This window comes from Mobula birostris, chromosome 25 (genome assembly GCF_030028105.1).
Source record: "Mobula birostris isolate sMobBir1 chromosome 25, sMobBir1.hap1, whole genome shotgun sequence".
NCBI classification, from domain to species: domain Eukaryota; kingdom Metazoa; phylum Chordata; class Chondrichthyes; order Myliobatiformes; family Myliobatidae; genus Mobula; species Mobula birostris.
The window spans coordinates 46937331-47001348 of NC_092394.1; the positions used below are offsets into that span (position 1 = coordinate 46937331).

The 64018-nt window shown below is 43.6% G+C and overlaps 1 protein-coding gene across 1 annotated transcript; it reads left to right on the forward strand.

Moving 5' to 3' along the window:
- Positions 1-24366: 24366 nt before the first annotated feature.
- Positions 24367-35106, forward strand: LOC140187902 (cytochrome P450 2J3-like; the record flags this gene model as incomplete). Its single annotated transcript, XM_072243739.1, is given in 7 exon segments — positions 24367-24526; positions 25214-25374; positions 30108-30281; positions 31025-31166; positions 31563-31750; positions 34371-34515; positions 34925-35106. Coding segments are annotated over 7 exon segments (1152 nt in total), but the record flags the coding sequence as incomplete, so codon positions are not given.
- Between the last annotated feature and the right edge of the window lie 28912 nt (positions 35107-64018).

Genomic DNA, 64018 nt, shown 5'->3' on the forward strand with positions numbered 1-64018 from the left:
ATAATCAATTTGAGAAAAAGAACGATGAACATGTGAAAAAAAGGAGAATTCCTTATCATTTGGATGTAGAAATCTCCAAATTTCTGAAATCCCAGAATCCAACATAAAAGAGTTAATAATAGCAGCCGACTTATTCGGTAAAGCCGGACTAGCTATGGATCTGTCCAACATGGGATTCAAACATAAATTAAAGTCACCGCCCATTATCAACATATACTCGTTTAAGTTAGGAAAGGAAGTAAGGAAGTGAATAATTGTTTAAAAAATTCAGGATAATCCACATTCGGAGCGTAAACATTAACCATAGTGACCTTTTTATTAAAAAGTACCCCAGTAATTAATAGAAATCTGCCATTAGGATCTGAAATAATGTCTTGATGAATAAATGTAATTGAAGGATCAATAAAAATTGAAATGCCTTTAATTTTGGCTTGAGCATTTGAGTGGTATTGTTGTTCTTTCCAAAATTAAAGAGGCGTTGATTGTCCTCTTTCCTTACATGAGTCTCTTGTGCAAAAATAATATGAGCATTCAGTCTTTGGAACACTTTGAAAACCTTTTTCCGTTTTATTGGATGGTTTAAACCATTTGTATTGCAAGAGACAAAATTAATAGTATAATCATTTCCAAACTTGTTTTATCTCTACTGTTGTTGGAGGGGAATGGAGATGTTGACATCTTCTTTTCCATTTTTAAGTTGTTAGTCTTGCCCAAGTCTTTTAGTTTAGTTGATTAATTTTGTTTTTCTTTGGGGATGGGGTTTTTTTTTGTTTTGTTTTTTTTTTTCATTTTGTTTTTTTTTTCTTTTTCATGTTTTTTTCCCAGTTTTTTTTTGCTTTGTATTATCCGTGGTTAGTTCTACATATTTGGGAGTTTTGTTAATTTCCACTACTTGGTTTTGCAATTACTTTTTTTAAGTGTAACAATATATCTCCTACTATTTGTATTTTTGCTATGTTTTGTTTCTGTATTTTGAAATTAATTAAAAGATTGAAAAAGAAAGAATAGTATGAGCCATAATTGAGAATTAACCCTTTGGTGAGTAAGGTGTTAACCATAATGTGAGCTCATGAAATCGGAAGAGGAATACATGATTAGAGGGGAACCGGAAATCTCGACACTGCGGACCTCTTTGTAGTTCTGAATCAGCCCAATAGAAAAAATTAGAAAAGAACTATCCCCTCCCCCAACCCCAAGAACCCCCAACTAAGCCAAAGAAGGCTGAAGAAAGCTCTAACTAAAACTAATTCTAACCCCATTTCTGCAGGTGGCAACTCCAAAAATATATGTTAAATAGGTGACCTCCCAGAGACTAATATATGTAAAAAATAACCAGTATAATAATTAGTCTACATAGTAAAAATTACTAAAATATATGAAATAAAAAAAACTTAGTCAATATGTATAATTAGTTATAGACGAGTGAATAAAAAAATCACTTCCAAAAGGAAAAACAACAGGAATTCTGCAGATGCTGGAAATTCAAGCAACACACATCAAAGTTGCTGGTGAACGCAGCAGGCCAGGCAGCATCTCTAGGAAGAGGTGAAGTCGACGTTTCAGGCCGAGACCCTTCGTCAGGACTAACTGAAGGAAGAGGGTCTTCAGTTAGTCCTGACAAAGGGTCTCGGCCTGAAACGTCGACTTCACCTCTTCCTAGAGATGCTGCCTGTCCTGCTGCGTTCACCAGCAACTTGGATGTGTGTTGTTTCCAAAAGGAAAAAAAGGATTATGGGAAGAAGCATAAGAACATGGCGTCCCGAAAAAAAACAAAGGAGGTTATACAAAAAGAAAGACAAGTCGCCATTTTAATTATGCAAAAACCAAAAATAGGAAACATATAACTAAAAATGATCGTCGGATCAGATCATTAATGATAACGAAAAAGGAAAAGTTAAAACAAAAGGTTAACTAAAGGAAAATGATGTTATTCACAGGAGATAAGTATTCTATATAAGTTATAGAATAACAACTATAGTAATAAACAAAGAACAAAAATCTTGGACTTATAAAAAACCTTCATCGCACGGTAGTAAAAGGATTATTTTTAAAAAAAAACACCAGAAAGGGAAAAAAAATTGGTGCTGGAAGCACCCGACACAGATTAAGAGAGGGTGTCTGTATCAGATGGGAAGTTATCATCCAAAAAGCTCCGAGCGGCAGTTGTAGAGTGGAAGACACGACGATTTCCATCGGGAAGAGAGATTCTGAGTCGTGCAGGATGCAACAGTGCCGGTTTGAGATTTTTTTGATAGCATTCCGACATTAGAGGTTTAAAAGTCAGTCGTTCCTTCATCACTTCAGGACTGTAATCTTGAACTATCCTGAAGGAATGCTGGCGATACTTGATCATCCCTTGTCGACGAGCAGGCTGGAGAAGTTGTTCTTTAACATTGACATAATGGAAACGAAGAATAACTGGTCTGGGTTTGGAAACAGCCGCTGCCGACTTTATCTACGGTATACGATGGGCGCGGTCGAGTAATGGAGGATCGTTGGGAGAAACTGAACCGCACGAATCCTTTAAAAGTTGAGCAAAGAATATTGCAGGGTCTCCAACCTCAACATCCTCGGGTAAGCCAATGAAACGTAAGTTTTGTCTTCTCGATCGATTCTCAAGATCAATAACTTTGGATTTAAGTTGTTGGAGTTGTTTAGTAGTCGAAGCAAGATTCTTCTCTAAGATCTCAACTTTTGTGTCCGTCTTCTGAGATTTAGTATCCAGTTCAGAAATTTTTGCATCGTGTTTTTGAACATCAGAATCCAGGGATTTCAAAGAGTCCGTGATTGATTTTAAATCTTCATTGAGGCTTTGACGATGTTGTTCAAATTGAGCAGTTAAACTTTCAGATAGTTTTATCCGATGCTGCTCAAACATTTCCTCCAAACACTTCATCATAACTTTGTAAGTTAATTCCGTTTGTTTGGAATCGCCTTTCTTCTTTCCTCCGTTCCCATCAGCGTCTTTCCCATCTTTAGTTCTAGATCTCGTACTTATTTCTCTAAGCTCAAGAGTTACAGTTGACAAAAGGAAATCAATTAATCAGTAAATCAAGAAGATAAAGTAAATCTTCTGGTGTACTTAAAGTTGATTAGATCAAGGAGATCATAGGTTAAAAAAAGGATAACGGGAATGGAGTGAAGCCAAAGAGACGACCTCACTCCATGCGCGCTCCCTGCAGCATCCGGACAGCATCTATCTCACTGTTGTGTGTCTATTGAATCGGCCTCCCATAAAATCAGATGATTTCTTCAGAATGCTCTCCATGGTACATCTATACAAGTTTTTGAGATTACTTGTCATGCTAAATCGCTTCAAATTCCTAATGAAGTATAGCCACTGTCTTGCCTTCTTTATAACTGCATTAATATGTTGGGACTAGGTTAGATCCTCAGAGATCTTGACACCTTGGAACTTGAAACTGCTCACTCTCTCCGCTTCTGATCCCTCTATGAGGATTGGTATGTTTTCCTTTCCTGAAGTCCACATTCAGCTCTTTCTATGCCTAGCCACACTGGCATGGGTATATACAGACTAGAGCAGTGGGCTAAGCACACACCCCTGAGGTGCACCAGTGTTGATTGTCAGCGAAGAGATGTTATTACCAATCCGCACAGAATGTGGTCTTCCGGTTAGGAAGTCGAGGATGGATTTGCAGAGGGAGGTTCAACCCTGACCTCAGCTGCTGTCTGGCGTCCCTGTAACCACATGGTTTCCATCCCCTCCCGGGTCCTCTGGTTTCCTTCCACACTCCAAAGACACAGGAGTTGATTGGTCAGTTTGCCAGTGAACATCTTTAATTGTCTCACTTTATTTGGCCCCAGTGTATAGGTAAGTGGTAAATTGGAGGGACTTGACAACTTCTCTTTCTTTTGTCCCCCGTACCTTGTGTAACTCCGGGCCAGCTCTGTTTGTTGGAATTCCGGATTAAGAAACCAGGGGAAGAAGGAGGGGCAAATTGAAAACCCCTGCACATTATAAAGAATGACAAAAATGTGATGAAGGGGAGCTGGGATGAAGCAGGGCCAGATTCTAAACTCCACGCTCTCCAGTCTTCCACTGGCCACGGACTTCCTATCAGCCAAGCCGACAACCTCCGTCAATGAGCCCACGTCCTTGGATCGCTTCCTATCTTTTGCACTGGCTCCAAGACATCATCCTGAACCTAACCCCACCCCCACCCCCAACCTGCCAGGGCGCGTGCTGAAACACACACACACACACAAGATTGTCAGTAAGTGGTAAGTTTTCGACACGCCAACCTCTACTGAACAGCTTCAGTGCCTCACCTAGCAAGCAGTCTGCAGCAATCCAAGAGCTGGTTCCTGTAATATTTGCCTGTATGGCCAACGTTACCCATATCTTCTACATGAATAAAAAGTTCACAACGCGCATTGACCATGTTCACAAAGATCCCAGAATCAGAATCAGATTGGGTTTATTATCATTCACATTCGTCATGAAATTTATTGTTTTTCAGCAGCAGAACAACACGATACATACAGTAGAAATTATTCTATATTCCATAAATAAATTAATAGACAGTGCAAGTGAAGAATAGTGAGATAATGTTTGTGAGTTTATTGACTGTACAGAGATCTGATGGAGGAGGGGCATAAGCTGTTCCTAAACTTTTGAGTGTGAGTTTTCAGACTCCTGAACCTCCTCTCTGTTGGTGGGAATGAGAAGATAAGGGTCCTTAATGATGGGTGTCACCTTCCTGATGCACCTCTTTCCAGCGTTGTGCAAATGATCTTATGCACTAGTAACCAATTGGTCCCTGCTGTTGCTATGTTTATGTGTTCTAAAGGTTACCATTGGGGTGATGATTACCAGGATTATTTTAGTGTTTTAATACAAAGGGGCAGAAGTTTAAGGTAAGGGGGGAAGTTCAAAGGAGATGTGCAGGAAATGTTTTTTACACTGAGTGGCAGCAGTTTAGAATGCACCTCCCAGATTAACGCACCTACCAAACCTGTGGGTTGCAGACACATCCCATTAACTCTATACCACGGTCAGCCATTTACACATCCCCGTGACTCCAGACCACCGTCATCCATGTATGCATTCCCATGAATCAGACCACGGTCAGCCATTTACACATCCCCGTGATCCAGATCATGAACTCGGAAGAAACCTAGTGAAGCAATGATTGATCTCACACGTGCTGCAGTACCGACTGTGTACAACATTGTGTCAAGACACCAACTAAATGCAAACAAGAAGAACCGTGCCTCCCGTTACACCTGGATGTCCTATCAAGAACATTGAGTTCTCCAATTTTAGATAAAATACTTTCTCCTCTGCCCCCTTTTCTCTCTCAAACTGATCTTCACAGTTCCTCCTACAACCACTTGACCAATACATCTGACCTTTGTTAGCAATTTTAACTTCACCTGTCCCGTCCACTCCATCTGCCCATCGTCCACAGAGAATCCTCCCACTAGGTCCCCACCCTCCTCCCGCTGTTTCCATCTGTCCAACTCCCTTACTCGGTTTGACATTTCACGTTTTCGTCTTCTATCCGGTTCCACACCTGCCAGTTCCACCTATCCGCTCCTGTTACTGTTTCTGCTCTTTCCACCTCCATCTGCCAATCACCCCTCCTCACCTGGATACACCAATCGCTTGCTAGCTCCCCGCACTCCTTTATATATCTCCCTCTTCACCCGAAGAGAATGTCCATTCCCGTCCAGAAATGCTGTCTGACCTGTTGACTTCCTGGTGATTTTCCTCCTGATCCAGAATCCGGCAATTGCAGTCTCTGGTCTCTGGGACACACTCCTTACATAAAGCGTCAGTGTGGAGCGGCAGTGTAGACATCTCCAACACCTCCAATTCGCCTTCTTCTCATGCTCTGCGCGCAGTTTGTTTACTGCTCGTTTGCTCTGGAGAACAAGAACATCTTGGCTTTCCCGCAGCTCCTGCTCAATCTCTTCGACAGGTTCAAGGTGCTGGCCGTGTTCTGCACTGTCTTTTGTCTGGTCTTTGACTTCTTGAAGAGGTGAAAGCCGTGTGGGAACTACCCTCCCGGGCCCCGGGTGTTCCCTTTCGTCGGGAACATCCTGCAAGTGGATCTGAGCAATCCTCACCTGTCATTCGCAAAGGTAAAGATCGAGAGAGAATGAGATTTTGTTAAGATCGTGGCTCCCAGACCCCAGGACACCATTAACCCTTGCCGTTTCTTGTCTGCCTTTGAATGGCCACCACTCCCATACTTCTATCCTGTTAATTGTATCTCCTTTACACCCGTTCAATTTTACCTTCCAGTTTTCCTTTGCTCCGTATTTTCCTTCATATACATGTTTTAGTTCGCCATTTCTTCCTCTGGGCTGGGATGGAATGTTTCAAAGGTTCATTTATTATTAAAGTATTCAACTTGAAATTCTTGTCCTCCGGGTAGCCATGAAACCAAGAAGGAAAAGAAAAGCAGCACGATCATCAAGCCCCACCCACACCCCAATCCCTCCTCCGGCACAAAAAAGGAACAAGATGGAACAGGTACATCGACCAACGGCAGGTAAAGTGCAGCTCAGAAATTGATGAAAGCCAGAAGCATCCATTTTTTTCAGCTGCTCGGATCAACCAGTTTCCCGTAGCGGGGGACGGAGACTTCAAAGACAGGGTCTATCGTTTCTGAGGAGTGAGGGGAAGGTGTGGTCGGATTTGGAATGTCTAATTAGTCCCCGTCCCACAGGGAAGAGTGAGAGTTCTGAGTTAGGATGCGCCCTTTCCCCTCTGGCGAATGTGAAAAAATGCCCGTGTCCAAAGTCCCAGTTATGCTCGGCTCCGCCTGTTCTCTGGGGTAACACCCACCCCTAAAGGGGAGGAGGAGTATGAGACCTGGGCGGGGAAGACCTCTCAGTTGTCAGATGAGTGGCAGTGCTCCGATGACGTAATGCGACGGCGATTGGTTGAAAGTTTGAGTGGGCGGGCTGTCGTGAAGTTTCAGTACCCCATAGCTGAAGCAGTTGATTATATGGGGGCATTGGAAAAGGCATTTGGCACTACAGTACAGGGCGTCCAGGACCTGATTGCTTGGGGTCTCCGACTGTTTCGGAAGACGTGACCGCTCCCTCTTTTGTCGAACTTGATCAGAGAGGTACGAGAGGACCTCTCTGACGCGGGAGGCCTCCGTCAGCAGGGTACAGTCCTCGACTCCTCGGTAGTGGTCTCCTGCGGAGAAGTGACCACGGATAGCCTGCCCTGGGGAGTGGTAGAGGAGGTTGTGGCCGAGTTGGGAACTGAGATGTCCCGGTTGTTATCCCCGGGTGTGACCCCCTCCCCGCCCCATATGATGGAGCTGATAGCGGGGCGGATCCTCTGAGGGGACGAGCAATGCGGAGGGCTGCTGGCAGCCGGTGTCACTCGAGAAAGAGAGCGAGTCCCCGGGCACCTGAGCAGAGAGAATCGTTGGGAAAGTTTAGTGGAAACCCAATGAGGGAACGACCAGGTGTCTCTGGGGGAGCCCGTTCCCAGCCATACACCAAGGAACCTGAAAGGTGTGCGGCAATTTAAATGTGTGCGTGTGTGTTTTTGTAATAGGCACAATATGAATATTTACAATGAAAGTCACATAATTGTGTTGCTATTTATTAATTGAAGGGTATAGTGCATTACAATATATATGAAGAAAATCTTTCAGGTTTTATAAACTTTACCTCATCTATCTTTTTTACAAATCCATTGTTTATAAACATTGACCAGATTCATTTGGCATCAAGATGAAAGATACGTCTTCATCTTCGTTAGATCATCAGAATGGTCCACCTCTAGTCTGTTTCCGGATTTATATTTGAATTTGTAAGACTGAGTCGAAGTTCGCAGTCAGTACTAGAAACTGGCCGGCGGTTTATTCACAAAGAGCTTCCGACGTCTATTGTTTATTGTTAGTTTGTCAGCGTTGCAGGATACAATATGAATACGTCCTACAATGTTTCAAAGGAAAGTCTATGGTATGTTTATTTATTTAGAAAATCCAAATACTGTAATATGCATTAACACACAATTGATTACAGTCCTGAAGACGGGGTTCGGCCCGAAACGCCAGTGCTTATTCATTTCCATTGATGCTGCCTGACCTGCTGAGGAAAAGGAGCCGGGGGGAAGCCCAGAGGTTGGGCAAGGGGTATAGGCAGAGGGACAGTGGGAGAAAAAAAGAGTGAGAGAAAGACTGTGTGTATATAAATAAATAAAGGATGGGGTACGAAGGGGAGGTGGGGCATTAACAGCAGTTAGAGAAGTCAATATTCATGCCATCAGGTTGGAGGCTACCCAGACGGAATATAAGATGTTGTTCCTCCAACCTGAGTGTGGCTTCATCTTTACAGTAGAGGAGGCCGTGGATAGACATGTCAGAATGGGAATGGGATGTGGAATTAAAATGTGTGGCCAGTGGAAGTTCCTGCTTTCTCTGGCGGACAGAGTGTAGGTGTTCAGCAAAACAATCTCCCAGTCCGCGTCGGGTTTCGCTAATATAAAGAAGGCCACATCGGGAGCACCGGACGTGGTATATCACCCCAGTCGACTCACAGGTGAAGTGTCACCTCACCTGGAAGGACTGTCTGGGGCCCTGAATGGTGGTAAGGGATATAGAATGCCACCTCGGGAGCACCGGATGCATATAGAAGGCCACATCGGGATCAAATTACTGTTGTTCAGTTCCATGGTGCGCAACCCTAGTTAACCAGGTTGGTCTTTTGTTACGTACTTCATGGATATCTTGGACTGTCTTATGAGGATGATGTAATAGTCTTGCGGAGGTCACATGATGTAATTTTTCTGCCAGTGAGGTCACACGATGACCTGTTCTCAACAAGTATATAAAAGAGACTCCTGATGTGACGCAGTTAGGTTTTTTCAGTTTAGTTTTTTGTTAGATACTCCATTTTGCTGCGTATTCAGCTTATGACACAGTTTTGTTTCAAAGTGGAGTTCTCCTTTCTATTGGAAGTAGTATTAGAGAGTGAAGAACTTACCAAAGTGCAGGAATTCGCCGAGCCGAGTAAAGCTGATATCATTTGGTGGTTTTGGAGAGGATCGAACTTTATTGAATCTTCGTTCAAGAAAAAGTGACCTGCAACTGAGATAACTCCTGCCAAGAGAGAAAGGAAGTTTGTGCAGGGTTTGCTCGCCAGGAAAAAGGTCAGTTCCTTTAAACTGTTTTACTTCCGTCATTGTGAATCCTGCGGACAAGGCAGGTTCCGGCTGGGATCAGCGAGAACATGACGTCTTCGAGGAATTCTTTATTTCAGGAAAGTCTCTCCTAATTGACTACATAAATCTCTCGGAATTTCGAATTTACTATTCTAAGAACTGTGATCGAATTTACCACTTTAAGAACTGTTTTTGCATTTACACTTTTAAGCACTGTTCCAGAGTTGCCGTATAGCAGTTAACTTTGGGTTAAGTTCATTGTTTAAATACATTTCGCTATTTTGAGCAAAGTTTAATAAATGTTTGTTTGTATAAAACCTGACTCAATTCTATATTCATTGTTGCCAGTCACGTGACATAATCTGGGGGCTCGTCCGGGATTTGTTCCGATTTTAAGCTTAAGTGCTTGTTTATTTATCAACCTGATTTGGAAAAGGGAAATACCGAATTCTTTCGTTTGATTGGTATGTGGGTGGTATTTGGCAGCAATGAATATTGACGACTTTATGGATTCGCCTGACCTGGAAGAATTGGCAAAGGCGAAAAAAACTTGTATTGAATTTTGAGGAGGTGTCAGAAACTTTTTTACCTTCATTATTTGATTAGGATTTTGGTCGTAAGCCTGACCATGAAGATTTGTCTTCATCTCAGAAGGAGATGATAGCAGAGCACAGTAGAGATCCTGAGATAGTCAAATTAATTAATCTCCCTCTCCCCCTCCCACTTTCAAATCTCTTACCAACTCTTCCTTCAGTTAGTCCTGTCGAAGGGTCTCGGCCTGAAACGTCGACTGTACCTCTTCCTAGAGATGCTGCCTCGCCTGCTGTGTTCACCAGCAACGTTGATGGGTGTTGCTTGAATTTCCAGCATCTGCAGAATTCCTTTTGTTTGTCTCTTTACAAACAGCTTTTTAGTGAAAATATTGCTATATTACCATTATCCTAATTAGTAATGCTTCCTTTTATAATGCTCACATTGCAACAGTATTTGTGTATTTATTTTTGATTTTTCTTCGGGATCTACTGGGAAAGTCTCAAAGATCGATGGGTTGGTGACCCCTAGCATACAGTAAATATTAGCAGGAGGCTGAGTACATAGCCTTGTGGGCCACCGGTGGTCAGAATGATTGTAGAGGACAGCTTGTCCCCTATTTTTACAGCCTGGGTCCTGTTTGTGAGGAAGTTGAAGATCCAGCTGCAGATCTCAGTGCTAAGGCCCAGGTTCCAGAGCTTAGGAATCAGTTTATTTGGAATGATGGTAATAAGGCAGAGATGTAGTCAATGAAAAGGACCCTTACGTATGCGTCTTTATTCTCCAGGTGTTCTAAGGAGGAATATAAGGCCAAAGAGATGGCATCTGCCGTTGACCTATTGCTCCAGTAGATGAATTGCAAAGCGTCGAGGTTGACTGGTAGGCTGTGGTTGATGTGTGCCATAACCAATCTCTCGAAGCACTTCATAGCAATTGATGTCAGAGCCACAGGTCAATAGTCATTCAGGCATGCCACCTTGCTCTTCTTCGGCACTGGGATTATCGTTGCCTTCTTAAAACACGAGGGGAGCTTAGACTGAAGCAAGGAGCAGCTGAAGATGTCAGCAAACACTCCAGCTAGCTCGCTTGCACAGGCCCAGAGAACCCGTCCTAGGACACAATCTGGGCCCATCGCCTTCCTTGGATTTATCTTCAAAGAGGCCCTTCTAACGTCCTCCTTGGTGACGATGAATCTCGATGCCACTAGGTCCGGTTCATCCGGAGGGAGCGGGACCTTCTTCTTCTGTTTGAATCTTGCGTAGAATATGTTAAGTTCGTCAGGAAGCGAAGCGCCACGTTATTGATATTCCCAGCCTTTTCTTTGTGCCCAGTGATCTCATTTAGACCCTGCCATAGTCTACTGGCATCCCTCTGGTTAGCCTGGGCTTCCAACTTGGCTCGATATTGCCTCTTGGCGCTCTTAATAGCTTTCCAGAGATCACGCCTGGATTCTGTGTAGCGACTGGTATCCCTGGACCTAAAAGCCGCAGCTCTAGCCTTTAAAAGTTATGATACCTAAGCCAGACAATAGTATTCGGTATTGTACAGATTACGGGAGGGTGAATGCTGTGACAATAACAGATGCATATCCAATCCCTAGGGTAGATGATTGTGTGGATAAACTTGGACAAGCAAAGTTCCTTACAAAGATTGATTTGTTAAAAGGTTATTGGTGTGTTCCAATGACAGATAGAGGTAGAGAGATTTCTGCATTTATAACCCCATCCGGGTTATATGAATATAATGTTCTTCCATTTGGGATGAAGATTGCACCAGGTACTTTCCAGCGGATGATTAATAGTGTGATTTGTGGGTTAAAAGATACAGATGCCTATATTGATGATTTAGTTACAGGAAATAATATTTGGAAAGCACATATTACTGCGGTGGAGAAACTATTTGAGAGACTTTCAAAAGCTAACTTAACTATTAACTTAGCTAAAAGTGAATTTGGTCCTGCCACAGTGACCTACCTTGGTTATGTTGTGGGTCAAGGAAAATTAGCTCCTTTTCAGGCAATTTTAGAAGTACCCACTCCAACTGGTAAGAAAACTCTCAGAAGATTCTGGGGTATGGTAGGGTATTACCAAAAATTTTGTAAGAATTTTGCGAACATTGCTCTTCCATTAACTAACCTCTTGAGGAAAAATGAAAAGTTTGTTTGGACACAGCCTTGTCAAGAGGTCTTTGATAAATTGGAAACTACAATATGTAGTCAACATGTGCTCAAATCCGCTGACTTTGAAAACCCATTTTCATTAACTGTAGATGCCAGTGATGAAGCTGCAGGAGCAGCATTACTTAATAGGGATAAGGGTGATGAAGTTAATCATCCGGTAGCTTACTTTTCTAAGGAATTTAATGCCCATCAAAGAAATTCTTCAACAATAGAAAAGGAATTATTATCTCTTGTTTTAGCTTTACAACCTTTTGAAGTGTATGTTGGTACTACTCAGAAATCATTCATAGTTTACAACGATCATAATCCATTAGTGTTTTTGAGTAAGATGAAAAACAAAAATAGAAGATTACTAAATTGAGGTTTAATGTTACAGGAGTATAATATTTTAATAACTCATTCAAGGTAAAGATAATGTGATCGCTGATTGTCTATCTAGATGTTAAATATAGAATGTAATTTTTTTTAATGGAGTTGTATTTTAACACTTGTAACACTCCTACTGTATATTAGTTTGCAAAATGCTGTATGATAATACTGTGTATGTTGTAATTTTTATACATTTGTATTTTTTTGGTAAATAGTTAATTTTGCTCCTAAAAGACCAAAATATTTCTTTTTGGAGGGTGGTGTTACATACTTCATGGATATCTTGTGACTGTCTTATGAGGATGAGGTAATGGTCTTGCGGAGGTCACATGATGTAATTTTCCCGGCAGTGAGGTCACAATGATGACCTGTTCTCAACAGGTAGATAAAAAAGACTCCTGATGTGACGCAGTTAGGTTTTTCTCAGTTCAGTTTTGTGTTAGATACTCCGCTTTGCTGTGTATTCGGCTTATGACGCAGTTTTGTTTCAAAGTGGAGTTTTACTTTCTATTGTAAGTAGTATTAGAGAGTGAAGACCTTACCAAAGTGCAGGAATTTGCCGAGCCGAGTAAAGCTGATATTGTTTGGCGGTTTTGGAGAGGATCAACCTTTATTGAATCTTCATTTGAAGAAAGAGTGACCTGCAACTGAGATAACTTCTGCCAAAAGAGAAAGGAAGTTCGTGCAGGGTTTGCTCGCCAGGAAACAGGTCAGTTCCTTCTAACAGTTTTATTTCCGTCGTTGTGAATCCTGCGGACAAGGCAGTTTCGGACTGGGATCAGCGGGAATGTGACGTCTTCGAGGAATTCTTTATTTCAGGGAAGTCTCTCCTAATTGACTATATAAATCTCTTGGACTTTCGAATTTACTATTCTAAGAACTGTTTGAATTTACCAATTTAAGAACTGTTTTCGCATTTACCCTTGTAAGAACTGTTCCAGAGTTGCCGTATAGCAGTTAACTTCTGGTTAAGTTAGTCATTTAAATATATTTCGCTGGTTTTAAGCAAGGTTTAATAAATGTTTGTTTGTTTTTATAAAACCTGACTCAATTCCACATTCATTGTTGCTGGTCATATGACACTTTAGATCCTACAGCATCACCCTCAACATGTGACATGACATGGGCGATCACGGCCTCCCATCTGTTTTTTTAATCTGAGAAGTTCTAATAAGCTCTTCAAAACTTTTGCCTGTCCATCCCTTGATGTGACTCATGAATGTCATTGCTGTCAATTGCGACTTTTTCTTCCCTCAATGTTTTCTGTCACTTCAACACGTTCGAGGTTCCCTTTCCTCAGCACATGTCCCAGAAATTCTGTCTGCCATTTCCTGATTGACGACATCAGCTCTCTTCTTATTCCAGCTTTTTGCAACACTTCCTCATTTGTTACTCTGACCTTCCATGACATTTTCAACATTCTTCTCAAAAAACATATCTCTGCACCTTTGAGACTTCCTCATTTTGTTTTGATGTTGTCCAAAGCCTGCTTCCATATGTTCGTGTGGAATGAATGTAACACCACTACACTGGGTTTCATACCCATAGAAATGGTGTTATTCTTTAATATCCTGCTGAAACACTCGGAACATGCTTTTAGCAATCCCAATCCTCCTTCTAATTTCAACACCAGCCCTCCAGTCAGATGTTATTGTGCTCCCTGCATAATTGAATTTCTATGTTTGTTTAATTGTCTCATTGCCCTCTTTCAGTTTGCATTTCTGTATTTCTTTCTTCTTTGTGACAACCATACATAATAACATATGAACATAAGAAAGAGGAGCAGGAATAGGCCATCTGGCCTGTTGAAAGTGCTCCATCATTCAGTAAGATCATGGCTGATCTGGCCATGGACTCATCTCCACCTACCTGCCTTTTGCCCATAACCCTTAATTCCTCTTCTATGCAAATATCTGTCCAATCTTGCCTTAAATATAGTTACTGAGGTAGCCACCACTGCTTCATTGGACAGAGAATTCCACAGATTCACCACCCTCTGGGAAAAGCAATTCCTTCTCATCTGCGTCCTAAATCTACTCCCCTGAATCTTGAGGCTATATCCCCTAGTTCTCGTCTCACCTATCAGTGGAAACAACTTTCCTGCCTCTATTTTATCTATCCCTTTCATAATTTTATATGTTTCTGTAAGATCTCCTCTCATTCTTCAGAATTCCTGTGAGTACAGTCCCAGGCGATTCAATCTCTCATAGTCTAAACCCCTCATCTCTGGAATCAACCTGGTGAAACTCCTCCGCACCACCTCCAAAGCCAATATATCCTTCCTCAAATAAGGAGACCAGAACTACAAGCAGTATTCCAGGTGCAGCCAACTGGTTTCTCTGCTTCAGATAAGGAGTGGAGCAGTCCTTTTATGAAATCAACATTAAAACAATGCCTTAATACAGAACTATATCCATTGAAAATGAAGCAAGATTCTGGTTTGCATTTCTACATGCCCTTTGCATGTCTCCTACGTTTCTGGAACACCTTTACTTTCTTATAAGGTTAAAGTCCACTACTCCCTGCAGCTTCATTGTTCCAGCTTATTCAAATTGCTGTACCAGACCACAATGTAACCATTCAGAACACTTTCAACAGTTTATCTGTAGAAGTTTGTTAGAATGTTTGGTTGAGGGGTAGCCATGATCACACACAAGGGCCCCAGCTATGCCGAACTCTTCATTGGCTATGTAGAACAGTCCATGTTTGAAGCATTCCCCAACTCTTCCTCTGCTACATTGAAGACTGCATTGGTGCTGTTTCATGCACCTACGCTGAGCTGATCGATTTTATCAACTTCCACCCCCACCCTGAAATTCACTCGGTCCATCTCTGACACCTCCCACCCCTTTTTTGATCTCTCGGTCTCTATCAACTGTTACATACCTCATAGATACCTAGTGACTGTCTAATGGGCATGAGGTAATGGTCATGTGATGGTGGAGGTCACATGATGTAATTTTCCCGCCGATGTGAGGTCACGTGACGACATGTTCTCATCAGGTATATAAGGGATACCCCTGGTGTGACGCAGTTAGTTTTTCCAGTTGAGTTTTAAGTTTAGTTCGTTATTTAATTCATCAGATACTCTGTTATGCTGCGTATTCGTCTTATGATGCAGTTTCATTTTAAAGTGGAGTTCTACTTTCTATTCAGTAATATTGGAGAGTGACGAACTTACCAAAGTACAGGCATTTGCCGAGTCAAGTAAAGCTGATATCGTTCAGCGGTTTTGGAGAGGATCGACCTTTATTGAATGTTCGTTCAAGAAATAGTGACCTGCATTTTGAGATATCCTCTGCTAAAGCAGGAAGGATTGTGCAGTGTCTATACTACAGAGGAAAAGGTCAGTTCCTTTAAACCATTTTATTTCCATCGTCATGAATTCTGCGGACAAGGCAGGTTCCAGCTGGGATCAGCAGTAACGACATGTCTTCGAAGAAATCTTTACTTCAGGAAAGTCACTCCTAATTGACTGTATAAATCTCTTGGACTTTCGACTTTACCATTCTAAGAACTGTGTTTGAATTTACCACTTTAAGAACTGTTTTCACATTTACCCTTTTAAGAACTGTTCCAGAGTTGCCGTATAGCAGTTAACTTCCAGTTAAGTTCTACACATTTTGCTATTTTTGAGCAGAGTTTAATAAATGTTTGTTTGATTTATAAAACCTGACTCAATTATATATTTATTGTTGCTGGTCACGTGACACAACTGTCAACTAACATCTTCTACAAACCTGCTAATTCCCACAGTTCTCTCTACTCTATGTCTTCCCATACAATCTCCTGTAAAAGTGCTATTCCCTTCTCTCAGTTTCTTCACCTCAGCCACATCTATTCCCAGGGCCCAACTTTCCATTCCAAGACATCAGAAGTGTCCTCCTTCTTCAAAGAGCAGACTTAGCATTCCTCCACTATTGATGTTGCCCTTTACGTGCATCTCCTCCCTTTTGCATACACCCACACTCACCCCGTCCTGCCACAGCCTTAACAGTAATAGAGTTCCTCTTGTTCCCTACCTCCCACCCCATCATCCTCTGCATCCAACACATTATGCTTTGCAACTTCTGCCATCTTCAAAGGGATGAGACCACTTAACATAGCTTTACCTCCCCCTCCCCTTCCTGCAGAGATTGCTGTCTCCATGATTCCCTTCTCCATTCATCCCTCCCGACTAATCTTCGTCCTGAAATCTATCCCTGCAAATGACCTAAGTGCAACACTTGTCCGTACACCTCCTTCCTCACCTCCATTCAGGCCCCCAGACAGTGCTTCCAGGTGAGGAACACTTCACCTGAGAATCTGCTGGGGTTGCCTATTGTGTCCAGTTCTCCTGGTGCAGCCTCTTCTACATTGGTGAGACCTGTCGTAAATTGGGGAACTGCTTCGTCGAGCATCTCCACAATATCCGCTACAAGCGGGACATCCTGGGTGCCAACCATTTTAATTCTGATTCCCATTCCCATTCCAACGTGTCAATCCATGGCTTCATCTTGGTACAGGGTGGGGGAGCAACACCTACATTCCATTTGGGTGGCCTCTAACCTGTTGGCATGAAAATGGTTTTCTCCTTCACCATCACAACACCCATCTCCATTCCCAACTCTGACCCTTCACTTCCTCTCACCTGCCTAATACTTAACCCTGGGTACCGTCCTCCTTTCCTTTTTCCTATAATCTTTTCTCCTCTTCTATTAGATTCCTTCTTCTCCAGCCCTTGACCTTTCCCACCCTTTTGGCTTCATAGCTTCACCTATCACCTTCCAACTAGCCTCTTTCCCACCTCCCCCACCTTTTTATTCAGGCATCTTTTCCCTTCCTTCTCATTCCTGAAGAAGGGTCTTGGCCTGAAATGCCAACTATCTATTCATTTCCATAGATGCTGCCTGACCTGCTGAGTTCCTCCAGCATTTTGTGTGTGTTGTTTTGGATTTCCAGCATCCGCAGATTTGTGAATATATCCTGGTGTATGTATCTTAGCTGTCCAGATGTTCCAGGGTTGAGTGAAGAAACAATGAGATGGTATCTACTGTGTATTTGACATGCAGGCAGGCAAATTGGAGTGGATCCAAGTCACTTCTCAGTCAGGAATTGATATGTTTCATCGCCAACCTCTCAAAGCACTTCATCACAGTGGATATAAGTGCTACTGGACAATAATCATTGAGGCAGGTTACCACGTTCTTCTTAGGCACCAGTGTAGGTGAAGCTTGCTTGAAGCAGGTTGGTACCTCTGACTGCCAAAGCACGAGGTTAAAGATCTGAGTGAACACTCCAGCCAATTGATCAGCACAGGTCTTTAGTACTTGGCTAGTTACTCTGCCTGGGCCGGGTGCTTTTTGGCGGTTCATCCTCCTGAAGAATGCTCACACGTTGGCCTCAGAGACTGAAATCTTAGGATCATCGAAGGTTGTGGGAGTTTGTGATGGTTCCTTCATGTTTTAACAGTTAAAGTAAGCTTAGAAGACATTGAACTCATCTGGAAGTGAAGCCCCATTTTCACCTATGTCACTTGATTTTACTTTATAAGTGGTGAGAGCATTCAAGGCCTGCCACAACTGTGGAGCATCCTTTGCTGATTTAAGTTCAGTCCAGAATTGCCTCTAAGTGTGCCTGCAGAAAAAGAATCTCGGGGTTGGATGTGGTGACATGTATGCACTCTGATAACAAATTTTACTTTGAACTTTGAGATGGCTTTCCAGAGATCATACCTTGACCTCTTGTAACTTCCTTGGTCACCAGACTAAAATGCCTCTGATCTGACCCTCAGTGGATTGTGGTACTCATGGTTCATCCAAGCCTTGCGGTTGGGGAGGACTCTGAATAATTTTGTTGGGCAAACTCATCTACAACTGTTTTAATAATGTTCGTAACACCCACAGTGTGTTCGTTCAGATCCACAGATGAATTCTTGAACACAGCCCAGTCGACTGACTCAAAACAATCTGGTAGTTGCTCCTCTGCCTCGTGCAACCACCTCCTTGTTGCCCTAATTTCTAGAACTTTATTCTTTAGCTTCTGCCTGTATGCAGGTTGGAGAAGGACAGCCAAGTGACCAGATTTCTCTGAATGTGGTCTGGGTATGGAATAGTAGGCATTCCTTATCTTAGTGTAACAGGCGTCTAGAGCATTGGGACCTCTGGTGATACAGTTTATACACTGATGGTAATAGGGCAGGGATTTCTTCAAACAAATAGAAGTCTATATCTATGATTTGAAATGTGTTGGGACAGACTGCTTCTTGTTTGGAGATGGCATCGTGCAGTATCTCAAACACTTGGTTATAGTACGCCTCTGGTGGGACGTAAACTCCAGTGAGGATCACGGATGAACTCCCTGGATAAATGGAATGGATGGTGTTTGATCATCAGCTTTTAAAGTCTGAGGGGGAGCATGAGTTTGACAAAGCCACCACATCGGAGCACCGATGAGAGCGTATGATAAAACACACACTTCCTCACTTAAGCATCTTGAACTTTTCTGTTGGTACCCACTTCCAACTACACTAACCGAATTCATTCTCTTGGACTGCAGCCCTCTTTCATTTGCCTTTGATTGCTTGAACTTTTGTACCTTGTACTTATTTTGCCACACCAAATTATTTTAAATTGAGTTTAGAATGCTTGAGGTATCAGATAAGCGCAAATTAATACTATTCAAATAAGCAGATGTTGATGTAGGAATCTTTTGCAAAATTTTGTTTCGTTTTTGCACTTTTATTTGCCACTTTGGCACCACATTGCTAAACAGTCCTATTTATTTATCATTGTAATTTATAGATTTTTGTCTTTTCTGCCGCAGAACAAAAAAAAATCACATCATATTTTAGTAGTAATAAATCTGGTCCTAATTATAGATGTTTGGAAACAGAAATTAGATTTGCGTAATAATGTGTCTTTCTATGAGAAGTTCTTAGAGCAGCATGGGGCAGGTGAGTGTGAAGCTGGGTGCAAAGACTATCCTGGGCACCAGGTGGAGGGATCAGGAACTGTTGAACTTTGGATGTTTCTGTGAATCAGTACTGCACCCAAAAACCTCACCACCATTTTGGGGGAATGTCACTGTGCCCAGGGAAATGCAGCCAGTGGCCCTCAAGGGGCTCAGCAACTGTGTCTTTAAGGATGACGAAAAATTATTCAAACGGCAATGGGTTGCGGAATATTGTCCCCCTCTCTGCCCGGACACACTGGCCACCAGATACAGTGAGTTCTGTACCGATGCGTGTACTATGAACTTTACTGTAGGCTAAGGAAAGAGCTGTTGAGTTTAGTGTTGTAATATTAAATTGCCCTTATTATTCAAAATATTGGAATCAACCAATTAGAATATCCACAGGGTTCTGCTTATTTTTCCTTTTCATCCTTGTATACAACAAAGTAACATGATCTTGATTTGCTTTTGTATGTTTGACTATATAACAAGTTGAAGCAAGGATTTACATATTTGGACACCAAAGCTGTGGAGTCATGTGGCATTTATCTGTATGATCAGTGCTTTACCAAAAGCACCTAGACAATGTATTGGAATGATAATTGCAGTCTTTTGCATGGATTTCTTTTTTGAAACACAAGTTTTAATTTACAGTATACTCTAGTAGTCTAGTTTTCCAGTTCGGTATTTGAACATCTAAATGGGAAAGGTACGGATGAATGTGATGTCAGTAAGATGAAAGAGCTGATTGTGGACTTAAGGAAGGGTAAGACGAAGGAGCACATACCAGTCCTCATCGAGGGATCAGAAGTGGAGAGAGTGAGCAGCTTCAAGTTCCTCAGTGGCAAGATCTCTGAGGATCTAACCTGGTCCCAACTTACCGATGTGGTCATAAAGAAGGCAAGACAGCGGCTATACTTTATTAAGAGTTTGAAGACATTTGGCACATCAACAAATAAACTCAAATACTTCTATATTTGTGCCATGGAGAGCATTCTGACAGGCTGCATCCGTGTCTGGTATGGAGGGACTACTGCACAGGACCCAAAGAAGTTGCAGAAGGTTGTAAATCTAGTCAGCTCCATCTTGGGCGCTAACCTACAAAGAACCCAGGACATCTTCAGGGAGCGATGTCTCAGAAAGGCAGCATCCATTATTAAGGACCTCCAGCATCCAGGGCATGCCCTTTTCTCACTGTTACCATCAGGGAGGAGATACAGAAGCCTGAAGGCACACACTCAGCGATTCAGGAACAACCTCTTTCCCTCTGCCATCCGATTCCTAAATGGACGTTGAACCCATGAACACTACCTCACTTCTTTTAATATGCAGTATTGCTGTTTTTGCACTTCTTAAAATCTATTCAATGTACTTAATTGATTTGTTCATTATGTGTTATTTTACTTTTTTCTCCCTTTGCTAGATTATGTATTTCATTGAACTGCTGCTGCTAAGTTAACAAATTTCACGTCACATGCCAGTGATAATAAACCTGATCCTGATTCCAATGAAACTATATACAAGAAGCAACCAAAATAGTCATTTATTGGCCAGCTTAAACAATACTGGCACATCCCCCTTTGAAACCATGTATCATTAAATTAGCAAACTGTGGATGGTCTTTCTGCACTGTACTTTTAACAACTTAAGCTGTTGGACATAAAGAACAGCACAGTAGTTTCGATTGTGGTGAACGAAGTAAGGACAAAGTGAGTTTGGCTTGTGGAAGTTGACGAAGATGATGTTGAAGAGGTTTTGGCATCCCATGACCAAGAACTGATTGATGAAGAGCTGATGCAATTGGAAGGGGAAAGGATAACAATCAAAACCGAATGAGTAATGATACCGCAATCGGCAATTGCCTCTGATCTGGGCTGACAATTACGTGCCGGGTGGCATCTAATTAATTAGCATGTTTATTTCGGCTTTTTTCTTAAAGATGTGCTGTGTGCCTCCCGGCCACCGCTGTACTGCTGCATTCTTTGCGGCAATGTATCGGTCGGCAGCCGGGAGGGTGGGGGCCGCTGCCCCACCCCAACCTGCGACGACTCAGCCAAACACACCGTCATCAGTGTGCTCGATGTCTTCCCAATTCCCATAAGTGATACTACACTGTACATACATTATTTCTACTTTATATCGGCTGTGTATTTTTACGTGTTATTTGGTATGATTTGGCAGCTTCATAGCTTAAAGGTTACTGGAGAGCGCTTGCGCCTTGTTTTTGCCAACAGTGCTTGCGTGAGATTTTCGCTACGGAGAACAGTTCAGGCAATGATTGTGGAAAAGTATTTCTACTTTATATAGGCTGTGTATTTATCATATCATTCCTGCTTTTACTATATGTTACTGTTATTTTAGGTTTTATGTGTTATTTGACATGATTTTGTAGGTTATTTTTTGGGTCTGCGAACGCTCACAAAGTTTTCCCATTTCAATAAATGGTAATTGCTTCTTCGCTTTAGGACATTCCGGCTTATGAACCGTTTGATAGGAATGCTCTACCTTGAGATGGCGGGGGAAACCTGTACTTTATTTTCTGGTGATGATATTACAACAGATTACGGTGGGTGGGAAAGTTTTGGATGACCCACTTTTGCATGCAGACCCAGAGAGCTCAAAATATCGTCCTGATTCTTTAGGATCTGGGTAAATATCTAATTGTAAATTAAAATGAATCGGTCCTGGAAGTCAATGAACAGAGAAAAAAGCCCTTCAATAGTTCAATAGTTCAATTTAGTATCAGCAAAATGTATACAATATACATCATGAGATTCTTGTTTTTCACAGACATCTACAAAAGCAGAGGAGTTCCCCAAAGAATGTGACAGTAAAACTGCTAGAACCCCGAAGAACCCCCTTACTCCCCCCTCCCACACACAAGTAGCAGCAAAGCAACAATTCTCCCACTTACTTCAGCAAAAAAAAGTATCAGCTCCCTCCATCCACCAAGCAAGCAACAGAAAAGTCCCCAATAAAGACCATGAACTGTAGTGCAGCAAAAACTCCAGGTGTGGCCTCACCAGGACCCTGCACAGTTGCAGCATACCGTCCCAGCTCTTAAATTCAATCCCTCTTGCAATAAAGGCCAACATTTGCCTTCTTAAGAGCCTGCTGCACCTGCAAACTAACCTTTTGTGATTCATGCACAAGCACTCCCAAGTCCCCCTGCAAAGCAGCATGCTGCAATTTGTTACCATTTACATAATAATCTGCTCTTTCATTTTTCCTTCCAAAGTGGATGATCTCACATTTACTAACATTGTCCTCCATCTGCCAGACCCTTGCCCATTTATTTAACTTATCTATATCTCTTTGCACTATTACGTACCCCGTAACTGGGTTGCCAAACCAGCAGAAATGGATCACTCAGTTGGAGTCTGGGTTACTAGAACTAAGAAAGTTTTATTAAAGAAGCAAGCAACACAGTACTCTAATTAAAAGGATAATGAATGCAACAGTTCAGCAATGATAAACATACATGTACACAGAATTAAGATAACAGGATCAATCAAGCTCTATCGTTGTCTAGGGGTAAATGACCAGTTTCAAAATGACGCAAAGTTCAGTTCAGTTCGCAGTAATCGCTGCCGTGGGAGATGGACAGTGTGGGGGGAGGAGAAAGAGCAAAACGAATGAATATTCAAAACAGCTTCCACACACAGACCTTCGCAGTCAGCTTTCGGGCGAGTCCTTTGTGATGTCATCTGAGGTCACCAACCGTGACCCCTCCATTTCCCGATACGATCGTTTCTCTGCGGTGAACCTGGCACCCAGGCAAGGGTGGACACACACCAGGTTCCCGCCGATCGTGCCTTTCCACCTTGAGCGTCTAAGGCTTGATCCCGCGATCAGCCGTCCAAAAGCTTCCCACCGACTTGTGAGAGGCGCACCGCTTCCAGGGTCTCATTACCTCGGGTGTCGTGTGTGTCTTGCCTTAGCGAACCTGTCCCTTTTTATCCCCCTGCTGGGGTATCGCCTGTCCATCACTTCAAACAGTTCAGGGTTCAAAGGGGGAGCCGCTCTAGACAGCTCTCTCTCCCGTCCCTTCATTACACATCTCCAAATGCTGCTCCATTGTTTTCCTTATCTCTCTTTCTCCTGAAGACAGGTGGCAGACCAACTGCTGATTCCACAGGACAGCTAACATCTTAATCTATGTGTATTCCTGTCACAGCACACTCTCCGTATCTTCTGCACAATTTGCTTTTCCACTCAATTTAGTAACATAAGCATTACATTTGGTCCCCTCTTCCAGATGGTTAATATATATGGTGAGAAGTTGCGGACCCAGCACTGACCCCTGCGGCACACCTCTCACCACTGATTGCCAACCAGAGTAACACCCATGGAGCCCAACTCTCTGCCCTGTATTAGTTAACCAATCCTCTATCCATGCTAATGCATCAGCCCCAACTCTATGCATCCTTATCTTATGGATAAGTCTTTTATGTGGCAGCTTAACGAATGTCTTCTGAAAATCCAAGTAAATAATGTCCACCTGATCCCCTCTATCCAATGCACTCGTTATATCCTCAAAGAACTCCAGTAAGTTTGTCAAGCAGGACCTGCCTTTGCTGAATCCATGCTGTGTCTTCCTGAAGGATCCATTTCTCCCCAGATGCCTTGCTATTTCTTCTTTAATGATAACTTCAATGAGAGCATGCGATTTGTCGAGTATAGAGCCCCTAATCTGCTGATCAGCTGTTCCCAATATTCCGTTTTCTCCCATGATGCTTCAGTCAGTGGCACTGGCATAGACTCGGATCATCCACAGGGCCATGAACCCTTGAAATCTTGAAGGTGCACTTGTCTCCTAGGCCGCATCTTTGGGATTTCAAAAGGCAGCCGGTAGAGGGTTCCACCAGTGCAAAGAACCAAATTCTGAGGATAACTCCAGGTCAGGGTCTCCAACAGAACCCCATCCACCCTGAAAAGGAAAAAGAGAGAGACATCAAAGGTTGAAATAAAGCTGTTTCTGCAGATGAGCTCGAAGGAGTTGCCGTTAAGCACCATGGTAGCTCTGCCCTTTCTTATAACCTCAGCCCACCATCTCCATGGTGACCATCAATACTAACAGATTTCCCAGTACTTAGTCTGTAGCCTTCTATATTTTGCTATTTCAAGTGCTCATTTGGATACTTGATGAAGGACTGGATGAAAATGAAGATGAATGAAATGACATTCCTGCTATACCCATCCAGGTATCGTGTTTGCAAAGTTCGGAGACTGGTGGAAACAGCAAAGGAAATTTTCACTCTTGACCCTGAAGAGCTTTGGGCTCGGAAAGAAGTCCCTTGAATTGCGAATTGTGGAAGAGGCTGAATTTTTAATTGAAGGTTTTGAAAGTGAACAAGGTGGGTGATCCTGAGGAACAACTGCTGTTCTTCGGTCTTGTGCTAGGGTTGGTGGTCTGGCACTGTTCCCTAGTGTTTATGCCAAGGGAAAGAGGAGCTTTGGATCCAGAGCTATCACCCAGGATGGAGGATGTGTTAATGTTTAATCTTCCCTTTAAGGTGTAACAGGCCTCCTGTAGATGAATGAAGCTCTTTCAGATGCTTCTGTTGGTGTTCAGAAGCAAATGGCAACTATTTCTATTGACGTTACCCTTCTAACAAAGTGATGTAGTTCCAAACTGCTTCATAGAAGAGTACCCAGATCAAAAACACCAAATTAGTCAACAGAGGTACATTCGGTAATGTGACCAAACACTGGATCAAGGGTTTCTAGAGGTTCAGAACTGGAAGTGACCTGGGTGAATGGACACACAGAGAGGGAACTGAAGTATCCCTCCCTTATAGGTGATTTCAATTTTGGCTTTTACTCATATGGCATCCCCTGAACTCTTGATTCTCCTGTAGGCCAAGTGAATATAGAACGGAGGCAGTGGAAGGTGCATCTGGTGTTGCAATGAAGAAAATGGTAGAAGTCTCTGGAGATTGGGTCGAAGAAGAGCTCCCAGTGAGTTATAGTGCAGGAGAAAGTGGCAGAGATTGCAAAAATTGAAAGAGGTTGAAAGAACTAATTTCTTATTATTTATTCAGGTCTCCCTTTTGATCTATGTTTCCATTTAACTTATGCGACCTCGAATATCATCTGCTGCATTGTCTTCGGTGAACGCTTTGATTACATTGATAAGAAGTTCCTTCAACTTTTGCACATGCTTGAAGAAAGCTTTGTGTTGGAAGATGGATTTTGAGGACAGGTAAGGAAGACTGTTCATTCAAAAATGCACGAACACTTGTGGACATTGTGAGCTACTGCCGTATTAGTCAGCCGCAAGTTTCCATCAGTCTGTAGTAGTGGAGAGAGAAGAACTGAGTCATTAATGCAGGTGGACAACCTGCAGCTGAGCCCACCAGAAGAAACCAAGTTATCTGAAACTGTTGTCCTTGATGTCGGGTCCAGGAGGTAGGAACAGGTCTGGATGGAAGTTGACGTGATTTTCCCTAAGCTGATGTATCAGTGTTGGAGGCCACAGACAGATTGTTCAGAATGGAAGACTAAACTTATGATTTTTCTCTCTCTGACACCACTAACACTGTCTGATTCACTGGATATTTCCTACTTGTACATGATCCTCCCTCTGTCTCTCTCCATCCTCTGTAATCAGTTGGCTTCGTTGACAGTCAATAAAACCATCAGTTGACAAGTTCACCTTGTTCCGTTTGGCTGATTGATCCACCTGTACACAGATCATTTCTGCAATCTGCAATTTTAAACTAACTTGTTTTCTGTCTTTCGAAATTTTAAGCTCCAGCACGAAGTCTACTCCCTGGCCTGCTGAATGTTTCTAGTATTTTCTGTTTTTACTTCAGATGTCTAGCATCTGCAGATTTTACTTTGAGTTTTCAAAATTTTGAGGGCAGATATCTTGTCAAAATATTAGCAAGTGGTGAAAATAGAGCAGATGTCAGGAAGGAATTCCTTAAAGGAAAGACAACAGGGTTAGAATTGGGTATCTGAGTAAAGAGACTCTCAGTCCTTGTACTTGTGCTGATCACGGCTGAGGGAAATGAAGAAATACATTACTGTGTCCTGAAGGTGTTGGGGTGGGAAGGATAGTGGTAACACAAATTATTCTGGCGTGAGTTTCCCTCAGGTTCAATTTTCAAAAGATCCCTGCACTACAAGCAGGCGGGCTATCTTCCAAACTGGCACCCATCGAAAGAGGAGAACAGGTTGTTTGGCACACATAGAACACTGAGAACAGTATGGCAAAGGAACAGATCCTTTGGCCATGATGTTTGTGCCAAACATGATGACAAATCTCTTCAGACCTATATCATTCTATTCTCTGCAAATTCATCTGCCTATCTAGAAGCTTTCCTCAGAGATTCCTTGAGATTGTCATAGCCGGAGTTGTGGGGAGGGATAGTGGGGATGAACTCCACTACCTATTAAATGCTCCCAGTGGCGTGCATCTCAGATAGCCTCTGACAACCATGTCCAGCTCCTGGTCTTTACGTGTGGTTTAGTTACTAAACCTGACAGAATAATTTCTACAGTCAGGAGAAGGGGCCAATGCAAACTATTGATGCCTTAAAACCAATCACTCCAGGCGGATGGAGCTTGTCAACTGTGGTTTGCAGCGCATCAAGGAGAAAGAAAACTCTGACCTCAAACCCCTGTTGCCTTGCAACTGTACCCACTTATGGGAAAGGCTTTGGGAGTAAACCATGAGGTAAAATCCCAAGCTGGAGTCCCTAACGCAGTCTTAAGTTGAGGTCAACATTAACTGGCAATTCCTTTGTTGCTGCTGGTGACAAACTGTTATCGGTCTCTTCCAGTCCTTTGGATTCTCCAGCTGCGTGGAGAGGGGGAGTCTGCTGCACGGGTCGCAGCTTGCTAATCGTATCGTACTGAGTTGCCTTGTGTATCGAGACTGTTGGTAGAGAGCTGGGACACAAAATCCATGTTCAACTCTGACCAACGAAGGCCTCATTCAAAAAGCGTCAATGGTTCTCTCATGTCTACTTCCACCACCACCCCCCTCCAACAGTACATTCCAGGCCCCCACCACTCATTGTAAACTAAACATATCCTGCACATCTCCTTTAAACTTTTCCCCCTCTCACCTTGGATATCTGCCCTTCAACATTTTTACCCTGGGAAAACAAACTCACTGTCTTACCTGCTCATAATTTTATAAACTTCAGTCAGTTCTCCTCACAGTCTCTGATGCTCCAGTGAAAGCAGTCCAGGTATAATCCCATCCAGATAGTGGGGTGCGGGACAAAATCAGGAAATGATTCTGCCCCAGATAAAGAAAGTACTGCTGCCACTGACAAGTGATAGTTGCTGTTGTCGGCCTCTTGCCCTTCATTACTTGATCGACCGCAGAAGAAACATCTAAAACTAGCTGATATATTGAAGCCCAAACATATGCAAGGCAGCAGCGGTTTGAGATCAGAGTGTGAGAAATGTGTCACACTCCGTGGAATTATTGTGACAACCCTGTGAATCTTAATGATATTCAGACAGTTAATATTTATTATGTATTAAGAATTTCAGTGGATCATTTAAAATTTTACCTTTGTAATTCAAATAAGGTAATTAGTTGCTTTTGTTATAAATTCATCCATGTTAGCAAATTCATATATTTTAAAAAGGCCATAAAACTTGGTAGCTGAAAGGAACATGTTGCAATTCATTAATAGATATGATGATTGTAGTTAATCTTTTGATAGTTTGCAATGAAATGGATGTCAGTTGGTAAAGCCTCTGGGTTTGTCTTTTTGTGAAGATGGTTGTCAGTTGAGGGAAATTTCAGATCAATCTCATGACTGAAAAGGTCGAGGTATGGTGAGGTGATAGGCAGATGGAGGAGGGGAGAGAAGGAATAGCCACAGAGGCTGGGAGGTGATAAGTGGAGGTGACAGATGATTGAATCTGATGGGAGAGTGAAGTGAGGGAGGAGATGAGTGGACCCGAGATGTGGGTAGTTGGACTGGCTGGAGGAAGGGAAAGAAACGGTATGAAGGGGGTTACCTCCACTCCCTATTCCTCCATCTGTGTCCACCACCCCAATCCCACATCCCTCACCTAAATCCACCTAACATTTGCCCACTCTTGCTCCACCCCATCTGTTCATCTCATCTACCAGCCTTTTCTCTTCAAACTTTCAGTCCAGGTGGAGGGTCTCGATATGAAACCACACACACGCGAGATCTCCCTCTCCCAACATTGCAGTTGTTTCTGTCTGTCAACTGAGACTTCATTTTCTCCACATACTGGAGGTGTTGGTGCCTTATCTACTCTGACCTTCTCCTGAAGCTGGATTTGCTGATGGGACCCACCCACCCCATCTGGATTGTTCTTTGTGTTTGTCCATGTTGGGCTCCGGTCACTTGGACAGGCAGTATGACATTTTCCATGTATACTGAATAATAGCCCTTTTTTATTTAAATGGACCAACAGTCACTCAAAGCTGGATACTCCCTCCAGGGGAAGCACCGGACTATTGTAGGAAGATTGTATTCAGCTGTCTCAATGAGCCTTCTCCCAGGCTGTCTGTATTCTGCTGATTGACACAATTATTATGGGAGATTTCAGTTTAATATCCATGCTGTGAAGATTAAAAGCTTACAGTTTACTTTCCACCTGCTGTCCACCAGTTGTACTCACTCTTTGGACAGATGGTCACAGTTTGTACTGTCCTGAGCTAGATACAACAAATATTGCCACACAAGCACAAGAGGTCAGATGGTGTTCTTTCAGAAAGTTCCCTTCATCTCTGACACTGGGACTTTGGTGCTAGATTAATTGGTTTTCCCAGTCATTGGGAATTGTGAAAAATGAATGTGGCACCATAAATTGTCCAGTGAAGATTAAAGGGAATGCAGGAAGTGGATTCAGTGAAGCAACACGCAGAAAAAGCTGGAGGGACTCTGCCTGTCAGGCAACACGTATGGAAGTGAATAAACAGTCAAAGTTTTGGACCAAGACCCTTTTTCAGGACTGAGGAAGAGACTCAGAAGAATTTCAAGGGAACAAGAAGCTGTTATTCGAACCCTGTGGGCTGGACGGCATCTGGGGAGGGAAAATGGTAACTGATATTTCAAGTCGAGACACTTCATGAAGCACCTCCGCCCAACTCTTTCTCTGCTACATTGACAACTGCATCAGCAGTTTCCTGTACCTATGCAGTACTTTTTAACTTCAACTTTCCACCAACTTCTAGCCTGCCCTCAAATTATCTGGAACTAGTTCCCTCACCTCTCTACGTTTTCTTTGTCCCTCTGTCTCCACATCGAGAGGCAAACTATCCAGTGACATTTGCTGAATTTAGCTGAAGGTCTTGACTGGAAGCCTCAACTGTCCATTTGCCTCCACAGATGCTGCATGATGTGCTGAGCTCCTTCAGCAGTTTGTTCTTCAGTCTGTAGTCCAGCAACTGCAGTCTCCTGTGATTTGGGTTTTAAGGGAGAAAATGAATCTGGGCTCCAGCGATGTCAACAGACACGGGGGATTTTGGAATTTCTGTGTGTGGAATTAAGTATAGAACCAGGGCACCAGTGCATCGGAGGGAGGGGGCAGTGAGACCTGGGGCTTCAATGTATCATGGGGTGGTAAAACCTGGGGCCCCCACATATCAGAGGGGTTGTGGGAACTGGGACCCAACGTATCAGAGGTGCGGTGGGAACTGGGACCCAACGTATCAGAGGTGCGGTGGGAACTGGGACCCAATGTATCAGAGGGGTTGTGGGAACTGGGGCCTAGTGAATGTAAAGGGGCTGTGAGAATCAGCTAGCGGCTAAGCCATTGGGTTTTTCAAATACTCAGATGGATTATTCGATCTGGCTTCACCAACCCAGCCCATCTGACCCTGCCTTGATTCTGTATTCCTGTCAACATTGAAATTTCCGTTCTTTATTTTAAGAAAAGTCGGAGAACTGAAGAGGATGTATATAATTTCTAATTCTGTTTCTGTTGCAGTTGGTGAATGTGTTTCCCTTCTTGTATTACCTCCCAGGACCGCAAATCAAAATATTTCAAAGTCTCCACGAAGAGGCTCAATTTTTGCAAGAAATAATCACAAGTCATAAGGAATCATGGGATCCAAATTATACCAGGGACTTTATTGATGTTTTCTTAACACAACAGGAGAAGGTAGGTGGTGATTACTGAAGCATCCGAGAGGCAGTGCTTTGTGTCCTTGTATTTCCCACCTTTCTCACGTTGTTGGGTCCTTAGTAGGAAATGTTACTGCAGCATCTCACACTCAGTACTGGTTTAGGTAGCAAGACCACATCAACTTTCCTCAGGTTCTCACTTGTCTGAAGTTTGTGGCTGAAAACCCACAAGAAATCCTTCTTGTGAGTTCTCCAGGACTTTCACACTTTCACACCTTTCACAGAGTCCTTCCCATTCTGATCAAGATGCACAACTCTGCTAATCCCAATCCCCTTATTCCTTTCCTTCCCTGTACCTCGCCAAATAATGTTATAATTGCACCAACTTCTACCATTTCCTCTGGCAGCTTGTTCCATATTCTCACTATCCCTTGTGTGGAAAATCTCTTGCAAATCTTTTGCCTTTCATCTTAAACCAATATCCCCCAGTTTTATGCTCCTAACTCTGGGTGAAACACTGTGACTATGCACCTTATCAATGCCCCTGATAAACCTCTATAATATCACCCCTCAGCATCCTGTTATCTAGGAAGCCTATCCAATCTCTCCTTGTAGCTCTGGCCTTCCTTTCCGAGAAATTCCTGACCAGAACTGAATGTTCATTTACACCTCACCGGAATGTTATACTCTTTAAAGCAGGTTGCCTGACTTCAGCACTACTCCTATAAAATAATCCTTCAGTTCTATACATTAACACTACTTTCCCTGACTGCATTTCAGATGAGGAACTCACCAAACACAAGTTTTCTGGAGGACAAGATGATTACGTCATTACTAGGCCTCTTTGCTGCAGGTACAGAGACCACATCCACCACCCTAAACTGGGGCTTGCTCTTCATGGTGTTACATCCAGATGTGCAGTGTAGGTATAACAATGTCTCTGCCAGGCCCTTCACCAGCTGTGCATTGGTGTGAATGGAAGGTGTGGAGAACGAGTGTAACAGTATCGGGAGAGGCTGAAGAATGTTATTAGTAAAACTACTAATTTTCAGGCTAAAGATCTAAATATTAGCAACAGGATTTGAATCTCTAAGTTAATGAAACCCCTTTGTTAAGCACTATCTGCCTGGTGTTTCCAGGAATTTGCTATTATTGGATTGGTTGCTGTACCTCCTAACATACAACAGTGACCACATTGCCAAAGTTTCCTTTAGTAACAAGACACGTTAGGATTTTTGAGTGGATGAAAGGTATGAGTAAGACATAAGTTCCTCCTTTCACTCAAAGCTTGAAATCTGTTTTTGTTTGGCTCCTGCAGCCCGAGTTCACGAGGAGATTGACAGAGTGATTGGGAAGGGTAGAAGGCCAAGATTGGAAGACCGGGAGAAAATGCCATTCACGAACGCGGTTATCCATGAAATACAACGCTTAGGGAATATTGTTCCAATCTCACTGCCACATGAAACGTACAGAGATACCACGGTCATGGGATACACCATCCCGAAGGTACAATCTGGAGTTAATCTTCATTATTCCCTTTCTGACCTTCAATACTCTGAATGATCCGAAAGCAGTTACCTAAAAGTTGGGATTCAGATGTTTTTGGTGTGCTAAGTGGGAAATAATGCCCACAGGAGTTTTTACAAGCAATTGTGAGGTTATTGTGAAGTACCTGAAAAGTATCTGTGTGTGGTTCACCCAGAACTGTGCAGTAAAATGTGAACTATTTCACAAGGCACACAATGCACTAAGAGGAATGATATCCACTCTGCTATACATCAACCCCAGGAGGATATCAGCCCTCAAAGACACTTTCCCAGTAAGCAGACACAACAGACATACATAGTGACGGGAAGGGTCAGCCGTGTGGGAGAGGTATTTCAGTTTAAGGTCTTTAATCACTGACGTATGCTGTGAAATGTGTTGTTTAGTGATAGGACAAGGCATAAACAATACTACAACTTACGAAATATAAAAGTGCAAAAGAAAATAATGAGGCTACACAAATGCCATATCCCTCTAATCCTATCTGTTCAAGTAACTGGCAAAATGTCTCTCAAATGCTATTCGAGTTCCAGCCTCTGGCAGTTCATTCCAGATTCTACAACAGGGTGATAAATGTCCCCTTCAGATCCCCTTAAACCCTCCTCCCTCATCTTGCAGCAGCTTCACAGGCCACCACATCAGGCTGATGAGTTGGTAAAGTGGGCAAAGAATGGCAGATGGCATTTAATCCCCATAAATGGGCTTGTGGAGAACAAACAAAGGTTTGCTGGACAGATTCCAGTCTTCCCTTTCAGTTGGGGATAGGTCAATTTGGAAATAATTGAGACAATCGAGGTATTCGTATAGGAGATGAGATAAAACCTGGGGTAGATCTGTCACCAAACAAACTGAATGGCAGAGAAGGTTTGAGGGGGTGAGTGACCTACTCCTGCTCCTATTTTCTTGCATTCTTATGTTCAACGGTAAATATATTTATTCCATATTTTATTCTGGATCTCACACTTGCTTACTGGAAGTCCCATTTTCTCCCACTGGATCATGTACAATTTTCCCTTTCCCCAGCTGTTGTACTGATCTCATTTCTCCTACCCTGTCTAGTTCGGAGCCCCAATTCTCATCCAGCCAGTGAGAACAGCAAGAAGAGTTTAAAAGGAGACAGCCTGATAGAGCGGGCGTCAGAGGAATGGACAACGAAGTAGGAAGGCTTTGGCTCAACGGGGCTTAGGTGATAACAGTTTGAGGCGAGGTAAATTGCCTGAGTAAAATACAGGCAAGAAGTATGTGTGTGACACCGGTTTTCTATACTCGGTGTCAGATGGGAGAGGTCCGGGAGACTCCCAGCCTCCCAGATGGCCACATCTGCCCCAGATGTGTTGAGCTGCAGCTCCTTAGGGACCGTGTTAGGGAACTGGAGATGCAGCTTGATGGCCTTCGTCTGGTCAGGGAAGGTGAGGAGGTGATAGAGAGGAGCTATAGGCAGGTAGTCACACTGGGACCTGGGGAGACAGATAAGTGGTTATCAGTCAGGAGAGGGAAAGGCAGGAGTCAGAGGCTAGAGAGCACCCCTGTGGCTGACCCCTTAGCAATAAGTACTCCTACTTGAGTACTGTTGCGGGGGACGGCCTACCTGGGGGAAGCAAACGTGGCTGTGCATCTGGCAAAGAGTCTGACCCTACGGCTCAGAAGGGCTGGGAAAGGAAGAGGATGGCCACAGTGATAGGGGACTTTATAGTTGGGGGAGGTCCGGGAGACCCCCAGCCTCCCGGACGGCCACATCTGCACCAGGTGCTTCGAGCTGCAGCTCCTTAGGGACAGTGTTAGGGAACTGGAGATACAACTCGATGACCTTCGTCTGGTCAGACTGAGACCTGGGGATGTGTCAAAGCACATTGATGAAGGTAGAGCAATAGATGTAATGTATATGGATTTCAGCAAGGCATTTGACAAGTTACCCCATGTAAGGCTTATTGAGAAAGTAAGGAGGCATGGGATCCAAGGCGCAATTGCTTTGTGGATTCAGAACTTGCTTGCCCACAGAAGGCAAAGAGTGGTTGTAGAAGGGTCATATTCTGCATGGAGGTCGTTCACCAGTGGTGTGCCTCAAGGATCTGTTCTGGGACCCCTACTTTTCATGATTTTTATAAATGACCTGGATGAAGTAATGCAAGGATGGGTTAGTAAATTTGCTGATAACACAAAGGTTGGAGGTGTTGTGGATAGTGTGGAGGGCTGTCAGAGATTACAGCGGGACATTGATAGGATGCAAAAATCGGCTGAGAAGTGGCAGATGGAGTTCAATCCAGATAAGTATGAGGTTGTTCATTTTGGTAGGTCAAATGTGATGACAAAATATAGTATTGGTAAGACCCTTGGCACTATGGAGGATTAGAGGGATCTTGCGGTCCGAGTCAATAGGACACTCAAAGCTGCTGTGCAGGTTGACTCTGTGGTCAAGAAGGCATACGGTGTATTGGCCTTCATCAATTGTGGGATTGAGTTTAGGAGCCGAGAGGTAATGTTGCAGCTGTATAGGACCATAGTCAGACCACACTTGGAGTACCGTGATCACTTCTGGTCTCCTCACTGTAGGAAGGATGTGGAAACCATAGAAAGGACGCAGAGGGGAACAATGATCATTCCAAACATTTCCTCTGCCTTGCTTGATGAAGATATTTGGTTGACCCCACATCAGTTTAATCCAGGACATTTCCTCGATTCCGATGGAAAGTTTGTAAAACCAGACGCCTTCATCCCATTCTTGGCAGGTAACGTAGGGTTTGTGGATCATTAAATGTACCAAAGTTTGGAGCTGTGGTTGTGGATATCCAAGCTTCATCTCCCGTGCTCCGGAGAGGGACGCTGCTGGCTGATTCCCTCATTTGTAGCATTCGCTTCATTAACTTCAAAATTTAAATTAACTCCCAAAACACTTTCCCACCACTCCAGCACTGAAAGAGATCTTCATGCATTAACTAATTACAATGAATGGAATAAACATTTGATTAACTTAGATGAAGTCTGGAAATGTACTTCTTCTCTAAGAGATGAGATGGGGTTGAATAAGGCAGAATTACATTAGCACTTTGAGACTCTATAGGTAGTCACTGTGTGACCCTGCAGTGATTGTCAGTCTTTTTTCTGTGACATTAACCTCTCTTGCCCTTCACCCTACAGGTCATCGTGTGTGTCTGGGGGAGCAGCTGGCAAAGACGGAGCTCTTCATCTTCTTCACGTCCATTCTCCAAAGATTCACGTTGTTTCTCCCGGCAAATGAGGCAAGCCCAAGCTACAAGGAAGCTCGATTCGGAATTACCGTCTGCCCACTGCCCTATCGGCTCTGTGCTAAAGCCAGATAGGGATAGGTATTCACCATCTGGGCTCAGGAGGCTTTTTGCTTTTTGACTTTTTGAATACATATAATGTATTTGGTAGTTGTTTTTTTGACCTATATATATACTTCCTTGTATTCTGTATTCTTTCACGTAGAAACTAATAAGAATATTGAAAAGAAGATACTTATTGTTAATCTTTAACTAAACTAATTCACCAGTCCTCTTGAGAAATGATCCTGTCCAAGATTAGTAAACCTATCATTGAATGAATTGGGGCTATGACATAATCAGAAGAAACAATACTTATTTATGGATACAGCATGGAGTAGGCCTTTCCAGCCGTTCAATCCACAGCAACCCGCAGCAAACCCAATTAACACCAACCTAACCACATTTACAATAACCCATTACCCTACCCAACAGGATATGTCTTTGGATCTGGAGAAAACCCATACTTTCCACAGGGGAGGACATACAGCGATTCCTTACAGAAAGGGGCCGGAAATGAGGTCCAGACTCCAGAACATCTCGAGCTGTAATAGCATCATGCTGACCACTTCAATACCATGGTTCCCTGTTGTTGTCTGTGTTAGACTAAGGCTCCAACAGTCTGACCCGATCAATGTAGTTGTGAAATTATCAGATGTAGATGTGGGCATCACCAGATGACTGACAAGAGAAACCGCGATATAAATGTTAGAAGGCAGCAAAGGAGTGGGGTTACGAACATGAAAGTGTATCGACCATTCTCCATCCTCGATCTGAGAGGCATCTCTTCGCAGACCTGTCTTTCATTGACAGACAACTTACTCATCTGCATCTCACCTAGTTTAGTATGAACTTTTACAGAAATAAATAAGGCAGAGATAAATGACTGTACTGATTCAGGAAAATCTCCTTCGAATCCCTTTCAGTGATCAATGAGTGAAGCCATTGCTTAAGTGTGAATGAGGTAATAAATGACCGGGGAGGTTCCTGAGGCCACCACAGACTGAGTGGGAGAAAGGAGGAACCCTGCAAGGACATTACCAGATCGTAAGGACCTGTGCTACTGGGGGTCCTCAGCTCCCACAGTATGGATTAGAATAACGTTGGTGCTGAGGGAAGAGATTCTGATCTATAGTTCTCTGATCGTCATTTGGTTAGACCAATGAGGAAGTAGACACTTCTTGGTTTTGTTCTGGGAAATGGGAAGGGCCGAGCGGAGCAACTTTCAGAGTGAAAACAATGGGGGAGCATGTTGCAGTGTTCTGGAGTCAATACTGAATTCTACAATTTCAGGTAAGTTGATATCTCAACTTATCAGCCAGCCATCTGTGATATCGCAGAGACACAAGAGAGACTGCAGGTGCTAGAATTTTGGATCAATGCACACAAAACTGGTGGAACCCATCAATTCAGGCAGGATCTCTGGAGGGAATTGAACAGTCGATGTTTTGGGCCAAGTGAAGAGACTTCATCAGGACTCCCGAGCCGCTGGCTAACCTGCCAAGTTCCTCCCTCATTCTGTGTGTGTTGATCTGTGATTTTGTCTCAGTCTGTTTGTTCTTTTTCCCCCTTTGGGAGGTCAGGACACACCCAGCAAAGCCTGTCAGGCTTGTTTTCCTGGTCCACATTTCACAACTCTTACCTATTTTCTCTCTGTTCTCAGTTGCTAACTCTCCCAATTACTCACTGACCAGATCACTTAGTTTACAGTTTATCCCCATGGTTACCCCAGCTTCGTGATACTGTTGTGTGTGTGTGTAAGTAAGCAGGGTCAGGTTCCACCGTGAAATAGATACATCAGAGTGATTTACAACAGTACTTTACAAAACATAGTTTGGAACCATTTATTTGGTTAAATCAAACATTGACATCACAGATCGCAAGCATTACGTTAGGTGTTTCCAAGAAAGTAGACAATTTTGTTTTATATAGCCGATACTTCATCTAAGAGTGCACATTCCTTGTATTTCTGCGCCTCACAATGGTAGCACCAAACTGGGGTGACCACAGGGAAAAGCAGCAAATAAGGTAATCTGGTCAGTTTATCTCATTGGAGCCATCAATTGCCAAGAACGACTGTGGACCGAAAGAGCCTGAGATACTTATCATAAGGTAGTTATCAGCTTCACATTGGGCATAATACAAACATTGTTTCAAAAAAAGTTGCCAAGTTATTTCACAACTGTGTTGTTGACGAGTTCACTTCACTGAATGCCCAGATCGAGGTTCAGTTTGAACATGCTGTCTTCCTGGGGAGTCCACCCTGAGGCTCCAATGATGAGAAAAGCACACCATTATAACATATCTCTACACAATTACATATATTATTACATTAAATGGGATCACTTTTGACAAAACTAATAGTTATATCACCACGTCCAAATCAAAACATTATTACCAATTGCATGTTGAAGTGCCTTTCCTGATTTAGCAAGTGGGTATTGATATCCTCACACCATGTTGCAGTCTCACTTGTGTGTCTACAGTGTCCCCTTCATTTTGAATCCACACATTGATGTCCATAGTGACCAGAAGAATCCATCACCCAGAGACATACCCAGTGTAGATTGGGAGATCGTTTCGCCAACCACCAACATTCCATCTGCCAGAAAAAGCAGGTTCTCCAGGTGGCCACCCAATTCAATTCTACTTCCCATTCCCATTCCGACAGGTCACTCCATGGCCTCCCCTACTGCTGCAATGAGGCCACACTCAGGTCAGGTTGTAAGAGCAATGCCTTATATTCCATCTGGGTAGTCTCCAACCTGATGGCATGTTTTCTCATACTTCTGGTAATTGTACCCTCACCCCACCTCTCCTTCAGCATTCCCCATTCCCATTTCCTTCTCTCACCTTATCTCCTTACCTGCCCATCACCTCCCTCTTGTTCTCCTTTCCCTTCCCTTTCTTCCATGGTCTCTATCAGATTCCCCTTCTCTTTCACCAATGGACTTCCCAGCTCGTTACTTTACTCCTCTGCCTTCTAGTTTCACCTATCACCTACTGCCTTGTACTTCTTCCTCCCCTCCCCAAACCTTCTAACTCTGACTTCTCTTCTCTTTTTTCCAGTCCTGAAGAAGGGTCTCGGCCCGAAGCATTCACTGTTTACTCTTTTCCATGGATGCTGCCTGGCCTCCTGAGTTCCTTCAGCATCTTGTGTGTGTTGCTTTGGTTTCCAGCATCTGCAGATGCTCTTTTTTTAGTTCGAGGCAGCTATCTGTGGCTACAGGTAGGCACACTGCCTGAGAGGGCTTGGGGTGATAAACTGGGGAATATCAATGTGCAATCCAGTCCTGAACCTGTGCACCAGGCGATCTCTTGGGGGCCAGCTGGACAGTGGTACCATGATTATCCAGCACTCCAACTGCCCCACCATTATTTTAATCTTCAGTCCTTGGCAGAACCTCTGATAGACCCCGGATCTTAGCAACTTGCTCCCTGCCTTCTTCCTCCTCACCCCAGTCACCCATCTGTCTCTCTCCACACAGAACTGAGGGGGTGCATGATCTGCACAAATCCTACTCTCTGCTCTGCCACAGGAACGATGAAGTCAATTGGTTCTGATGATGGATCTCAGCCCAACACATAGACTGTTCGTTTCCCTCCATAGATGCTGCATGTCGTACTGAGTTCCTCCAGAAAAGAAACAGCTCTCTCCGATGTAGAGGTTCAGAGGGAGTCAGTAGGCTATTATCTTAAGGACACGGTGTTAATGAGGAAGTGGAGACCACCTACTGTGCCTGTAAATGAGGATTGGGCCACTGTGCACCAAGGTTTGGTCCTGAAAGTGTAGAGGGCTGAAATTAGAAACATGGTTCATAATATGCCTTTAGGTGGACATTTTGGGGTGAATAAGACTGTGAAAAGGACTGTGAAGGAAATTTACTGGCTTAATTTAAGGAAAAATGTTGTGACTTTTTGCAAGACCTGTCACACTTGCCAAGTTGTCAGTAAACCTAATCAGGCCATCCCAGTAGCTCCATTTCAGGGGATACCTGCTTATGGTGAATCTTTTTCCAAAACCATTGTGGATTGCGTTGGCCCATTGCCAAAGTTTGCATCTAGCCATCAGTATTTGTAAACCATTATGTGTGCCGTGTCTAGGTTCCCCGAAGAGATTCCTCTCAGAAATATTAAGGCTAGAACTGTAGTGAAAGCTCTCATCAATTTTTTTTTCACTGTGGTTTGTCTGCCCAAAGAGATTCAATCTGACCAAGGCAGTAATTTTACCTCAGGAGTATTCCAACAGATAGTTTGTACCCTGGGAGTTAAATAAATTGTATCATCTGCATCGCACCCAGAATCCCAAGGAGCATTGGAAAGATTTCATTCTACCCTTAAGACTATGATTAGGAAATACTGTATTGAGAATGGGAAAGACTGGGATGAGGGAGTGCATTTATTTTGTTTGCTGTAAGAGTTTTGATCCAAGAATCCTTGGAGTTTAGCCCATTTGAAATTATGTTTGGTCACAGAGTGAGGGGACCTTTGACCTTGCTCAGACAGCAGTGGTCTGATGGGAAGGTGCAAGTAAGTTTGTTGAGTTGTTATGTACCCCTAGGGTTTGGACTGTTACTTTAAGGACAGAGAGAACTGTGACTGACTTTTGGACACTGTTCGAGCTGCTCCAGAGAGAGAGAGAGAGAGAGGTGGAGTTATTTGATGGACAATCGATGTTATGGTTTCACTGCAGCGTGTTTACTTTTTACAAGGACAGTTACAGACACAGAGAAGCACATGCTCAGAGTCAAGAAGGATTCGATCAATGAAAGACACCAGTGAGTGAGGTCCTGGTTTAAACTTACAGTAGACCAAAAGTGGTGAGTTGAGATCGATCCAGAGTATTGATAAATGACTCTCACAAGTTTTATGCAACTAGAAGAAGTTTGCAGAGGGGAGAGGAAGGTTTTAAACAGAAGAACCCTAGTGCAAAGAGGTCACTGTTTGGACTCTCTCCTCTGCAGCCCGTAAGGGTAAGTTTGAGTTCCAATTGAATATGAAGGTGTGATTGTCACCTAGTTAATCCACAGGAGTGGGTTCTCTGGTGAGGGGAGTACATTTGTGAATACCACTTGTGTGTTACCTTTGTTTGGGTGTAATAGTTCCCTGAAGAAAGGCACTCCTGTGGAAAATCACTGTTGGAGTTATTTCGTATGTCATGGAACTGGATAAGTGGCTATCACGTTGTGTGCTTGGGGTAACCTTGTGGAATCTACCAGTCTGTCGACCTTTGCCTGGGTTGGTAGTTTTACCGCTTGAAGATGGTTCATCAGTGATAGCTACTATTGGTGATAATCTATACGTGGATTCTTTTTGAGTATCCAGTGGCCACCACTTTGGGATGACCCATAGCTGAATTCGGGTGTGGTATCACTTGTGTTGAAAGGATATTCATTGAAGATCACTGTCGGTGATACCTCGTGTGTGGAGCGGAACAACTTCGGAGATAAAACTTTCTACAATTGTTATTTTGTAATGCTGTCGTGGAGTATGTGGAATATTGATGTAATTGCCTTCTCACAACATTTGCCTTTGGATTACAAATATCTCTCATTAATTAACCTGAGCATTGAACTGAACTATCTTACATTCCATCGTAAGACTGTATCCCTTACCACCTAAGCTTGAAGAAGTTTGGTGTTCTATAGTTACACACCTGTATATGCATAAGTTCTGCTAACCTGTTTGATTTTCCTGGTTGCATATTACTGTTTTGCGTAGTTGCTAAGAAAAATAGCATTAGTTAACAGCAAAACCAGACTCCAGGTATTTTTCCATTTCTGCTGGTTCTATAACCTGTTACGGGGTACGTAGCAGAGTTATGTTTTGGAATTCAAAGACAGACTTAACAATGTTTGTGACCTTGCAAAGCAGAACTTGCAGAGTTCTCAGGGGCGGATGAAGGTCTGGTCGGATAAACCAGCTCGCGAACAGACATATAGTGTAGGAGATAAGGTCTTGGTGTGTTTCCAATTTTAACCAACCTGCTCCAAGCGAAGTTTAGAGGACCATACCAGATAATTAAGAAAATTGACTCTCTGAATTATGTTGTTGGAACATCCGATCGTAGGAAGGCCACTCAAGTGGGGGAGGGGAGGAGCAGATGGCAGCGCGACACAGCACGCGCAGTCGCTCCGAAATGATATCGTATGTGTTAACTAGGGGCCGTGCACAATCCTGATTTGATGGAGACAGACGTGAGAAGCACGGAGGAACACCTGGAGAAACTTCTGAAATGCCTGCTTTGCTGCCGTTGCAACTGTGTGATCGAGAGTCTCCGGAGGGGAAGGCCCCATATCCTCAGCTTTGCCTATTGCCTGTTGCCGGGGCCAGGGTCAAAGCGCTCGGCAGAGATGGTGCTCGGTGCTAGGTTTCGGAGGGCTGGTCGGAGGCTCGAAGTTTTCGGACGGGCTCAAGAGTCGGCTGTGGTCGGGTGCTTCCAGGATGCTGCATTGGCAAGTTTGCAGTGCTGGAAGCTCATGGCAGGAAGAGTTCTTTTTCTTCCTTCTACCGTCTGCATGAGATGATAGGACTTTCGAGAGACTTTGAGCCTATGTTTTACCATGCCTATGGTCTGTTCTTCATCAAATTACGGTATTGTTTGCACTGTTGGAACTATATGTTATAATTATGTGGTTTTTGTCAGTTTTTCAGTCAGTTTGTCTTGTGTTTCTGTGATATCGTTCTAGAGAAATATTGTATCATTTCTTAATGCATGCATTACTAAATGGCAATAAAAGAGGACTGCGTGTCCTCATAATCTAAAAAAAAGTGGTTCATCTCAACATGATAAAAAGTTATCATTGCCTAGACACAGTATCTGTGGGTATTGTTATGGAAACAAATGGGGCCGTGGAGACTGGGAACATGGTACCAGATAACTTTTAATAAGCTGAATATTGTTCCTACCAGGCTAATGAATTCTGCTGTTTTGGAAAACATTAGCGATAAAGTAAAACATTTGGAGCCTGAGCAGCAACAATTGAAGGGACTAATTTTTAAGTATGAGAATTTGTTCCCTGATGTACCTAAATAATGTACAATTGCTGTACCTGACGTAAATGTAGGTCAAGCTGACCCAGTTAAACAGAACCCTCACAGATTGAATTTAGAAAAGAGTAAATTGGTTGAATGAGAGATTGAATGCATACTGAGAAATGGTATCATTAGGCCATCTACATCTGATAGAGTTTCGCCCTGCATTATCCTGCCAAAGCCCGATGACAGTGTGAGTTTCTGTACTGATTACAGAAAAGTAAATGCAGTGACAAAGACAGATGCTTACCCTATCCCTAGGGTGGATGATTGTATTGATAGGGTTGGGAAGGCTAAATTCCTTATGAAGATTGACTTGTTGAAAGGATACTGGTGTGTACCCTTGACAGAGAGGGCCAGAGAAATTTCTGCGTTTATAACAATCTCTGGATTGTATGAGTACAATGTTTTACTCTTTGGAATGAAAAATGCTCCAGGGACATTCCAAAGAATGATTAATTCTGTGATTCGAGGATTAGAAAACTTAGAGGCTTATACTGATAAAAAATGCTGGTGAACACAGCAGACCAGGAAGCATCTATAGGAAGAGGTGTAGTCGATGCTTCAGGCCAAGACCCTTTGTCAGGACTAACTGAATGAACAGATAGAAAGATTTTTGAAAGTGGGAGGGGGAGGGGTAGGTCCGAAATGATAGGAGAAAACAGGAGGGGGAGGGATGGAGCTAAGAACTGGAAAGTTGATTAGCCTAGGGAGAAAGAAAGGGGGAGGTGCCCAGAGGATGGGCAAGGAGTTATAGTGAGAGGGACAGAGGGAGAAACAAAGGGAGAGAAAATAAATAAATAAATAACAGATGGGGTATGAGGGAGAGGAGGGACATTAACGGAAGTTAGAGAAGTCAATGTTCATGCCATCAGGTTGGAGGCTACCCAGACAGAATATCAGGTGTTGTTTCTCCAACCTGAGTGTGGCTTCATCTTGACAGTAGAGGAGGCCGTGGATAGACATATCAGAATGGGAATGGGACATGGAATTAAAATGTGTGGCCACTGGGGGATCCTGCTTTCTCTTGCGGACAGAGTGTAGGTGTTCAGCGAAATGGTCTCCCAGCTTGCTCGGGTCTCACCAATATATAGAAGGCCACATTGGGAGCACCAGACGAGGTATGTCACCCCAGCCGACTCACAGGTGAAGTGTCACATCACCTGGAAGGACTGTCTGGGGCCCTGAATGGTGGTGAGGGAGGAAGTGTAAGGGCATGTGTAGCACTTGTTCCGTTTCATCTTGACAGTAGAGGAGGCCATAATCAGCCACACTCAGGTTGGAGGAACAACACCTTATATTCCGTCTGGGTAGCCTCCAACCTGATGGCATGAACATTGACTTCTGTAACTTCTGTTAATGCCCCACATCCCCTTCGTACCCCATGCTTTATCTATCTATCTATCTATCTATTTATTTATTTATTTATCTATTTATTTACTTTTCTCTCTTTTCTCTCCCTCTGTCCCCTCACTATAACTGCTTGCCCATATTGTATCATTTCTTAATGCATGCATTACTAAGTGACAATAAAAGAGGACTGCGTGTCTTCATAATCTAATCTAATCCTCTGGGCTCTCCTCCCACTTTCTTTCTCCCTAGGCCAATCAACTTTCCAGCTCTTGGCTCCATCCCTCTCCCTCCAGTCTTCTCCTATCATTTTGGATCTCCCCCTCCCCCTCCCACTTTCAAATCTCTTTCTACCTGTTCTTTCAGTTAGTCCTGACGAAGGGTCACGGCCCGAAACGTCGACTGTACCTCTTCCTAAAGATGCTGCCTGGCCTGCTGCGTTCACCAGCATTTTTTATGTGTGTTGCTTGAATTTCCAGCATCTGCAGATTTCCGTGTGTTTGTGAGGCTTAAATTGATGATTTGGTTGTATGGAGTTACACGTGGGAAGAGTATGTCTCAGCAGTAGAGAAGCTGTTTGACAGGCTTTCCAAGGCCAACCTTACCGTTAACCTCGCTGAAAGTGAGTTTGGCCTTGCCACAGTAACTTACCTTGGCTACGTAGTAGGCTGAGGCCAATTGGCTCCTGTTCAAGCCAAGATTCAGGCCATCGCTTGGGTTCCTGTTCCAATGGGCAAGAAAGCTCTAAGAAGGTTTTTGGTACGTTTGGGTATTACTATAAGTTTTGTAAAAACTTTGTGGATATCGCTCTCCCCCTAACGAACCGACTAAAAAAAATGGAAGGTTTGTTTGGAATGAGTCCTGTCAAGAGGCATTTGAACGACTGAAAACTATTTTATGTCATCAACCTGTGCTTAAAGCACCTGATTTTACAACACCATTTTCAATAGCTGTAGGTGCCAGTGATGAAGCTGCCGGGGCAGTATTGTTACAAAAGAGTGATGATGATAAGGAACATCCTGTAGCTTACTTTTCAAAAAAATTTAATGAGCATCAGAAGAATTATTCCACTGTTGAAAAACAGTTATTATCACTTATTTTGGTCTTACAACATTTTGATGTCTACATTTGTCCTGTGCAGAAACCACTTGTGATTTACACTGATCATAATCCATTAGTGTTTCTGAATAAGGTGAAGGATACGAATAGAAGGTTACTGAACTGGAGTCTGATCTTGCAGGGAATATGACATGGAAATAAAACATGTAAAAGATACTGACAACATTATAGCAGATTGTTTGTCCAGGTGTTAAGTTAAAGTCTGTGTATGCTTCTGTAACGTGTTACCTGATAATTACATATATATTGCTTTTCGCCTTGTAATCTATAGATGGAAAGAAGTTTGCTTCTTGATCAATTTTTTTTCCCCAAAAGGACGGAGGTGTCATGGAATCTTAAGTTTTATTCATTATGGACTCTGCCTTTAAGAATCATGCCTGTAAGAGAGAGAGAGAGAGAGAGAGAGAGAGAGAGAGAGAGAGAGAGAGAGAGAGAGAGAGAGAGAGAGAGAGAGAGAGAGAGAGAGAGAGAGAGAGAGAGAGAGAGAGAGAGAGAGAGAGAGAGAGAGAGAGAGAGGGAGAGAGGAGAGAGGAGAGAGGAGAGAGGAGAGAGGAGAGAAGAGAGAAGTGGAGCTACATGATGGATAGCTGGTGTTCAGCACACCGGTATTTAAACAAGCGTAAACCGGCTATTTTGCGGGACACGTAGATGCCACTGAACTTTTAAGTGCCCACAAGGGTGGGGCTGAGGATCGATTAAGAGCAGTCGATCCGTGACTATCAGGGGGTGTAAGGGCGGCCCTGTGGGATCTACCGGTGTGTCTGACCCTTGCAGGGTTGGTAGATTATCACTTGAAGACGATGCTCTTCAGTTGGTGACGTTTGGCTAACTTGGAAGATTTGGAGGACATCAAGAAGGAGTGACGACACCTGTTTACTTGGATTACAAATCTCCTCTCTCTCACTTCAATCCCGTGGACTGAACTGACTATCCTTACCACACCATTGTAAGACTGTATCACTTACCGCCCTGGCTCTGAAGATGTTTGGGGATTTATATATGTACACCTATATATGCATAACACCATTACTCTTGGTTTACCTGGTTTAAGCTACTATATGATGTAGTTACTAATAAAATAGTGTTTTGTTAACAGCAAGAACAGACTCCAGGTGTGTCCTATTGCTGCTGATACTTTTACAGGGTTGCGTTTACATGACAGAACCAACAAACACCACACTATTCATGAAAGTTTGGCCACAATATGACCACTTCAATCACTTCGCACTAAAATGGACTTTGTTTCATTTTGATTTACTTGTGTCTTTTTCTTGTAAAATTTTATTAAACTTATGTTTAATTTATGTTTTTCTTGTGAATGCAGTGTGTATGATGCTATGTACCGATGATGCTACTACAAGTAGGTTTTTCATTGCACCTGTACATACAAATGTACTTGTGCATTTGACAATAAACTTCACTTTGACTTTGAGATACCATTTGTCCACAAGTGGGTCATGGTTAGGAGGGGGAAGGGGAAGAGTTAGGTACTACAGAGTACCCCAGTGGCTGTACCTCTTGAGAATAAGTACTCCTGTTTGAGTACTGTTGAGGGGGACAGCCTACCTGGGGGAAGCAACAGTGGCCGTGCCTCCGGCACAAAGTCCGGCCCTGTAGCTCAGAAGGGTAGGGAAAGGAAGAGGAGGGCAGTAGTAATAGGGAACTCGATAGTTAGGGGGTCAGATAAGTGATTCTGTGGACGCAGTCAGCGGACCCATGTGGTAGTTTGCCTCCCTGGTGCCAGGGTCTGGGATGTTTCTGATCACGTCCAAGATATCCTGAAGTGAGAGGGAGAGGAACCAGAGGTCGTGGTACATATAGGTACCAATGTCATAGGTAGGAAAAGGGAAGAGGTCCTGAAAGGAGAATATAGGGAGATAGGAAGGGTGTTGAGAAGAAGGACTGCAAAGGTTGTAATCTTGAGATTACTGCCTGTGCTACGCGACAGTGAGAGTAGGAATGGAATAAGATGGAGGATAAATGCGTGGCTGAGGGATTGGAGCAGGGTGCAGGGATTCAGGTTTCTGGATCATTGGGGCCTCTTCTGGGGCAGGTGTGAACTGTACAAAAAGGACAAGATGCACTTGAATCCTAAGGGGACAAATATCCTGGCAGGGAGATTTGCAAAGGCTACTGGGGAGACTTTAAACTAGAATGGTTGGGGGGTGGGAATCAAATTGAAGACACTAGGAGAGAGGAGGTTAGTTCAAAAATAGAGACAGCTAGTGTGAGGGAGGATAGGCAGGCGACAGAGAAGGGGAGTGCTCAGACCGAAGATGTAGGGGAGAAGGAAGAAAAAGATAATAAAATTGTTTGCACCATTAGGGATAAACAGAGAGTAAGAGGTGGAGAGTTTCTTAAATGCATCTATTTTAATGCTCGGAGCATTGTTAGAAAGGTGGATGAGCTTAGAGCATGGATTGATACTTGGAAATATGATGTTGTAGCAATTAGTGAAACATGGTTGCAGGAAGGGTGTGATTGACAACTAAATATTCCTGGATTTCATTGCTTCAGGTGTGATAGAGGGTCAAGAGGGGGAGGTGTTGCATTGCTTGTCAGAGAAAATATGACATCAGTGCTTTGGCAGGATAGATTAGAGGGCTCGTCTAGGGAGGCTATTTGGGTGGAATTGAAGAATGGCAAAGGTGTAGTAACACTTATAGGGGTGTATTATAGACCACCTAATGGGGAGAGAGAATTAGAGGAGCAAGTTTGTAAGGAGATAGCAGATATTTGTAGTAAGCACAAGGTTGTGATTGTGGGAGATTTTAATTTTCCACACATAGACTGGGAAGCCCATTCTGTAAAAGGGCTGGATGGTTTGGAGTTTGTAAAATGTGTACAGGATAGTTTTTTGCAGCAATACGTAGAGGTACCAACTAGAGGAGGGGCAGTGTTGGATCTTCTGTTAGGGAATGAGGTAGGTCAGGTGACGGAGGTATGTGTTCGGGAGCACTTCAGCTCCAGTGATCACAATGCCATTAGTTTCAATATAATTATGGAGAAGTATAGGACTGGAACCAGGGTTGAGATTTTTGATTGGAGAAAGGCTAACTTTGAGGAGATGCAAAAGGATTTAGAAGGAGTGGATTGGGACAATTTGATTCTTGGGAAGGATGTAATAGAGAAATGGAGGTCATTTAAAGGTGAAATTTTGAGGGTACAGAATCATTATGTTCCTGTTAGGCTGAAAGGAAAGGTTAAAAGTTTGAGAGAGCCATGGTTTTCAAGGGATATTGGAAACTTGGTTTGGAAAAAGAGAGAGATCTACAATAAATATAGGAAGCATGAAGTAAATGAGGTGCTTGAAGAATATAAAGAATGTAAAAAGAATCTTAAGAAAGAGATTAGAAAAGCTAAAAGAAGATATGAGGTTGCTTTGGCAAGTAAGGTGAAGATAAATCCAAAGGGTTTCTACAGTTATATTAATAGCAAAAGGATAGTGAGGGATAAAATTGGTCCCTTCAGGAATCAGAGTGGACAGCTATGTGTGGAATCAAAAGAGATGGGGGAGATTTTGAAAAATTTTGTTTCTTCAGTATTCACTAAGGAGAAGGATATTGAATTGTGTGAGGTAAGGGAAACAAGTAGGGTATTTATGGAAACTATGATGATTAAAGAAGAAGAATTACTGGTGCTTTTAAGAGGTCCTGACAGGATATTCCCTAGGACATTGAGGGAAGTTAGTGTGGAAATAGCAGGGGCTCTGACAGAAATATTTCAAATGTCACTGGAAACAGGGATAGTGCTGGAGGATTGGCGTATTGCTCATGTGGTTCCATTGTTTTTAAAGGGGTTCTAAGAGTAAACCTAGCAATTATCAGCCTGAAAGTTTGACCTCAGTGCTGGGTAAATTAATGGAAAGTATTCTTAGAGATGGTATATATAATTATCTGGATAGACAGGGTCTGATTAGGAACAGTCAACATGGATTTGCACGTGGAAGGTCATGTTTGACAAATCTTATTGAATTTTTTGAAGAGGTTACTAGGAAAGTTGACGAGGGTAAAGCGGTGGATGTTGTCTATCTGGACTTCAGTAAGGCCTTTGACAAGGTTCCACATGGAAGGTTAGTTAGGAAGGTTCAATCGTTAGGTATTAATATTGAAGTAGTAAAATTGATTCAGCAGTGGCTGGATGGGAGACGCCAGAGAGTAGTGGTGGATAACTGTTTGTCAGTTTGGAGGCGGGTGACTAATCGTGTGCCTCAGGGATCTGTACTGGGTCCAATGTTGTTTGTCATATACATTAATCATCTGGATGATGGGGTGGTAAATTGGATTAGTAAGTATGCAGATGATACTAAGGTAGGTGGAGTTGTGGATAATGAAGTAGGTTTTCAGAGATTGCAGAGAGATTTAGGCCAGTTAGAAGAGTGGGCTGAAAGATGGCAGATGGCCTGTTTCCATGCTGTAATTGTTATATGGTTATATGGAAGACTGGGGAGCATGGAATTTAGAATCTGGCCCTGTTTCATCACAGCTCCCCTTCATCACATTTTTGTCATTCTTTATAATGTGCAGGGGTTTTCAATTTGCCCCTCCTTCTTCCCCTGGTTTTCTTAATCCGGAATTCCAAAAAAACAGAGCTGGCCCGGAGTTACATAAGGTACGGGGGACAAAAGAAAGAGAAGTTGTCAAGTCCCTCCAATTTACCACTTACCTATACGCTGGGGCCAAATAAAGTGAGACAATTAAAAACGTTCACTGGCAAACTGACCAATCAACTCCTGTGTCTTTGGAGTGTGGAAGGAAACCAAAGAACCCGGGAGGGTGTGGAAACCATGTGGTTACGGGACTCTAGACAGCAGCTGAGGTCAGGGTTGAACCTCCCTCTACAATTCCATCCTCGACTTCCTAACTGGAAGACCACATTCTGTGCGGACTGGTGATAACATCTCGTTGATGATCAGCACTGGTGCACCTCAGGGGTATGTGCTTAGCCCACTGCTCTAGATGGAACATAGCCATGCCGGTGTGTCTAGGCATAGAAAGAGCTGATTGTGGACTTCAGAAAGAGTAAGACGAAGAAACACATACCAATCCTCATAGAGGGATCAGAAGCAGAGAGAGTGAGCAGTTTCAAGTTCCATGTTGTCAAGCTCTCTAAAGATCTAACCTGGTCCCAACATAACAATGCAGTTATAAAGAAGGTAAGACAGTGGCTATACTTCATTAGGAGTTTGAAGAGATTTAGCATGCCAACAAGTACTCTCAAAAACTTGTATAGATGTACCAAGGAGAGCATTCTGACAGGCTGCTGGTATGGGGAGGGGGCGGGGCTACTGCAGAGGCCCGAAAGAAGCTGCTGAGGGTTATAAGTTTAGTCTGCTCCATCCTGGGTAATAGCCTACAAAGCACCCAGGACATCTTCAAAGAGCGGTGCCTCAGGAAAGCAGCATCCATTAATAAGGACCTCCAGCACCCAGGGCATGCCCTTTTCTCACTGTTACCATTGCATAGGTGGTACAGAAGCCTGAAGGCACACACTCAGCGATTCAGGAACAGCTTCTTCCCCTTTGCCATCCGATTCCTAAATGGACATTGAACCTGTGAACAGTGCCTCACTTTTTAAATATATATTATTTCTGTTTTTTGCACAACTTTTAATCTATTCAATATACTTATAGTATTTATTTATTTATTTTCTTACTTATTTCCCCTTTTATATGAGGTATTGCATTGAACTGCTGCTGCTAAGTTAACAAATTCACATCACATGCCGGTGATTATGAACCTGATTGTGATTCACAGCCATGAGGCAGCAGCTCTACCCATTGTGTCACCCTCCTGCCCAGGGCAATGAAACCTGGGGGTTATTACTACTGATGGATCCTGGTGTGTCAAACCCCGGAGAAATTATATACATTGAGCACTTATTCTGCACTTGTCCATATCTCTAGATTGCAAACAAAACTGTCGTATCACTAAATCCGTGTAGCCAAACTCCACACTAATATAAGTATAAGAGTATAAGAAGTGCAAGAAAATACTTAAGAAAGAAATCAGGAGGGCTAAAAGAAGATATGAGGTTGCCTTGGCAGTCAAAGTGAAGGATAATCCAAAGAGCTTTTACAAGTATTTTAAGAGCAAAAGGATTGTAAGGGATAAAATTGGTCCTCTTGAAGATCAGAGTGGTCGGCTTTGTGCAGAACCAAAGGAAATGGGGGAGATCTTAAATAGGTGTTTTGCGTCTGTATTTACTAAGGAAGCTGGCATGAAATCTATGGAATTGAGGGAATCAAGTAGTGAGACCATGGAAACTGTATAGATTGAAAAGGAGGAGGTGCTTGCTGTCTTGAGGAAAATTAAAGTGGATAAATCCCCGGGATCTGACAGGGTGTTCCCTTGGACCTTGAAGGAGATTAGTGTTGAAATTGCGGAGGCCCTGGCAGAAATATTTAAAATGTCGCTGTCTACGGGTGAAGTGCCGGAGGATTGGAGAGTGGCTCATTTTGTTCCGTTGTTTAAAAAAGGATCGAAAAGTAATCCGGGAAATTATAGGCCGGTGAGTTTGACGTCAGTAGTAGGTAAGTTATTGGAGGGAGTACTAAGAGACAGAATCTACAAACATTTGGATGGACAGGGGCTTATTAGGGAGAGTCAACATGGCTTTGTGAGTGGTAGGTCATGTTTGACCAATCTGTTGGAGTTTCTCGAGGAGGTTACCAGGAAAGTGGATGAAGGGAAGGCAGTGGATATTGTCTACATGGACTTCAGTAAGGCCTTTGACAAGGTCCTGCATGGGAGGTTAGTTAGGAAAATCCAGTCGCTAGGTATACATGGAGAGGTGGTAAATTGGATTAGACATTGACTCGATGGAAGAAGCCAGAGAGTGGTGGTAGAGAATTGCTTCTCTGAGTGGAGGCCTGTGACTAGTGGTGTGCCACAGGGATCAGTGTTGGGTCCATTGTTATTTGTCATCTATATCAATGATCTGGATGATAATGTGGTAAATTGGATCAGCAAGTTTGCTGATGATACAAAGATTGGAGGTGTAGTAGACAGTGAGGAAGGTTTTCAGAGCCTGCAGAGGGACTTGGACCATCTGGAAAAATGGGCTGAAAAATGGCAGATGGAGTTTAATACTGACAAGTGTGAGGTATTGCACGTTGGAAGGACAAACCAACGTAGAACATACAGGGTTAATGGTAAGGCACTGAGGAGTGCAGTGGAACAGAGAGATCTGGGAATACAGATACAAAATTCCCTAAAAGTGTCACAGGTAGATAGGGTCGTAAAGAGAGCTTTTGGTACATTGGCCTTTATTAATCAAAGTATTGAGTATAAGAGCTGGAATGTTATGATGAGGTTGTATAAGGCATTGGTGAGGCCGAATCTGGAGTATTGTGTTCAGTTTTGGTCACCAAATTACAGGAAGGATATAAATAAGGTTGAAAGAGTGCACAGAAGGTTTACAAGGATGTTGCCGGGACTTGAGAAACTCAGTTACAGAGAAAGGTTGAATAGGTTAGGACTTTATTCCCTGGAGCGTAGAAGAATGAGGGGAGATTTGATAGAGGTATATAAAATTATGATGGGTATAGATAGAGTGAATGCAAGCAGGCTTTTTCCACTGAGGCAAGGGGAGAAAAAAACCAGAGGACATGGGTTAAGGGTGAAGGGGGAAAAGTTTAAAGGGAACATTAGAGGGGGCTTCTTCACACAGAGAGTGGTGGGAGTATGGAATGAGCTGCCAGACAAGGTGGTAAATGTGGGTTCTTTTTTAACATTTAAGAATAAATTGGACAGATACATGGATGGGAGGTGGATGGAGGGATATGGTCCATGTGCAGGTCAGTGGGACTAGGCAGAAAATAGTTCAGCACAGCCAAGAAGGGCCAAAGGGCCTGTTTCTGTGCTCTAGTTTCTATGGTTCTATGGTTCTAATAGTACACAGTCAAATTAATGAATATTCTATGCACTATCACACAAATAGTACTCAGTCTCCTTGTGTGATCAAACAATAATAATCCTAATGCACGTTAAACTTCACCAAAGCAGCAGGGTAAAGAAGAATAGTTTTTCTTTTCCTCTATGACGTCCTTTGGATCTGGGCTTCCCAGCCTCGGTTATGCTATTAAGCAAGGGGTCCGTGGACCACAGGTTTGGAACCGTTGTTTTAGATGGTGTGTTGAAGCAAGAGCTATTTGGATGGTCTTATCTCTTTTTAAACGTGTACACTAAAGCTTTCCCCTTCGTCTGGGATTTTTCTACGTCCTTAAATAATTGCAATCATCCTCCCACCTCTGTCACATTTTTGGATCTTGACGATTTTGTGATCCAGAGGTTTGGAAGTCAAGTAAAAGTTGTTGCTCACAGCTGCTCATTGAATGTGACAAAGAAGTCTTGGTCCTCTTATGCAAAAACTAGTTTCAGTTAAAAAAAAAAGCAACATTGCAGTGATAACAAAATAGCCATATTCAAGTAGCGTGATAGCTGTGACAGATAAACCAATAAGGTTCCAGAAAAATCAGAAGCACTTATGGTACAATTACGGGAAAATTCACTGAACAACTACATGTATATAGATGATTATATAAAAATACAAGCAAACATGGGAAAGATTAAACCAAGAGGAAAACAACAATTTCATAGACCAATCCGACACTGGAGATGATACAGCAGCTTCTCCGGTCACCTCATGATGAGAAGGATGTCGACGCTTTAGAGAGGGTGCAGAGACTGCAGCCTGGATTAGAGACCATGCCTCTTCAGGATAACTTGAGTGAGCTGGGGCTTTTCTCTTTGCAGCAAAGGAGCATGAGAGTGGACTTGATAGACGTGTACAAGGACAAGGTGATAAGACGCAATAAATGAAGTAAATAGTCAGAGACCTTTTTTCTCAAGGTGGAAATGGCTAATTCCAGGAGGCATAAAATTTCAATGGGATTGGAGTAAAGTATGGGGCGAGGGGCATGTTAGATACAGTTTTTTACACAGGCAGTGATGAGGGCGTGGAACTCTCTTCCAGGGGTAGTGATAGAAGTAGAAAAACTAGAGGCGTTTAAGAGAGAATGGTATTACAGGCCTTTGTCGGTACCTATCACAAAGTGCGAGTAAAGAATTATACTTCATAGCAATTTTTTTGTGTTGGGTTAGTAGAAAGAACTACAAGAAAAGGCGCCACGTAAGTAACTTATCAGTCTTCTGCGCATAATATTTTAATACATTGGAGCTCACGCCTCCGATTCCATCCACAAAGACCTTCCGAGACTCCGGGCACCCTCCGAACCCCCGAGGTTCGGTGTCCGCCGCCCGGGAACCCCGTCCGTTCCTCACACGTTCGTCCTCTCCGCTCGCCTCCCGAAAAAGCCCGCGCTCCTCAACTCAGCATACATATACAAGATAACAGAACGTGACTTCCATTGGCTAACAACTGAGTACAATACTGAGAGCCCTACACAACCTATCTGTATATTCGTATCCTCAGCCCTGCTCTGAGACGTCAATAGCGATTCTCTCAGAATAATAGTGCTGAGATTTTCCAATTCATTCGTTATGGTTTTGTACTGATGTCTTATAATCACCGCAAACAGCGCATTCCACACTCGGGAGTAAGTACAAACAAAAGGCTGGGGAGCCTTTGGCCAGTTGGTTGTTGAGGATATGGGACGAAGGGTACTGGGTTGAATCTAATAGACGAATGGGGTGCCCTAGGGAGCTTACCATCCCAACACGCGATCAATAACGCCTTGAGAACACTGCTTGCTTCCCTTCAGCATAATGCATCACTATAGGTTCAGCAACGGCTGCATTTAAATTTACTGAATGGAATTTAAAACCCCATGCGGAATGGAGCACAGTAGAGGAGGCGGCACCAAAGTTCTAGTCCAGTGGGCTCTTATCACAGAATTATACAGTACCCCGATAGTGGTAGCCCACCAGAGGGTATTGAATCAACTTCTGGAACGATAAGACACGTGCTTATGGTTGCAATTTTTCCAATAAAATGAGTAGTGCTGTCTTTAATAGCACCAGCTGTTGGCCATCCTATAAGTACAGAAATTGAATTATTACAAGGCTTAAGAGTATGCAGAAGAGGATGCGGGTAGCCGGGGATAGAGGTCGGAGAAGCAGACGGGGAGTGGGGACTCCGCGTGTCCCATGAGGAAATGTTTTTACTGTTGCTCAGAGCGGGGGTCCCAAAGGAGCATGTCAATGGGGTTCCCACCCCGACCCTCAGGTTCCTTAAGGTTGTTATTGCCGGAGGTGGTAATAGGGACAAGCTGCCACTACCTATTAAATGTTCCATTGGCGTACACCTCAAATAGCCTCTGACAACCAAGTCCAGGTCCTTGGCTTTCACGTCTGGTTTAGCTACTAATCCCAACGGAACCATTTCTACTGACAGGAGAAGCGGCAAGGGCGGTAACTGGCGCATTAATACTAGTTGCTTCGGGCAGAAGGGGCTCCTCAGCCGAGGTTGGCAGCTCATCTAGGTGACGAAAAACTCTGATCTCAAACCTCCGCTGCCTTGCTGCTGTACCCACTCACGGAGAAGGCTTCGGAGGTAAACCCCGAGGGAAAAATCCAGAGCTGGACTCCCTAAGGCAGTTCTAACGTTGAGTTCAATGCTGACCGGAAACTCCTCCGACGCTGCTGAAACCAAACTGTATTGGTCTCTGACGTTCCATTAGGTTCATCAGATAGGTGGAGAAGGGGAGCTTGCTATATGGGCAACAGCTTGTTCTCCATATCTCCAGTTGCTTTTCCCTTCTCAGTTGTTTTCTGATAAGTGTGTTGTTTCTTTGTGAGAAATTAACTCTCTGTATTAAGATTTTGCAGTTCCAAAAGAATTTTGAACTAAGAGGAGTACAGCTTGGCCTTTGTGTTTTGTATTCTAATCTGTTACGTTGTCTTATGTGTTTCTTTAGTCAGTTACTTTGTTTGGTATTTAAAAAAATCTGTTACGTGTTTACTGTGTTAATTTGTTACTTCTTTCCCCTTGCAATTGATTTTAAGGATGGCTTAATCCATACTGGCCATATGAAATTTGAGCTGATGGGGTAGAAATTTGGGGAACTTTATTCCGGATATCGGATGCCCACATTCCAGAAGGAATTGAGCATTTGGAGAGAAACTCTAGTAATTTTGTTGTGTTTCTGTTTTCTAAGTATCCAGTGACTAATCAGGGGCAAGTGCATTTGTATCTCCCAGCATTACAGAATGGCAAAGTGGTGGATGCTGAGTTGTGATGGCAGATCCTGTGATACATTCCTGGAGATAGCGTTTGATTTTGCATATCGGATCAACAGGTCAGATTGCTGAATTTGTATGAGGACTCCTTAGTGCAGCACGGAAGGGATGCCATGAATATTGATTCCTTTGACAAGGAAATTATCTGGCTTCTTGGGTTTTGGCCTTCTGTTTTGGAGGAGGTGAGAGGGAGTAGTCTATTCTAACCAAATTTTGATCCAGAGTATGGTAATAGCCTTAAGGGACTTGAGCCTTAATAACCATGGTGGAGTAAGTGCTTTAAGGGCTGGTATTTCCTTATTTACTCTTTATTTAATTGGAAGGTCCGGACTCTTAAAGTGATTTCCTCACTTGCCAGAGCGGTGGGGCACCAAGGGGCTGGTGGACTACTGCAGTGTACTGGGGTGATTATTTGGTTCACAGTACTGGGTTTTGTACTTTTGTATTTTATATGTTGACAGTTCACGAGAATCATACTAGTCTAAGTGTTGGATCATCGCATTAGCAACTTTTGAGGAGATGTGACCTATGGGGGCATGGCTTATTCTGCCTGTCGAAAGTTGCTTGTCATGATCGGTTAGTTTAGAAATTGCATCTGCTTTTCCCATCCGTTAGCCGCTTGGTATCCAGGTTCAAATGTCCTTGGTATATCGAGATCATGTGTGGATACTTCCCTTCTCTTCCCTTGTTTTAAGGTGAGCGGTGCCCAGGACCATTGGGAAGGTATGCCCTGCGAGCGCTTTCAGCTAAGGATGTTCGGTGAATATTAAGCTTTGTAGTTTCTGTTATTTGGGGGTATTTTTACTGTTGTACATAAAAGAGTAATACACCCATTCATAGTCAGTGCTTTTCATTTCACTTGCCAGACTCGCGAACCCGATTCAACGTTACACGACGCCAACCTCCGGGGTATAGACGTTCTTACTCTCCAGACTATGGGAGGCTGGCTCGACTCCTTTAAAGACACAGGCCCACCTGGCTAATTGGCAGCCCTGTTTTGGTGCCACGATTTTAATATTTAAAGAGCATCTGAACTGAGGTTTGGTGCTCAATCATCAGCTCGACATTGGGTTCTCATCTCACGTCTGGCTTAGAACCCTGTCTTTATTTCAGTCTCGGTTCTAGCCTCTGATACCAGGGTCCTAACCATCCTCTTGCCACAGCTTCCTGACCCAGTGGTCTTTGGATAGACTGGAATGGGGAGGTCTTGGCCACCATGTACCGCCACGGCCTAAAAGATGTCCTTGCCTTGGGGGAGCTGTAGAGGATTTGGAGGCTCTGATTGACCAGTTCTCCCGCCTTGTTAATTGCCTAGCAGATCGAGAGTGGAATCACCTCAAGAGGTCGAAAAGGCCCCTCCCGAGCCCGGCGACAATACATCATGGTTCCAGTTCCCAACCTCTGACAATGAGCCTCCTGTCTCCTGCCCGGGATCCTGTCATGCCCATGCAAATGGACTGCACAAGACTCTCCACCAATGAGGGGTCCTGGCGTCAGAGTCGAGGTTGCTGCTATTACTGCGGGGAAGCAGCTCACCTGGGGAGGGTGAGTATCTGAATCTGCAGCCATCGGGAAACTGTCAAGATGGTCCAGTGTTGGGAGGACTGTGATGGTAGCAGCCACTACTCCCAATCCACGGATTCTGGTGTAATGCTGAAGGTGTGGGGTGAGAACCGACGAGAAGTGAATGGATTTGTAGACACTGGGGAAGCTGACAATTTCCTGGACTTGGGAACTGCCCGGTGACTCAGTATACCACTGCAGGATTTGAGCCAGCCCATGCCTGCACAGCCCTGGATGGTCGCCTTCCTAGTTCCAGGCAGATCCTGCAGCATTTTGTGAATGAAGATAGCAGAGCATGCGGAGGACATTTGTTTCTATATCATCAGATACCCTCACATACCCCTAATCCTCAGACACCATTGGCTGTCCCAGCATAACCATTCTGTAAACTGGAAGGAAGGGTGGATCGTTGCATGGTCAAGTCATTGCAAAAAGGAAGTGCTCGGCTTGGTGTTCCGACCCCCCAACTCTCCCGAGACTGGCAGCTGACGAAGTTGCAAACTTTTGTTCAGGACAGCCTGGAGACTTCGGGAGACCCGCCCTGCCTCCAAGGACAAACAAGCCAGCTCTGGCGAAACCTAAGAAATCAAGTTGCCAGGTCCCATTTAAGGGAGAGGCTCCTAAACTTGGAGCTTTGAGCCTTATCCAGGAGTACAAGGACCATTTGTAGCGCCTCGCTGCCAATGTCTGAGGGATATGGATGAGGATTTGGGCTCTGATTTGGCCTCTGCTTCAACCAAAGACTTTTGTGAATCTATGGAGGAACTATGAGGTCTGCCAAATCTCCCCCGGCTATCTGAGGAGCCTCAGGAGTCTCCTCGGAGGAAGGTTCAGGGGGTGGCGTAGTTGCAGCATCCGAGCTAGTCCAAATCCCTTCTGTCTACAAGGATTTGGAAGAGGACTTCAGCAAGGGAAAGGCATTGACTCTTCCAGCTCTGTGACTGTGCTGTAGATCTCCTGCCTGGTACTCATCCTCCGCAGGGTCGATTGTACACGTTCTCAGGCCAGAGAGAAGCACTATCGAGGAGTATATAAAGAGGCTGTTGCCATGGGAGCCATTCAGCCCTCCACCACACCTGCGGGCACAGGCTTCTTCTTCATACAGCAAAAGGACAGAAGCCTGTGACCATGCATTGATTATAGGGGGATAAATTGCATAATGGCCAAAAATCATTACCCCTTCCTCTCATGAACATTGCCTTTGAGATTCTTCAAGGGAAAAGAGCATTCTCGAAGCTAGACTTGTGGAGTGTGTACAATCTGGTCCGTAGAAAGGGTGATGAGTGGAAGACTGCGTTCAACGCAGGGCACAGTGAGTACCTGGTCATCCCCTTTGGCCTTGCGAGTGCTCCTGCATTTTTCCAGGCCTTGATAAACGGCATGCTCTGGGATGTTCTCCATAAGCACACCTTCGTCTATTTGGATGATATTTTAATCTTCTCCAAGTCCATGGAGGAGCATGTTGCTCAATTCAGGGACATCTTAAAAAGACTTCTAGATTGTGGACTTTATCGCAAGCTGGAGAAGTCCGAATTTCACATAACAACTGTTTCATTTTTGGGTTTTATCTTCTCTAATGGCAACCTCAAGGAGAACCCTACTAAGACATAGGCACTCAGAGATTGTCCACAACCATCCAGTGTGAACCAAGTCCAATGATTCCTGGGATTTGCCAACTTTTTCCTTCCTACAATTTAAAGTGGTACATAGGGCTCATATGTCTAAAGACAAGCTCTCTCGTCTTTTTGCAGATATATCTCCTTATTGTGACAGATGTAATAATGGTGAGGCTAAATTAATTCATATGTTTTGGACATGTTTGAGCCTTGAAAAATATTGGAAAGATGTATTCCAAACTTTTCCTGTACTTTAAAAAGTTAATTTTAAGCCAAAACCTTTGACTGCCTTATTTGGTATTGTTGAGGAAAGAGCTCTAATTTTGGAGCCTTCTCATCTGCGGGTACTGGCTTTTATTTCTCTTATGGCGAGGAGGGTGATCTTGCTTAAATGGAAGGAGGTTGTCCCCCCCACTGCACATGCTCAATGGTTATGCAATGTTATGTCATGTTTGAATTTAGTTTCGTTGTTTGATTTCTGATTCCAACCAAGATTTTCAAATGCTATGGGGACCCTTTCTGAACTATTTTAAAAATCTTTGAATTGTTATTTTTAATAGAGTATATATCTGGTCCATCATTATAAAACACTATATGGTAAAGTACTCTTCTTTTCTCTTTTTTTTTACCCACTAGCTTTGTCTTTGTAGTGGGTGTAGATTTTTTATACTATAATTAACTATATTATTGTATTTCATAATTCAACTTATTTTATTTTATTGATCATGAATATGGGATACAGTGATTGTGTCAGTGCGATTTATATATAGTGCATTTTGTGATATCTTATTTTGATTTATAATAAGTATCCCTCTGAATTCTGTAGTTGTGTATATGAAATTTAATAAAAAATATTGGAAAAATGATTTGCCAACTTTTACAGAACGTTCATCAGGATCTTCAGCTACGTGGTGGCACTGCTGACAGAACTAACTAAAAGATCCATAGGCTCTTTTGTTTAGACTAACAAAGCAGAGTCTGCTATTGCAGAGCTCAAACAGCAGTTCACAACAGTTCCCATTTCTGTTTCCCCTAACCCAGACCTTCCTTTCATCGCGGAGGTGGACGCCTTGGACGTCAGACTGGGTGCAGTGTTGTTCCAATGGACACCTTCGGACAATAAACTGCACTCATGTGCGTTCTTCTCCAGGTGGCTATCCCCAGCAGAGGTGAACTACAACATAGAGAGCAGCTCGTGGTGAAGTTGGCTTTGAAGAAGTGGCGTCACTGGCTGGAGGGGACCAAGAAGCCTTTTATTGTATGGTCAGACCACAACTGAGGTGAATGAACGCGTGTAAGTCAGCTGGCCCAGACAGAGTGCCCAGCCGAGTAATGAGAGCATGCGCCGACCAGCTTGCTGAGGTGTTTACAAGTTTATTTAACCTCTTACTGCAATAAGCTGTTGTTCCAACATGGCTTAAAACCTCCACCATCATCCCAGTGCCCAAAAAATCAGCTGTGAAGTGCTTGAATGACTATCGCCCTGTAGTGCTGACACCCACAGCCATGAAGTGCTTTGAGAGACTTGTGCTCTTACACATTAAGGCTGTAATCCCACCTGATCTGGACAAGCACCAGTTTGCCTACCAGGCAAACCACTCCACAGAGGATGCAATCACAACAGCCCTCCATATTGCTCTGATTCAGTTAGAGGAACCGAACACTTATATGAGGATGGTATTTGTGGACTTCAGTTCTGCATTTAATACAGTCATCCCCCATAAACTGGTCAGCAAACTGAACACTCTCGGCCTTGGTTCCTCCCTGTGCTCATGGGTCATGGACTTTCTCACAGACCGACCACAGCAAGTCAGAATTGCTAAGCACACCTCCACCACTCTCTTCTTAAACATAGGCACCCCGCAGGGCTGTGTGCTGAGCCCTATGCTCTACACACTGTTCACACATGACTGCACCCCCATCTACACCTCCAACTCCATAACTAAATTTGCGGACGATACCACAGTGGTTGGCCTGATCTCGGACGAGGATGAAACAGCCGACAAGCTTGAGGTGGATCATCTGACGGAGTGGTGTAAGGACAATGACCTGGTCCTTAACACTTCTAATACAAAAGAGATGATCATTGACTCCAGGAGGTCAAAGGACAGAGTACACACCCCATCTATATACATGGAGAGGAAGTGGAAAGTGTGGAAAACCTAAAGTTCCTTGGAGTTATGTTGTCAAAACAGCTGACATGGACCACCAACACCGCTGCTTGTAAAAAAGGCACAACAAAGACTCTTCTTCCTCAGAAAGCTGAAACAGGCCAAACTCCCACAAAAGCTTAAACAGGAGGAATTCTGCAGAGTCTGGAATTTCAAGCATCACACATCAAAGTTGTTGGTGAACGCAGCAGGTCAGGCAACATCTCTAGGAAGAGGTACAGTCGACGTTTCGGGCCGAGACCCTTCGTCTGGACTAACTGAAGGAAGAACTAGTAAGAGATTTGAAGTGGGAGGGGGAGGGGGAGATCCAAAATGATAGGACAAGACAGGAGGGGGAGGGATGGTGCCAAGAGCTGGACAGGTGATTGGCAAAAGGGATATGAGAGGATCATGGGCAGGAGGCCCAGGGAGAAGGAAAAGGGGGAGGGGGGTGAAAAACCCAGAGGATGGGGAAGGAGTATAGTCAGAGGGACAGAGGGAGAAAAAGGAGAGGGAGAGAAAGAATGTGTGCATATAAAGAAATAACGGATGGGATACGAGGGGGAGGTGGGGCATTAGCGGAAGTTAGAGAAGTCAATGTTCATGCCATCAGGTTGCCATCAGGTCCCACAAAAGCTGTTGCTTAATTCCTACAGAAGCACAATTGAAACCATCCTGACCAACAGCGCCACAGTGTGGTATGCCAGCTGCACAGCCGCTGAGCGACAAGACCTGCTTGGCGCGGTGAAGGCGGCTCAGCGAGTTGTCAGGATGGGACTTCCAGGTCTGGACACCATCTATTCCAGCAGACTCAGGAGGAAAGCAATCAGCATAACCAGAGACACCACACACCCCGGCCACTCCCTGTCTGACCCGCAGCCGTCCAGCAAAAGGTTCAGGATACTAAAAGCCAGACAAAGTAGACTGAGGAACAGCTTCTATCCCAGAGCTGTGGCCTCCATCACACCACTCCCACAGAACAATGACTGAAACTGTGAGCACACACATGCACACACAAGGACTCAAATACTTTCACTAACGACACTTTGTGCATTACTGTGATATTCTGGTGCTGCTGCAACTTATTTTCTGCTACTTATCTACTTAGTACTGTTTTTCTATTACTGTCTTGTTTTTATCTACCGCTTTATTTAATTGCCTGAGAGGAAGCCAAACAGAGTTTCATCGTACCTATGTATAATGACAATAAACATCATTCAATTCTCAATTCTCAATTCTGAGAAACTGGCTTATATTCAGGTGGCAAAAAGACTGAATTCCACGTAGACCTGGGAGATATTGTATGCCTCTACCCTGAAGGCTGAAGTAAAGGCTAACTGCAAGAAAAGACAGGGGCTAGCTTTGCAGCCTGGGCAACAGGTCTGGCTGTCTACTCAGGAATTGTCTCTCTGGGTGGAGCCTAGGAAGTTGGCACCCAAATTCATCGGACTCTTCAAGGTTCACAAGAACGTAAACCCAGTGGCTTACACCGTGCAGCTCCCCAAGATCCTCAAGATCGATCCCAGTTTCCACATTTCCGAATTTAAACCTGTAAACACCAATCCATTAGCCTCAAGACCATCGGCCCCGCTGCCACGCATGTTTGTTGATGGGGAACAGATCTTTACTGTAAAAAGAATTGTGGATTATTGAACTGTTCGGGATGTTTAGCAGTTCCCAGTGGACTGGGAAGAATTTGGACGCAAGGAATGGTGCTGGATTTCTGAAAGGGACATCTTGGACCCGGTTCTCATCCGTGACTACTATTATCGTCTCTCTGAGCAGCCAGGGCCGTCAGGAGTCGGCTATGTGGGTGGTGGTCCTGTTACGATACACACCTGAACACACCGGCCTCTGGGGTATAGGTACTCCACCTCTCCAGAATGTGGAGAGATTGTATGGCTCCTTTAAAGATTCAGGCCCGCCCTGCTAACTGGTGGCCATGTTTTTGGCTCCAGGAATTTAATATTTAAAGAGCACCTGAACTGAGGTTCGATGCTCAACCATCAGTACTGTATTGGATCCTCATCTGGTGTCTAGTTCAGAACCCTGTCTTTGTTTCAGTCTTGTATCATGTCTCGATTCTAGTCTCCGATACTCCAGCACTTGGGTCCTAACCATTCTCACCCAGGTCTGTCATCACTGATTCAGTCAGCAGTAAGGAAGGCAATTGCAATGTTAGCATTCATATTGACTGGACAGAAACATAAAAGCAAGGACATAATGCTGAGTCTCTGTAAGACACTGGTTGGACTGCATTTGGACTATTGTGAGCACCATTTCTAAAAACGTACATGCTGGCATTGGAGAAGAATAAAAGAGTTAATATATGAGAAGGATTTCAATGCTGGTGGTGGATGTGGTCTGCGTACCTGCAGCAAAGAGGCCTAGTAATGACCCAAACATCTTCTCCTCCAGGTGTGACAACAGACCAAATTATCAGGAGATTGATGCCGATAAGAGGACAATGGGAGAACATTCAGAAATGTTAATGAGAGATGAGAGGGATTAACGAAAAGGAGACACAGTTCCGAGTATTGTCAGAGACCGGTTGCATTTAACCCTGAACTGTTTAAAGTTTGATGGACAGGCAATACCCCAGTAGGGGGATAAAAAGGGACAGGTTCGCTAAGACACCACGAGGTAACGAGACCCTGGAAGCGGTGTGCCCCCACAAGTTGGCGGGAGTTGTTGGAGGTCTGGTCACGGGACCAGCCATAGACGCACAGGGTGGAAAGGTGCGGTCGGGCGGGAACCCGGTGTGTGTGTCCGCCCTTGCCTGGGTGCCAGGTTCACTGCAGAAGAACGATCGTATCTGGAATGGAGGGGTCACAGTCGGTGACCTCAGAAGATATTACAAGGGGCTCTCCCGAAAGCTAACTGCGAGGAATATCGAAGGTCTGTTTGGAATCTG